The sequence below is a fragment of the Oncorhynchus kisutch genome, linkage group LG26, assembly GCF_002021735.2.
Source record: "Oncorhynchus kisutch isolate 150728-3 linkage group LG26, Okis_V2, whole genome shotgun sequence".
Taxonomy (NCBI): domain Eukaryota; kingdom Metazoa; phylum Chordata; class Actinopteri; order Salmoniformes; family Salmonidae; genus Oncorhynchus; species Oncorhynchus kisutch.
In genome coordinates this window covers 10469031-10533824 of record NC_034199.2, presented here as the reverse complement: position 1 = coordinate 10533824, position 64794 = coordinate 10469031, and the positions used below count along the sequence as shown (strand labels likewise).

At 42.2% G+C, this 64794-nt stretch overlaps 2 protein-coding genes across 3 annotated transcripts; one reads left to right on the top strand and one right to left on the bottom strand.

Annotated features, from left to right (window-relative positions):
- Nucleotides 1–18209: 18209 nt before the first annotated feature.
- On the top strand, nucleotides 18210–29811 carry LOC109871357 (chondroitin sulfate synthase 2-like). 2 transcript variants are annotated; one of them, XM_031805949.1, is made up of 4 exons: nucleotides 18210–18420; nucleotides 20536–21100; nucleotides 26367–26549; nucleotides 27315–29811. In XM_031805949.1, the coding sequence occupies exons 2-4, from the start codon at nucleotides 20681–20683 to the stop codon at nucleotides 28575–28577; spliced, it is 1866 nt and encodes a 621-aa protein (XP_031661809.1). In that variant the 5' UTR covers nucleotides 18210–18420; nucleotides 20536–20680; the 3' UTR covers nucleotides 28578–29811. The 2 variants fall into 2 exon arrangements, with proteins under 2 accessions (XP_031661809.1, XP_020317795.1); XM_020462206.2 differs by having other exon boundaries at nucleotides 18406–18890.
- A 6380-nt stretch (nucleotides 29812–36191) lies between these two features.
- On the bottom strand, nucleotides 36192–50069 carry LOC109871168 (acid-sensing ion channel 4-A-like). Its single transcript, XM_031805362.1, has 9 exons — nucleotides 49931–50069; nucleotides 45597–45724; nucleotides 45333–45486; nucleotides 42903–42956; nucleotides 41231–41384; nucleotides 40625–40716; nucleotides 40313–40392; nucleotides 39728–39835; nucleotides 36192–39017 (listed from the first exon to the last, which is right to left on the bottom strand). The coding sequence occupies exons 1-9, from the start codon at nucleotides 49998–50000 to the stop codon at nucleotides 38895–38897; spliced, it is 963 nt and encodes a 320-aa protein (XP_031661222.1). The 5' UTR covers nucleotides 50001–50069; the 3' UTR covers nucleotides 36192–38894.
- Nucleotides 50070–64794: the final 14725 nt, after the last annotated feature.

Sequence of the window (64794 nt, the reverse complement as noted above, 5' to 3'; positions counted from 1 at the left end):
ACGAAAATGGGGACGTGCTCGGTCCTCTTTTTCCTGTAGTCCACAATTATGTCCTTTGTCTTGATCACATTGAGTGAGAGATTGTTGTCCTTGTACCACAGGGTCAGGTCTCTGACCTCCTCCCTATAGGCTGTCTCATTGTTGTCGGTGATCAGGCCTACCACTGTTGTGTCATCAGCAAACTTAATGATGGTGTTGGAGTCGTGTCTGGCCGTGCAGTCATGAGTGAACAGGGAGTAGAGGACGGGATTGAGCACGCACCCCTGAGGGGCCCCGTATTGAGGATCAGCATGGCGGATATGTTGTTACCTACCCTTACCACCTGGGGGCGGCCTGTCAAGAAGTCCAGGATGCAGTTGCAGAGGGAGGTGTTTAGTCCCAGGGTCCTTAGCTTAGTGATGAGCTTTGAGGGCACTACGGTTCTGAACGCTGAACTGTAGTCAATGAATATCATTCTCACATAGGTGTTCCTTTTGTCCAAGTGGGAAAGAGCAGTGTGGAGAGCAATAGAGATTGCATCATCTGTGGATCTGTTGGTGCAGTATGCAAATTGGAGTGGGTCTAAGGTTTCTGGGATAATGGTGTTGATGTGGGCCATGACCAGCCTTTCAAAGAATTTCATGGCTACAGACGTGAGTGCTATGGGTCGGTAGTCATTTAGGCAGGTTACCTTAGTATTCTTGGGCACAGGGACTATGGTGGTCTGCTTGAAACATGTTGGTATTACAGACTCAGACAGGGAGAGGTTGAAAATGTCAGTGAAGACAGTTGCCAGTTGGTCAGCGCATGCTCGGAATACACATCCTTGTAATCCGTCTGGCCCTGCGGCCTTGTGAATGTTGACCTGTTTTAAGGTCTTACTCACATCGGCTGTGGACAGCTGGGACAGCTGGTGTTATCATGCATGTTTCAGTGTTACTTGCCTTGAAGCAAGCATAGAAGTTATTTAGCTCATCTGGTAGGCTCATGTCACTGGGTAGCTCTTGGTTGTGCTTCCCTTTGTAGTATGTAATAGTTTGCAAGCCCTGTCACACCTGACGAGCGTCGGAGCCGGTGTAGTACGATTCAATCTTAATCCTGTATTTACACTTTGCCTGTTTGATGGTTCGTCGGAGGGCATATCATGATTTCTTATAAGCTTCCGGGTTAGAGTCCCGCTCCTTGAAAGTGGCAGCTCTACCCTGTAGCTGAGTGCGAATGTTGCCTATAATCCATGGTTTCTGGCTGGGGTATGTACGTACAGTCACTGTGGGGACGATGTCCTCAATGCACTTATTGATAAAGCCAGTGACTGATGTAATGTAATCCTCAATGCCATCGGAAGAATCCCAGAACATATTCCAGTCTGTGCTATTAAAACAGTCCTGTAGTTTAGCATCTGCTTCATCTGATCGCTTTTTGATAGACAGAGTCACTGGTGCTTCCTACTTTACTTTTTGCTTGTAAGCAGGAATCAGGAGGATAGAGTTATTGTCAGATTTGCCAAATGGAGGGCGAGGGATAGCTTTGTACGTGTCTCTGTGTGTGGAGTGAAGGTGGTTATACATTTTTTCCCCCTCTGGTTGCACATTTAACATGCTGATAGAAATGAGGTAAAAGTGATTTAAGTTTCCCTGCGTTAAAGACCCCTGCCTCTGGATGCGCATTTTCCTGTTTACTTATGGCGGAATACAGCTCATTGAGAGCGGTTTTAGTGCCAGCCTCGTTCTGTATTGGTATGTAGACAGCTACAAAAAATACAGATGAAAACTCTCTAGGTAGATAGTGTAGATCATGAGATACTCTGCCTCAGGCGAGCAAACCTTGAGACTTCCTTAAAAATCGTGCACCAGCTATTGTTTACAAATATGCATAGGCCCCTGCCCCGAGTCTTACCAGAGGCAGCTGTTCTGTCCTGACGAGCATATAATCCGCCAGCTGTCCACAAACTCCAATGGTTCAAACAGAAACCCAGAGCATCCAGGACCAAAGCCAGGTCCCAGGTTGGTGCCATAGGCGCAGATAAGGGCCAGGTTTATCAGAAAGAGAGACCGCGTCCCTCCCTGCCTGTTAATATACACCCCCACCGTCCTGTTGTCGGACCTTAAAAACACATGCTGGCCCTACAACATCAGAAGGAAACGCCTCAGCAAAACAGTCAGTAGCTCTAGGTAATCGATATGCAGTGCCCTTTGTGCTATTGACCAAATCCCTCTTTCTGAGTAGCCCACACACAGTGCTCTCCCATCCCAGTAAGGATGCATCTACCCGGCCCATGAGAACCCCCTGCAACAGCAATATTAGGTCTCCGAGGAGTCAACTCCCTTAGGCTCAATGCGGATACAGTACCTTGAGCAACCAATGGCAGTGGCGAGATACGTCCAGACGCGTAGCAATCACCCAGCGCTGGAACACACATATAAACGGATGTACCAAAGGTGAAGAAGCCGGATGTGGAGGTCCTGGGCTGGCGTGGTTACACGTGTTCTGCGGTTGTGAGGTACTGACAAATTCTCTAAAACAACTTTGAAGGCCGTTTAGAGCAACTAACATTCATTTCTCTGGCAACAGCTCTCGTGGACATTCCTGTAGTCAGCATGCCAATTGCATTCCTGCCAATTGCACGCTCCCTAAAAACTTGGCATTGTGTTGTGTGACAAAACGGCACATTTTAGAGTGTCCTTTTATTACCCCCAGCACAAGGTGCACCTGTGTAATGATCATGCTGTTTAATCAGCTTCTTGATATGCCACACCTGTCAGTTGGATTAATTGTCTTGGCAAAGTAGAAATGCTCACTAACAGGGATGTAAAGAAATTTGTGCACCAACATTTTTAGAAATGTTTTTTCTGTGCATATGAAACATTTCTGGGATCTTTTATTTCAGCTCATGAAACATGGGACCAACACTTTACATGTTGGGTTGATATTTTTGTTCAGTGTAATTCTTATTAATTCTTATTTTATTTGATCTGCATGCCTCTTGTACTTGAATTAGTCCATTTAATATTTTTAGTGCTATGTTGTATATTCACAATGTAACTTATTTTATTGTTTTCCTGTGTTACTTATTACTATGTTGCTTTTGTCGCCATTGCACTGTGTGAGAAGCCTGCAAGTACATGACGATAACATTTCATTTGACTGGATTTGATTTGTCCTCACCAGTGGAGACAGGTGACAAGGACGCGTGGGTTGTGAAGAAAACAGCACGTGAATGTCAGGAGCACGGCTGCCGCTTACTAAAGCATAGGCCAATAGGCAAAAAAGTGACCATTCTGGAAGGATGCCGGCCTTTCCGGTGCTCATTGCTAACTGGGTTGGTTCTTGTAAAGAGGTGGACCATAAACAGCTATTGGGAGAGGGTGCAGCAGAGCAAGTTGCACAACCCAGTTAGCAATGACCTGCACTGTTGGAGGTCGGAGCTTAAGAATTTCACTGTATCCTGCAATTTACACCCTGTGCTTGTGACTAATAATCTCATCTAATCATCTAATCAAAACCCAAAACTCCTCATTTCCTCTATCCTAAAACCAATGCACCAAGGGGCTGATTCTGACTTAGGAAATGTATTACTTTTTTATGCATTTTGATTTAGGCACTTCTCAGTATTTGGTATTCAGACTTACCCGATGCACATAAAGGCCTTACTGATGTGGCTCCCTTGGGAACCCACAGGGTGGCCTACCAATTTGATCAAGGAGTTTTTCTTCAATTGTTTTTCTGTTCATTTATCTAAACCACAAAGATACAAAGATAAATACTGTCTACCATTAATTTGAATTTGATCGGGAACATTAGAATGTAGCCTATGAATGCGTTCAGAACGGAGCTCAATGAAGGACAGCCATCAAAACATATGCATATTTATCTCTGTTTTTGAGCTCGTGTAGATAAAAAAAAACTCTGAAATTTCACAATTTGTTATGTTTTAGATACGTTTTCATGAACCCTATGTAACCTTAGGGAAAAATAGATCCCAGGTGCACAATTGTCCCAGCGTCATCTGGATTCGGGAAGGGTTTGGACGAGCAGATTTCCTTGGCTCATTGTGCTCTAGCGACACCTTGTGGCGGGCCGGGTGCCTGCAATCTGACTTCGATCGTCAGTAGGACGGTGTTTCCACAAATACATTGTTGCGGCTGGCTTTCGGATTAAGCGAGCAGTGTGTCAAGAAGTAGTACGGCTTGGCAGGTCATGTTTTGGAGGAAGCATGGCTCTCGACCTTTGCCTCTCCCGAGTCCATTGGGGAGTTACAGCGATGAAACAAGATCGTAACGTCCAATTGGATATCAAGAAAAAAGGGGGTAAAAAAAAACTCCATAATGATTTAATGAACCTACATGTCCATTGTTTTTACATTAACCTGTAAAACTCTGACCCCTCTGGTGGCATTTTCTAAATGATGCATGACATTGAATACTACCCTCATTTCGGTTTCAGAAATACAAACAAGAGATTTGAGATTTGAGATTTGAGATAAAATATGTCACCAATTACTGTGCCAAAAGGATAAAAATGAAATACAAATCATTTCTCGTCTTACAGGAATCATGTACATATGAGAAAGCTGAAGTCTCTACCTTTCAATCCATTGATGCAAATACACTGAGTGTACTGACCTTCCCTCCGTTAAGTTGCACCCCTCCCTTCGTTTTGCCCTCAGCACAGCCTAAATTTGTTAGGGCATGGACTCCACAAGGTATCAAAAGCGTTCCACAGGGATGCTGGGCCATACGGACTCAACTGCTTTTTACAGTTGTGCTTTTCCAACAGTCTTGCTGAGGACTTGTTGGCTGATTTTCCTTCTCTGCGATCCAAATGATCCCAAACCATCTCAATTGGGTTGAGGTTGGGTGATTGTAGAGGCCCTCCATCAATCTAATTATTGGTCAAATAGCCCTTACACAGTCTGGAGGTGTTTTGGGTCACTGTCCTGTTGAAAAACAATTGATAGTCAGATGGGATGGTGTATTGCTGCAGAATGCTGTGGTAGTCATGGTGGTTAAGTGTGCCTTGAATTCTAAATAAAAATCACAGACAGTGTCACCAGCAAAGCACCCCCACATCATCATATCTCCTCCATGTTTTACACTGTGAACCACACATGTAGAGATGATCCGTTCACCTACTCTGCATCTCACAAAGACACAGCGTTTGGAACCAAAAATCTCCAATTTGGACTCATCAGACCAAAGAACAGATTTCCACTGGTCTAATGTCCATTGCTTGTGTTTCTTGGCCCAAACAAGTCTCTTATTCTTATTGCTGTCCTTTAGTAGTGGTTTCTTTGCAGAAAATCAACCATGAATGCCTGATTCACGCCGTCTCCTCTGAACAGTTGATGTTGAGGTGTGTCTGTTACTTGAACTCTGTGAAGCATTTATTTGGGCTGCAATTTCTGAGGCTGGTAACTCTAATGTACTTACCCTCTGCAGCAGAGGTAACTCTGGGACTTTGTTTTCTGTGGCGGTCCTCATGAGAGGCAGTTTCATCATAGCGCTTGATGGTTTTTGCTTCTGCACTTGAAGAAACTTTCAAAATCCTTGACATTTTCTAGATTGACTGACCCTCTTAAAGTAATGATGGACTGTTGTTTCTCTTTGCTTATTTGAGCTGTTCTTGCCATAATTTGGGCTTGGTCTTTTACCAAATAGGGCTATCTTCTGTATACCCACCCACCTTGTCACAACAAAACTGATTGGCTCAAACGCATACATTTTTAAGAAGGCACATCTGTTAATTGAACTGCATTCCAGGTGACTACCTCATGAAGCTGGTTGAGAGAATGCCAAGAGTGTGCAAAGCTGTCATCAAGGCAAAGGGTGGCTACTTTGAAGAATCTCAAATATAAAATAATAATTTGATTTGTTTATCACCTTATTGGTTACTACATGATTCCATATGTATTATTTCATAGTTTTGATGTCTTCACTATTATTCTACAATGTAGAAAATAGTACAAATTAAGAAAAACCCTTGAATGAGTAGGTGTGTCCAAACCTTTGACTGGTACTGTATATATTTCACTGTGGCCTGCTGCTGACTGTCAGGCAGTGCGGCAGGCTGTTGCTGAGTGAGTGGTGGGTAGGGCAGGAGGTGTGTGTCTGTTGAGAGAGCACGACAGCTATTGTTTTATGGGTCTGAGAATTCCCTCACGTGGTTCTTTTTATGGGGACATTAAATGTGGAGAATGAACCATTTGCCTCTGTTGGCCATCAAGTTGCCTATTCATTTATATACCATTGAAAGCTACCATTTGATGCTAAATATGTTGAAATTACAATTATGTAGCTTACCTGGAGCTGGAAAACCAATTATTAGGTATTTAACACAAGCAATTCTTACCTCGAAATCGCTTCGCTATTCATGTTGAATAAATTTGTCTGTTAATTTGAACTAAGCAAGCTGCTAAATCGTTCAGTTTATATCTTGCCTACATCTTGTCTAGGCTACTGTAAACAATCTGAAATTAGATGTAGGCCTATCAGGGCCTATTGTAATGACAAATCAATCTCGCAAATGGGACATTTATAACGGTTTTTAATATAAACCTCACATAATAACAGCACAATTGTCAGAAAATAGCCTAACAGTGTCACTGGCGTCCTCCTCTTCATCTGAAGAGGAGAGGCGAGAAGGATCGGAGGAACAAAATGCGGCGTGGTATTTGTTCATGATGAAATTTAATAAAGAAAACACTGAACACTGAAACACACTATACAAAACAATAAACAAATAACGACCGTGAAGCTAAATGAGAACTGTGAATACACAAGCAATCAACATAGACAATCACCCACAAACAAACAGTGCAACCCAGGCTACCTAAGTATGATTCTCAATCAGAGACAACTAATGACACCTGCCTCTGATTGAGAACCATACTAGGCCGAAACATACAAATCCCCAAATCATAGAAAAACAAACATAGACTGCCCACCCAACTCACGCCCTGACCATACTAAATGCATACAAAACAAAGGAAATAAAGGTCAGAACGTGACAAACAGTTTTTTTTATGTTTGTCCAAGTTTTTCATACTCAGAGATTGAGATCCCCTGTCCAACTTTCATCACTCAAGCTCTCCTGTCAAATTTATCCATAGTTATGCACATGCTCAAAGGGGATTTATTTACAATTATAAACTTGGTTCAAGCTCTGAGTGCTGATTGGCTGAAAGCCATGGTATACCGTGGTATATCAGATCACCACTGAACAAAGGAAGTGTCAGGTTCAAGGATAGATGGGCCAGTACCTGAAAGGTTGCTGGTTGAAATACCAGAGACTGCGATTTAGAAAAAGTTGTTGTGTCTTAACCACCAATTGCTCCATGGTTGCCTACGCAAGCATTTTGGGAATTGGGATATGTCAAAAATAACACATTTCGAATGCACTTGTGTGTTTATGGACCAATATCAACAATTGTTTTTATCATTAGAGCATGTCATTTGTGGTTACAATCAACACATTGTTGTGGAATATTAGATCCAAAGATTAAGGCAGAGACTATTTAATTGTATAATAGAATAATATTTAATGCAAGCAGCTGCAGGGGAGATCTACCTCTGATTTCACAGGAAAGAACTCAAATAATAAATGGTTACATGTCCCTTATATAGTGGGAGGTGATAATAAAATCATATTGCTACACAACAGTTCTTTCAATACAAGCAACCGTTCCGGAACACAATGGCCTTCTGTTAGGGTGCACAGATAGCAGGAGTCTATGAAAGGCATAACATCACAGTCCAACACAGAACATATCCCTTGAGAACTGACAACAGACCCCCCCCCCCCCCCCCCCAATTCTGCCACCACAGCATGTAGTTCCTTTCACAGAGTTTTGGCGCCATGCCACATGTCAAGGGAATAGAGAGTACCAGAGTCCTTGTATTTTCCTTTCTCTGGCTCTGAAATGGAAGTAGGACAATACAGATTGGAATATTCACGTGTTCGAACTCAAAAACACACTGGGAATAGTGAACATGTCAACAAATAGGTCAAAATAATAAAACGTTGTGCAACCACAAAAAACAAAGGAGATGATCGTGGACTTCAGGAAACAGCAGAGGGAGCACCCACCATCCACCATCGATGTGGATGGTGGGTGCTCCCTCTGCTGTTTCCTGAAGTCCACGATCATCTCCTTTGTTTTGTTCACGTTGAGTGAGAGGTTATTTTCCTGGCACCACACTCTGAGGGCCCTCACCTCCTCCCTGTAGGCCATCATGTCGTTGTTGGTTATCAGGCCCACCACTGTAGTGTTGTCTGCAACTTTGATGATTGAGTTGGAAGCGTGCATGGCCACGCAGTCATGGGTGAACAGGAAGTACAGGTTAGGACTGAGAATGCACCCTTGTGGGGCCCCAGTGTTGAGGATCAGCTGGGTGGAGATGTTGTTTCCTACCTTCACCATCTGGGGGAGGCCATTCAGAAAGTCCAGGACCCAATTGCACAGGGCGGGGTCGAGACCCAGGGTCTCGAGCTTAATGACGAGTTTGGAGGGTAGTATGGTGTTAAATGCTGAGCTGTAGTCAATGAACAACATTATTACATAGGTGTTCCTCTTGTCCAGATGGGATAGGGAAGTGTGCAGAGTGATGGCGATTCCATCGTCAGTGGACCTATTTGGGCGGTAAGGAAATTGGAGTGGGTATAGGGTATCAGGTAGGGTGGAGGTGATATGATTCTTGACTAGTCTCTCAAAGCACTTCCTGATGACAGCAGTGAGTGCAATGGGGTGATAGTAATTTAGTTTAGTTACCTTAGCTTTTTGGGGAACAGGAATAATGGTGGCCATCTTTTAAAAAAAATTTTTTTACCTTTATTTAACCAGGCAAGTCAGTTAAGAACATATTCTTATTTTCAATGACGGCCTGGGAACAATGGGTTAACTGCCTGTTCAGGGGTAGAACGACAGATTTGTACCTTGTCAGCTCGGGGGTTTGAACTCGCAACCTTCCGGTTACTAGTCCAACGCTCTAAACACTAGGCTACGCTGCCGCCCCATCTTGAAGCATGTGGGGACAACAGACTGGGATTGGTTGAATATGTCCGTAAAAACACCAGCCAGCTGGTCTGCGCATGCTCTGAGGACGCGGCTAGGGATGCCGTCTGGTCCGGCAGCCTTGTGAGGGTTAACAAGTTTAAATGTTTTACTCACATTGGCCACGGAGAAGGAGAGTCCACACGCTTTGGTAGTGGGCCATGTCAGTGGCACTGTATTGTCCTCAAAGCGAGCAAAGAAGATGTTTAATTTGTCTGGGAGCAAGACGTTGATGTCCGCGACGTGGCTGGCTTTCTTTTTGTAATCCGTGATTGACTGTAGACCCTGCCACATACGTCCTGTGTTTGAGCCGTTGAATTGTGACTCTACTTTGTCTATTCGCTTGTTTGATTGCCTTGTGTTGGGAATAGCTGCACTGTTTGTATTCAGTCATGTTTCTGGTCGCCTTGCCATGATTTAAAGCGGTGGTTCGCGCTTTCAGTTTTGCGCGAATATTGCCTTCAATCAACGGTTTCTGGTTAGGAAAGGTTGTAATAGTCATAGAGGGTACAACATCGCCGATGCACTTGCTAATAAAGTCGCTCACCGAGACAGCATATACATCAATGTTGTTGTCGGAGGCTATCCGGAGCATATCAATCTTGAAGCGTGGAATCCGATTGGTCAGACCAGCGTTGTATTGACCTGAGCACGGGCGTTTCCTGTTTTAGTTTCTGTCTATAGGCTGGGAGCAACAAACTGGAGTCATGGTCAGACTTGCCAAAGGCAGGGTGGGGGAGGGCTTTGTATGCATCGCGAAAGTTTGAGTAGCAATGATCCAGAATGCTACCAGCTCATGTCGCGCATTCGATATGCTGATAGAATTTAGGTATTGTTCTTAGGTTAGCTTTGTTAAAAGATGTATGTGTCACGTCCTGACCTTAGTTCCTTTTTTATGTCTCTATTTTAGTTTGGTCAGGGCGTGAGTTGGGGTGGGCATTCTATGTGTTGTTCTATGTTTTTGTTTTTCTGTGTTTGGCCTGGTATGGTTCCCAATCAGAGGCAGCTGTTTATCGTTGTCTCTGATTGAGAACCATACTTAGGCAGCCTGTTTTACCACTATGGGTTGTGGGAAGTTATTTTCCGTTTAGTGTGTGTTGCACCTGATGGAGCTGTTTCGGTTGTGCCTTTTGTTACTTTGTTATCTAGTGTTCAGTTATATTTAATAAAATGCCGAACATGTAGCATGCTGCACCTTGGTCCTCACCTTCTTCCACCAACGACAATCATTACAGAACTACCCACCACAACCGGACCAATCAGCGTGGTAACCAGTAGCAGAGGGTTCTGGACTCCTGGACTTGGGAGGAGATACTGGAAGGCAAGGGATCCTGGGCACAGGCTGGGGAATATCGCCGCCCCAAGGAAGAACTGGAAGCAGCGAAAGCTGAGTGGTGGCGATATGAGGTAAGGCAGCGCAACAGGCATAAGAGGCAGCCCCCCCCCCAAAAAAAATTTAGCCAACTCCCCGTGCTTACCGGAAGAAGCGCAGTACTGGTCAGGCACCGTGTTATGCGGTCAAGCGCACGGTGTCGCCAGTACGCGCTCATAGCCCGGGGCGCTATAGGCCAGCCCCCCGCAAGTGCCATGCGAGAGTGGGCATCCAGCCAGGGCGTGTTGTGCCAGCTCACCTGACAGTATCCCCCCCAAAGGTGCGGACTCCGGCCGCAAAACCTAAACCCATAGGGGAGGGTCTGGGTGGGCATCTGTCAGCGGAGGCGGGACGTGGACCCCACTCCACCATAGTCTTGGCCCACTTAAGTGGCGCCTTTGGAGCGGTGACCCTCGCCACCGACCTCGGACTGGGGACCCTTGCAACGGGCCCCGAATAGACAAGAGACTCCGGCTGTGCCGGAGTGAAGGACGACTCCGGCAGCTCCGGAGTGAAGGGCGACTCCGGCAGCTCCGGAGTGACGGGCGGCTCCGGCATTTTCTGACTGATGTGCGGCTCCGGCAGCTCCTGACTGACGGGGGGCTCTGGCAGCTCCTGACTGACGGGCGACTCCGGCAGCTCCTGACTAACGGGCGGCTCCGGCAGCTCCTGACTGACGGCCGCCCCGGAGACACAGCACGCAGCGCCAGCCAAGGATACCCTGGGCCGAAACGGCGTACAGTTTTCACCTGGTTGGTGAATAAAGAAGTAGCGCTACTCTGAACTCTCTGTCTCCTGCGTCTGACTCCTTCCTCCACTACACCCCTGGCATTACAGAATCCCGCACCCCCAGCAGGAGCAGCTGCCAACCCCCTCCCATCGATGGAGGAACGTGTCCTCCACCACACCACCGTCCTCCATCGGATCGGATCCGCCATGGACCAAATGATGGAGAGAATGGACCGATGGGAGAGGAGTGGTCTCCTCTCTCCACCTTCGGCTTCCCCAGCTCAGGATTCCCCTTCTCCTCTCTCCCCATCCCCCGGCTCCAGCGCTCTCCGTCTTGTGCTCCCGAGGGATTATGATGGAGCGGCGGCAGGGTGTCAGGGGTTCTTACTCCAAGTAGAAATGTACCTGGCGACCGTGAGACCCACTCCCTCGGGAGCGGAGAGGGTGAGTGTCCTCGTCTCCTGCCTGACGGGTCGTGCTCTGGAGTGGGCAAACGCGGTCTGGAATGGCCCAGACTCAGCGAAGGAGCACTACCCGGAATTCACCCGCCGTGTTTGACCACCCTCCAGAGGGCCGAGTGGCGGGAGAGCGACTGTTCCACCTACGGCAGGAGAAGAGGAGCACTCAGGATTACACGCTGGAGTTCCGGACCTTGGCCGCTGGGTCTGGGTGGAACGACAGGGCCCTTATAGACCACTACCGGTGTAGTCTCCGGGAGGACGTCCGCAGGGAGCTAGCATGTCGGGACACCACTCTCTTCCTAGATGGACTAATTGACATGTCTATCTGTCTGGACAATCTGCTGGCTGCCCGCGGGCGTTCGGGGAGGGTCCTGTGCATTCTACCACCCAGCACCCCCGCTCCCATTCCGATGGAGTTGGGAGGGGCCGTGCCAAGTGGTACCGGAGGAGGAAGCTCCCGTCTGGGAGTCGAGATGGCAGGCGGAACGCTTCTCGGTCACCCCAGGTGAGTCAGCACCAAACTCACCCAGAACCCCCTGTTGGTCACATGTTTGTCTTGATTTTTTTCCTTGATTTTTTCCCGTCTTCCCGGCATAAGGCACTAGGCGATTCAGGTGCAGCTGGGAACTTTCTGATCTATTCCGCCACCCACACCGCGCATGTGTCTCTGGTACGCAAGGTGCTTGGTAGACTGCTGGAGCATGACCTATATGTAAAGGCTGAGAAGTGTGTGTTCTCCAAACGAGCCGTCTCCTTCCTGGGTTATCGCATTTCCATCTCAGGGGTGGTAATGGAGTGTGACCGCATTAAGGCCGTGCGTAATTGGCCGACTCCGACCACAGTAAAGGAGGTGCAGCAGTTTTTGGGGTTTGCCAATTACTACCGGAGGTTTATCCGGGGTTTTGGCCAGGTTGCGGTCCCCATTACCTCAATGCTGAAGGGGGGCCCGGTGAGTTTGCGGTGGTCAGCAGAGGCGGACAGAGCCTTCAATAGGTTGAAGGCGCTGTTCACAGATGCGACTGTGTTGGCGCACCCGGACCCCTCTCTAGCATTCATAGTGGAGGTGGACATGTCTGAGGCTGGGGTGGGTGCCGCACTATCACAGCGCTCGGATATGCCACTAAAACTCCACCCCTGCGCTTTATTTTTTTGAGGAAGCTCAGTCCAGCGGAGCGTACCTATGATGTGGGGGACCGGGAGTTGTTAGCGGTGGTCAGGGCTCTGAGGGTGTGGAGACACTGGCTTGAGGCGGCTAAGCACCCCTTTCTCATCTGGACCGACCACCAGAATCTGGAGTATATTCGGGCAGCTAGGAGACTGAACCCAGTCAGGCAAGGTGGGCCATGTTCTTCACCCGATTCCGGTTTACTCTGTCGTATAGACCAGGCTCCCAGAACGTAAAGGCTGACGCACTGTCCCGCCTTTAGGACACTGAGGATCGGTTCACCGAGCCTACTCCCATCCTTCCCGCCTCGAGGCTGATGGCACCAGTGGTATGGGAGGTGGACTCGGACATCAAGCGAGCGTTATGGGCGGAGGCTGCGCCTCCTCAGTGTCCGGCTAGGTTTATTAGTTGGGCTTTATTAGCTAGCCTGCTGGGTGTGCAGGATTGTTTTATGTGTACTCAATGTACACGCCTGTATGTCATGGTTGTTCGTGTACGTGAGTTGTTTTTGGGACTGTTTAGTTCCCCTGTGTTTTGGGGCATTTGTTTTGAGTGGCGTCTGTTTTCACCTGGTTGGTGAATAAAGAAGTAGCGCTACTCAGAACTCTCTGTCTCCTGCGTCTGACTCCTTCCTCCACTACACCCCGGGAATTACACATATAACACAAGGTCAAGTATACACACAAGTTACCTAGTTACGACTAACTAGTGAAGCAACATTTTATATTCAAATTAAACAAACCAATGTTGCAGTCAGCTAACAAGCTACTAGCTAACGTTAGCTAGCTAATATGAAGTATGTGTGGCTAGAAAACAGTCAAAACAGGTCATCCAAAATATAAAATTTGCATACATATTTACAACTGAAGCAACATTTCACTTTATATTTAGCAAGACCCTGTCTTTCAAAGATAATTCGTAAAAATCCAAATAGCTTCACAGATTTTCATTGTAAAGGGTTTAAAAACTGTTTCCTATGCTTGTTCAATTAAGCATAAACAATTAAGGAACACGCACCTGTGGATCGGTTGGATCGGCTAACAGCTTACAGACGGTAGGCAATTAAGGTCACAGTTATGAAAACTTAGGACACTAAAGGTCTTTCTACTGACTCTGAAAAACACCAAAAGAAAGATGCCAAGGGTCTCTGCTCATCTGCGTGAACGTGCCTTATTCATGATGCAAGGAGGCATGAGGACTGCAGATGTGGCCAGGAAAATGAAATGCAATGCCCGTACTGTGAGATGCCTAAGATAGCACTACAGGGAGACAGGACGGACAGCTGATTGTCCTCGCAGTGGTAGACCATGTGTAACAACACCTGCACAGGATCGGTACATCCGAACATCACACGTGCGGGACAGGTACAGGATGGCAACAACAACTGCCCAAGTTACACCAGGAACGCACAATCCCTCCATCAGTGCTCAGACTGTCCGCAATAGGCTGAGAGAGGTTGGACTGAGGGCTTGCAGGCCTGTTGTAAGTCAGGTCCACACCGGACATCACCGGCAGCAACGTCGCCTATGGGCACAAACCCACCGTTGCTGGACCAGACAGGACTGGAAAAAAGTGCTCTTCACTGACGAGTCGCTGTTTTGTCTCACCAGGGGTGATGGTCGGATTTGCGTTTATAGTCGACGGAATGAGCATTACACCGAGGCCTGTACTCTGGAGCGGGATCGATTTGGAGGTGGAGGTTCCGTCATGGTCTGGGGAAGTGTGTCACAGCATCATCGGATGGAGCTTGTTGTCATTGCAGGCAATCTCAACTCTTTGAGTTACAGGGAAGACATCCTCCTCCCTCATGTGGTACCCTTCCTGCAGGCTCATCCTAACATGACCCTCCAGCAGGACAATGCCACCAGCCATACTGCTCGTTCTGTGAATGATTTCCTGCAAGACAGGAATGTCAGTGTTCTGCCATGGCCAGCAAAGAACCCGGATCTCAATCCCATTGAACACGTGTGGGACCTGTTGGATCGGGATAGAACCCAGACCTTAAACCCAGACTTGGGACCACACAGCCTCCACTGAATAGCAGGCTAGTGATTGCTTTGCAATACTTGCAGTTAACCACTGATTCCTTCCAAACCACTCATTGTTGAATTTGTGATTTCCAACTTATTGTGTAATAGTTATGTCTAATGCCCAATGAGCACTGATGCGTTTTATCTATAATTTCTCTTAATTATTTATCCTCATATGAAAAGGATTAAAAGGATTTTCCAGTAGACTGTCAACTTGATTCATGATGATGAATGCTAGCTAAGATTTATGAAAATATCAGTCCAATCAAAGCTACTGTAGATATGTCATTTGACGTAATTTTATCTGTGGCCAATGAACTTGAGCCTTCTTGGATGGGCACTTCTAATGTAACTCTATGGCAGGACCTAAGGGGCTTGAGTTTTCTAGCCTGAGATTTGGCAGTGACATAGTGTCCCCATGAGTGACAGAACACTGAGCCAATCACGGTGCAACTAGAGAACATTACCAACCCCTGCACTCTGTATTATCTGCAGGCAGCCCCACCACCACAGAAAGAAATGAGCTAGGCTGAAACCCCTGCATTTCGGAGCAAAAAAGAGACCATATTTGTATGTGGCTATTTTGCTTGCAAACTGATATGTGACAAATTAATGCAAAAATAACATGCAAAACATGAACCCCCTCAATTTTTTAAAATTATATTTAATTTTTTGCAAAAAATGTTGGGTCTCTGCCACTGCCTCTATTTTAGCCTCTTGGGGCCAGTTTCTCAGACACAGATTAAGATACAGAAATATATAATCAATATTGAATTTTTTAGTCCGTATTTGTAGGCCTTCAGAAAGTATTCATACCCCTTGACTTGCTCCACGTTTTGTTGTGTTACGGCTTGAAATAAAGTTTATTAAATATAGTTTTTTCTCTCACCCATCTGCAAACATATTGACAAAGGGAAAACATGTTAAGAAATGTTTGCAAATGTATTGAAAATGAAATACAGAAATATATTGACAGAAGTATTCACACCCCTTAGTCAATACTTTGTAGAATCACCTTTGGCGGTGGTTACAGCCATAAATAATCTTGGGTATGTCTTTATCGGACCACCAGCTCTAGGTAGAGTCTGGGTAGTTCCATATTTTTTCAATTTCCCAATGATGGAGACCACTATGCTCTTGGAAACTTTCAACCCTCAATAAATTGTTTTATACCCTTCCCCAGATATACAGTGCATTTGGAAAGTATTCAGACCCCTTGACTTGTTCCACATTTTATTACGTTACAACCTTATTCTAAAATGGAATAAATAGTTTCTTCCCCCTCATCAATCTACACATAATATCCCATAATGACAATGCAAGAACAGGTTTTTAGATTTTTTGGCAAATGTATAAAAAAAACTGAAATATCACATTAAATAAGTATTCAGACCCTTACACAATACTTTGTTGAAGCACCTTTGACAGCGATTACAGCCTCGAGTCTTCTTGAGTATGATGCTACAACTTGGCACACCTGTATTTGGGGAGTTTCTCCCATTCTTCTCTGTAGATCCTCTCAAGCTCTGTCAGGTTGGATGGGGAGTGCCGCTGCACAGCTATTTTCAGGTCTCTCTAGAGATGTTCAGAGACATTCAGAGACTTGTCCCGAAGCCAGTCCTGTGTTGTCTGTGTGCTTAGGGTCGTTGTCCTGTTGGAAGGTGAACCTTCACCCTAGTCTGAGGTCCTGAGCGCTCTGGAGCAGGTTTTCACCAAGGATCTCTCTGTACTTTGCTTTCCCTCAATCCTGACTAATAGTTCAATCAAATAGTTTCATCAGACCAGATAATCTTCTTTCTCATGGTCTGAGAGTCCTTTAGGTGCCTTTTGGCAAAGTGGAGTGTCATGTGCCTTTAATGAGGTGTGGCTTCCGTCTGGCCATTCTACCATAAAGGCCTGATTGGTGGAGTGCTGCAGAGATGGTTGTCCTTCTGGAAGGTTCTCCCATCTCCACAGAGGAACTATGGAGCTCTGTCAGAGTGACCATCGGGTTCTTGGTCATGACCAAGGCCCTTCTCCCCTGATTGTTCCGTTTGGCCGGGCGGCCAGCTCTGAGAAGAGTCTTGGTGGTTCTTTTTAATTTAAGAACGATGGAGGCCGCTGTGTTCTTGGGGACCATCGATGCTGCAGAAATTTTTTGGTACCCTTCCCCAGATCTGTGCGCCGACACAATCCTGTCTCACAGCTCTACAGACAATTCCTTCAACATCATGGCAAATTTTTTGCCCTGACATGAACAGTCAACTGTGGGACCTTTGTATAGACAGGTGTGTTCCTTTCCAAATCATGTCCAATCAATAGAATTTACCACAGGTGGACTCCAATCAAGTTGTTCCATTGATAATCCTTGAGATGTTTCTACTAGGATGCACCTGAGCTCAATTTCGAGTATCATAGCAAGGTGTCAGAAATGTCTAAAAACCTGTTTTCGCTTTGTCGTTATGTGGTATTGTGTGTAGATTGTAAATTTTTTATGAATCAATTTTAGAATGAGGCTGTAACTAACATAAGTCAAGGGGTCTGAAAACACATCACAATTATATCTATGAGCTCCACAGACAATTCCTTGCATGTAAGAGTTTCTGCTCTTACGTGCACTGTCAACTGTGCACTGTCAACTGTGCACTGTCAACTGTGCACTGTCAACTGTGCACTGTCAACTGTGCACTGTCAACTGTGCACTGTCAACTGTGCACACGCACATGTCCAAACAATTGAATATGCCACAGGTGGACTGACTCCAATCACGTTGTCGTGACGTCTCAAGCAGTGGAGGCTGGTGGGAGGAGCTATAGTACAGGCTCATTGTAAGGGCTGGAATGGAATAGATAATAATGGAGTCAAACATGTTCCATATGGTTGATGTTTGATCCGTTCTATTTATTCCATTCCAGCCATTACAATGAGCCCGTCCTCCTTTAGCTCCTCCCACTAGCCTCTCGAGGACGATCAAAAATAAATAAGATGCACCTGAGTTCAATTTGGAGTGTCATAGCAAAATGTGAATTACTTATCTAAATGAGATATTTCTGTATTTCATTTTCAATGAATCTGCAAAAATCTTTAAAAACATGTTTTCACTTTGTCATTTTGGGGTATTGTGTGTAGAAGGGTGTAAAAAGATATATGTTTTGAATTAAGGCTGTAACACAACAAAATGTGGAATAAGTCAAGGAGTATGAATACTTTCTGAAGGCACTGTATATGTATTTCTGTGACACCTGAGGCCCTACTTAAAACCAGACCAAGGTTTTGGTTTATTTTTTATTTTATTTATTTCACACATTAATCATGTATCGTGACTTTCTAGTAAAAATATATATGTTTGGTTTTAACCCGCAAATCTGGACTTTGTGGTTGATTGAATGTGACTCTAGGTTGCCCTCTAGTGTGGCAACGCACCTCTAATAGGCTTTTCAGCTGAAGAGAGGATTTTCTTTTCTATAGCTCTTTATTTATACCAACATTTATGTAGGCCGCAGTATTGTGATCTATTTGCCCATGGGCGAGGTTGATGGGTTTTATTTAACAAATGATGTGATTCAGTAGCATACTGAAAGGGTCCTGGAAACGCCTGCGCTTATGCATCTCTGACGGTTGTGTTTCATTGGGGTGGAGCTAGAGACCATTGACACGTAAGAATCCTGCTTTAATTTTATGGAAGAGGCTACGTAGGCCTACATCTTTTTTAGTAGCGAAGGATGGTATTTTTTAATATAGCCAGCTACTAATATTTTGTATTTGGTTTGATGTACATAATTATCCAACGCGACTAAATTAGGCTGTAGAAAGGGCCTACATAGTCAACGTTGAGAATGAGATTCTCAATGTTTATTTCTCTGCTGAGGCCGATCGGGCCGGTTATTATCGGTATTTCTTTGGGATTTACCTTAAGTTTACTTAGTGTGAATTGGGTGGAGGAGTCTTGTTTCCTCAACGGGAAAGCGAGTGAAGAAATAAGTTTGTCCCAAGATGGGAATTCAAAAGGAGCAAGGAGACCCAATTCGATATCGACGGTCAAAGATGTGGACGCCGAGGAAGATTTTGAGCCAAGAATAGTGCCATATAAACCAGTCCAACAAAGCAAACCAAATAAACTTTTTCGGTAAGGATTCAAAGATCATGGTTGAAACCGGAATAGGTGAAATGTATTATTATAAACATGCCACAACAGTGTAGTCTAGATCTTGTTTTTCCAGTTGACTGTCATGTCTGCCATTATTGCCCCCGATATCTTCAGCATGGATATTAGGCTATGATACCAGTTTTCCCCAGGAAAACTCGTTACAATGTTGCCAATTGTCCTTCAGTAGTATGTGAGCCTAGGTTAATTAGGCATGGTTGTTTCCCCATCTTTATCCGTTTTTCAATTGGTTTGCAGTGTCTTTAACTCCTACACCTATTAGATGTCAAGCACACTTAAACAACATCAGACAGCAGTTTATGAACAATATGCTTTTTTAATGTAGGAAATTAGCACAATGACATGTAATATCACATTGGAAATCAGTCAGTATTGGAGTAAGCTGTTATTGTGCCCCCCCCCCAAAAAAAAAAGGCCAACATTCCTGAAATGTAGAACTAATCTTTACATCCTTCACCCTATCTGTGGCATTCAGTCTCCAGCTACCAGAGTACACACAGTATTTTTTTCACCATAACAAACTATTGCATTTTGTTATTGATATAGTCTACCTACTGTATGTGGAAGAATATCCTAAAAATGGCTTACTTTGAACCATGTGCTTGACTGACCTTGTGTAGCATGCACAGCCAAGTAGTTCTGGTGTATTTACCCTCGACCATGAATTTATTTTCAGCAGTATTTGGGCAAATAACGATGGCTTAGGAGTAACTATAACTAAACAATGTTATTTTACAACTTTATTCTGTGCTGTAACATGACTTGCTTATTTAATCCTCCGGGTCCCTGGTGGGACATAAAGGCTGTAACAACTTTCTGCCACTGGATTCTATCTTTGGCTACAGCTTGAAGAGACCCACCTCTTCGAGCTCAGCCTGCAACACGAAGCACTGCCTAAATGTTATTAGACAAAATATGCAAGGATGTTTTCTCATCATGACCTTCACAACAGTGTCCGTGTAACACTATTTGGTTTGATCTGAATAAAATGTAAAAAAAACAACAACATAAAAACAGGTATTTTTAGTTTTCAAATCATTTCATGGGGTTATAGGAATTTTTTTTGCCCCTACTCCTCATGGACAGCTAGCCAGTAAACGACAGTAAACGAGATGTACTGGGTAGATGCGTTTGTATTTCTATTATCACACAGACAGGTTGCTCCATTGCATGAGATAGAGCCTTGAGCTGCTGGGCCGGGGCCATCCTCTGGTACGGACTCTTCAATCTTGGACTCTGTCCAATGACCAGGTTTCAAAGACAGACAATCCTTAATCATATCCCAGAAGAACACTGGACCTTGACTTCAATTAACCATAGCAAAACAATTACTGATAGGCTTATCTACAGTGTGAATGATTGCAAGTGTTGAGCACAAGAACATGCATGAAAGGGTTGCTTTCGCAATGAACGAAGACTTTAAAAGTTCATTCTTTAAATCATTGAAATGCTGAGCTGCAATTGAATTACTAGTATCTTTGCTGTGCTGTCTATAAATATATGGACAATAACACGTGTTATGTTTTTGAATACTTGTTTCTCTAGCTTTAACTTTTCACATTGAACATAGCAGCAATCACTTCATGAGAGTGTGTATGTTTTCCAGGGCTAAGTACATCAGTACAGAGCTGGGGATCCGGGAGCGCCTCTTCGTAGGGATCCTGACCTCCAAAAGCACCATCAACACATTGGGAGTGGCCGTGAACCGCACCCTCAGCCACCACCTGGACACTGTCGTCTTCTTCACCGGCATGCGCAACCGCAAAGTGCCCCACGGCATGTTCGTGGTCACCCATGGGGACGAGAGGCTCATATGGAACATGTTCCAGACCATCAAGTACATCTTGGAGCACTATGTCCATGAGTATGACTGGTTCTATCTGGCCCAGGACGACACCTACACCGAGGCAGACCGGATCAAACAGCTGGTGGCTCACCTGAGCATGGACCGGGAGCTTTACATGGGCAGCCCTGAGGAGTTTATAGGTGGGGAGATGGAGGGGAGGTACTGCTACGGTGGGTTTGGTTACATTCTGTCCCGTACCCTGTTGCTCCGGCTCAAACCCTTCCTGGAGAACTGTAGGAATGACATCCTGAGCGCCAGGCCTGACGAGTGGCTGGGCAGATGCATCATTGATTATTCCAACACCAACTGTGTGGATGAGCATGAGGTAGGTTATGTATTATGGTCTTGTACAATTAAGTTGCAATGGTGAGAGTTATGTTCTATGGATTTATGATCCCTTTGTCCAAGAGATTAGGCCTAGTCCTAGACTAAGATGCATTCTTAAGAGATTCTCTATTCTAAGTGTTTTTGTTTTGTCCATGACTAGGCTTAATCTGTGTCCGAGAAAGCAGCCCCAAGTGTTTGTCAGGAAGTGAATGTTTCTTGTGTCAACGTACCAGACCTGGGTTGAATACGTATGTTAAATACTTGAGCGACACTTGATTTAGTTCATCCAGTACAATGGAACAAATGGAATAGTCACAAATTGGACATTTAAGTATTTTACATATGCATTTGGCTCAGATGTGCTCTGAGTTGAAACCCTAAGTCAACTGTCTTTCACTGGCCACTCCCCCAAAAAGATGAAACGGAGCCTGACTTTATGAGGCCTCATAAACTTTACACGGCCCTCTAACATGTAATTCAATCCGTTAGTGTAATAGGCTGGTTCCTGCTCGGTGAAAACTGGACACACACACACACACACAAACACACAATATAGCAAATATTGATGACGGTATACTACAACATCAACATAAGATCCATCTTTCAAGATCCACCAGCCTCATGTTCAAACACTTTATTTCCAATCCACATTTGTCTTGAAATAAATAAATACAAATGATAATAGTGATATCTATAGAATAAGGCATGTTGCACTGTAGTAGTGCTATAACATAGTTATAACATCCATAAGTGTTTTAACACTGCATGTTCTATAGAGACAGAGAGTTGTCTGGCTGGCTATCTTTCTCTTCACACTGTGGCCCCTGATGGTCCTCTCTGCTGTGAAAGGGAGCTTTGCTTCATCCTGTTCTGCACTGACAGTCAGTGCCCCAGTGGAGTCCTGTCACAGTCACACCGCTTGTCCAAGTGACAGTTTAAAGACTGTGTACCTTTTAAACTAACTACACTGATTTAATTTATTTGTATATGTTACCCTTTTTGGTTCATAGTGTTGCCCTTTCACATTACACCAGAATCTGTTCCTACACTACACCATTCTATAACGATACTATTTTAGAACCTTTTTACATAATGAGTAGTTAATTCAAGGCAGTTTGAGTGTGCCTAAACCTTTCTCTGTGGTATGTTAACTTCTATACCATTTTCTCTCCTGTGGTCTGGCATTTGAGCAGGAAAACATTTTGTTTAAGAGTCTGTAGTGGAACAGAAACAGAGAGGCCTGTTTCAATTCTGCATGGTTGGTCATCATGCCTCAGGGCCAGCACGACTCCAGCAGGGACCGACCTATCTATGAAGGGAGAAGTAGGGGAAAGGTCAGAAGAAAAAAACACGGGAGAGTGTTATTTGGAAGTGTGACTCACATTCCAAAGAACTGCGTTAGAGTATATTAAAAAAAGGTTACTCAGTTATGTGTAGCAGTGACATGTTCTTTAGATCTTTGCAACTCTTGAGATGTTTAGTTAACACATTTTACAGTCCGACGGTCGGTGACCTCTGCTCATGCGACTTAATTCTTTGTTCTTTTAATAGCTTGATCAGATCGGATTCACTTTTTCTTCCGACCCCTTCCTAATTGGTTATCTTCTTAAGGTGTGTACTGTGTTTATCCTAAGTGGTCGTTGCTTTAGATTAAGTGGAGTCTTATTACTTATTATGGTCATTTAGGTGTTATTCATACATTGATTACTCTTAAGTTGTTGACACCATACATTCTAGCAGTGTTGTTCCTATGAAGCCATTTCAAAATGTTTTTTTAATAAGGGCATGTCCAGGTAAAAGGACCCAGGAGAACCAACATGTAAAGTTCATAGAAGTTCATGTCAAATCTGGTGTCAGCTAAGTCTATATATATATTTTTTTAAATTAAGGCCTATTCTTTTTTCAACCATTTTCTATCCTAAATATTATTAACAGGCAAGGGTTTTGATTTCTGGTCAAACAGATGGAAAAGGGATCTTTTAAAAAATGACCAGAAATATTCTTAAATTATTAGAAATACTGCAGGGACAAAAATGATTGACATCCTTGATAAAGGTTAGCAAAAATGACTGTATAAAATAAATAATTCAAATACTGAGCTATATTGTATACTAAACAAATTGGGAAATTATATTATTTTATACTAATACAATTGCTCAGAGAATGGTTTTGTTTAAAAATGTATACTTTTTTAAAATCAAAAAGTTAGGGGTCAAGATTCACACCCTTGTTTTCAACACCTCACCGTGCGACGATAATGACACAGCCTTTTTCTAAAATCCTTCCAGATACTTGATATCCTTCGTCTGTTCTTACTGACTGCACTCTTCAATTATGTCGTATACTGATTGAGAGGATCAGGTCTGTCTGTCTAGCAGCACAGCCAATGTGCCTATATAGTGTGAGCACTGGGAGTCTAGGACACATTATAGTAGCTCCCCACTCATACTGCATAGAAGTTAACACACTTGAATAATGCAATATCTAGAAACGTATTTACTGTTTGCAAAACAATGTTCATACAGTCTAGAACACTTTACAATGCAAGAAGATACCGGTAGCTACCAGCTTTTTTTTGGCTAACTTTCCTTGCTAGCTGACAGCAGAAGTGAACATCAATTCACTACCCTAGTACTTTGTTTATGATAATGCGAGCCATAATCAAAATATGCTGATTTCAAAGCTGATTGACACCAAAACACTTTTAATTCAGTTAATTGTTTCTCCCTCACATCTAAAGATGGCCTACTTTTGTCTGTGTCACATCCTTCCCATCACCGGTCTCAACTGACTGTGGGAATGTGCCTTGTGAATGACGTCATTACTGGGTCTTTCAGAGAGAGGGCACTTTTTTATAAAGTAATACATTTCTACTTCTATGAAAATGTTGTTGATCAGTACAATAAAATAAGTCCCAAATGGAAGGGACACAGATTGTTTGTTTGTAATCTGTAGCCCCATGAAATCAGTGCAAACAAGCTCAAAAACTCAATGCATGCACACACACCTATTTAATATGCATTCACCTGTATTGTTAATAGCCCTGGGTTACTTCTTGATTCACACAGTTTATCAATAGAAATGTACTACTCAAATAAATGATTACCATTATGTTATTAAGTAGTTAGAGTCAAATGAATAGTTTTAGTGTATAATTGATTCATTAATGGCAATCTCAGAATTTATTTTACATCATATTTCAAATGTAATGATATTGAACTCAAAAGATGCCTAACAATTGAACAGAGCAGTAGCTGATTTTATTTGTCTGGAACATATGCCATTCTGTGACTTTTGCTAATTTGCCTTTTTTGCCATGGTATTGTTTTGGTATCAAGTATCATGATGGTTTAGAGTAAGTACAAAAATCTGGTATCGTGACAACACTATTTTGTTACGTGAAATGAGAACGCATGAGCAAAAAAGAACCCCACGCCCATGCCTGGATCTTTGCTGTTATGGGGCTATTTTGCTTCCACTGTTCCTGGGGCCCTTGTTAAGGTTAAAACATAAAAAGAAAACCGGCCTCCCGAGTGGCGCAGCAGTCTAAGGCACTGCATCGCGGTGTTGCGGCGTAACTGCAGCCTGGGGTTTGACCGGGAGTCCCATAGGGCGGTGCCCAATTGGACCAGCGTCGTCCGGGTTTGGCTGGGGGGGCTTTACTTGTCTCATCACGCTCTAGCGACTCCTTGTTGGGGGCCGGGCGCCAGCAGGCTGACTTCAGTCGTCATAGCGTGAATAGCGTGTACTCCGACACATTGGTGCAGCTGGCTTCCAGGTTAAGCGAGTGGGTGTTAAGAAGCTTGGTGGGTCTTGTTTCATAGGATGTATGACTCAACCTTTGCCTCTCCTGAGCCCGTTGGGGAGTCACAGCGATGAGACAAGATCATAATCATGAAATTTGGGAGATAAAGGGGGTAAAAATGATTAAAATGTTCTTTCCTATTTTAGTTTAATTTGATTAAAAACCAAACATAGCGTCCCCTCCCCCAATGGAGGCTGTGTTTTTTTTTGGGTCCTACCCAATGCATTCGCCAAGTAGCAGCCTATGGAAAAAGGATTTGGCTCGTGAGACTGTTTTGAAATAAATGAATCCCCAAAGCATTACTAAAAGATCAAGTTTGGGAGCAGCAAAACAGTGAGCAGACATCACCTTTTGATCATTATTTCAGCCAGCTCCCATTATTATTTTTATTGTGCGTTAAACCCCCTCTATGTACATGTGTCCATATGCCCATCAGTAACAAGATATGAGATGATGCCGGTGACCCTCGTATTTAGAAACATTTACGTTATCTTCCTGTAACAATGGCTTGTTTTCCATTTCATTTGATTAAAAACCTCAACATTATGGTTGAGAACATCCATGGCTCACATGCAATGCAATTTAGAAGCTGTCTGCTATTCCTGGAGAAGTACAAATGCGATCTGTATGATCCTTGCATGATTTTTATAAAACATTATATTTAGGAGCAGTAGCCTGTAACGGAGTGGACATTCCTTCCTTTCTCTTTTATATTGGCTCCTGTGAAAAGTTTGGATGTGTGTAAAACCTACCATAGTCTACATTGTCTGGTGTATGTACTATATTTTAACAGCCTATTTAAAACGAGTTGTTTAGTTTTGATTATAATTTTTTCCCCCCAGCAATATCAATAGTGACTTTAATCTTGTTTATATACAGCGTTTGGCATGTCCATGGCTCTTACACGCCAGAAATAACATAATTTACAGTAGGCCTATCCCCTATATCGGTGTGAATGCTATGTTAAACAGTGTTGAACTCTTGCAATTACATAGAACAATGTGGACTGCAAATACTTTTAAGATATTTAGCAAAGATAGGTTAGGCCTACATGAAAAAAATGTTCTGTAGGCTATTTAACAAACTAGGCTATAACGGACTAACATTCAAATTGGAGTTGATGGCAATGCAAGACATAAAAGACCAGAAATATACACAACTTGAAGCAACCACATATTTAGCCCTGGAGCATGGTCTGATTGGCCTCAACACACCTACAACTTATTTATTCATCAAAACCCAGCCCTTTCTCGCCACCGCCAGCTACTGCGCCCATAATTCCAACTGTGAAAATAGCTCAAATATTTCTGACACACCCCTAGACCTTTAGCGCTACCGCCAGCACTAAGATTTACATTGCATTAGGTTTGTTGAAATACAGCCCCAAAATGTATAACTCAGTCTTTTTGTTTTCACCCAATTCCCACTTTGCTAAATGTGTGTCGATCTTTGTTTTCAGGGGCTGCAGTACTACCATTACGAGATGGGCAAGAACTCAGATCCGAGTAAGGAGGACAATATGCAGTTTAAAAATGCCTTGACTGTCCACCCGGTGTCTGACCCTGAGCAGATGTATAGACTACACAAGCACTTCACTGAGATCGAACTGCAGAGGACATACGATGAGATTGAGAAGCTGCAGGTAAAAACAGTCAACCTGAACACCACAAAACATCCTCTGTTCAGTGAACACTGACTGTAGTCTGTCTCCCTGTCTGTTTTAATTGAACATCAAGCGCTGAAGGCTTATTTATTTCAGTACTGTTCGGTAATGTTTGTTTTGTGAATGACTCAGCTGTCTTGGTTGAACATAAGCAGCATTTAATTGTAGCCATACAGTATCACTGAGTACAGTTACATGAACACAATTATTGTGATAATAGAATATTGTGAATAGTCAGATTAATATAAAGGTTTGATTTTAATAATGTACATGCTTTGCAAGAATGACTATTTCCCTAATAGTCCTGTTTACAAGGGCACATCTGAAATCATTTGATAAATGCAGAAAATCGCCAATCAAAATCAAGCGACCATGTTAGTTTTGTGAAGCCTGTTTGATTCTGAGTTTGGATATACAACGTTTGTATGTGAAAACTATTTCTAAGATGCATACTTTCAGTTTTTCCGAACTCACTTTACTTGCGCGAAAGAAGAACGCTTGCGTTGTTTATGCACATGCACAGATCTAATACACGGCTGTAACCTATGTGTTTTAATCGAAGTATGCTTACTTCTGATTATGACCTTACACCGATTAAGATAAGCAGAGTGAGGAGTTTACATGACTAATGCCATACTCGGCCTATTGCCATAATCAGTTCAATATCAAGTTATTAGTGTGCATACTCACGGTCAGCTTTTGATTTTACAGAGGTATTTTATTTCTTTACATCTGTATCCACAGACGGAGATAAAGAATGTGAGTGAAGTGGCTTATGATGGCAACCGGAGCGCCCAGTGGCCCATTGGGATCAATCCTCCCTTTGAGCCCAAGTCTCGCTTCGAGGTCCTTCGATGGGACTACTTCACGGAGGAACAGTTGTATTCGTGCATCGACGGCTTCCCCAAGTGTGAACTGCGCGGTATTGATCGTTTGGATGTGGCAGACGTCATCGAGATAGCCATGGGGGAGCTGAACAAGAAGTACAAGCCTGTCCTCCACTTGAAGAAGCAGCAGCTGATCAATGGCTACCGGCGCTTCGACCCTACTCGGGGCATGGAGTACACCCTGGACCTGCAGCTGGAGGTAGTCAACCAGAAAGGTCACAGTAGCTCCATCACCAAGAGGGTCCACCTGGTGCGTCCCCTGAGTCGCATCGAAATCATCCCCATGCCTTATGTCACAGAGGCCACCAGAGTTCACATCATCTTACCGCTGAACGTTCAGGATCGAGATTACGTCAACCATTTTCTTGAAGTGTTGGCCGCAAATTCGTTTGAGACCAGTGAAAACGCCATCTTGACTTTCCTGTTCATCTACGACCCATTCGAGGCCCAGCAGGTCAACCAGAATGACATCTTCGCCAGTGTTAAAACCCAGATCAATGCCTATGAACGCAAGTATCCAACAGTGAAGATCCCGTGGATAAGTGTCAAGACCGAAACCCCTTCTCAAATCAAATTCATGGACATCATCTCGAAGAAGCACCCAGTAGACACGCTGTTCTTCATCACTAACGTCAACACCAACGTCAACTCAGAGTTCCTCAACCGTTGCCGCATGAACTCCATCAACAACTGGCAGGTGTTCTTCCCAATCCACTTCCAGGACTACAACCCAGACATTGCCTTCCACAACCAGGAGCCCCCACCCGCAGTAGACCTGGTCAAGGACGCCGGACACTTTGACCGCAGTTCGTTCGAGGAGGCGTGCTTCTACAACACTGACTACATGGCGACGCGCACACGAATGGCCTCCGACGTGCAGGAGAACGAGGAGATCCTGGAAACCTTGGATATCTATGATATGTTTGTCAGGTACTCAACCCTGCATGTGTTCAGGGCTGTGGAGCCAGCCTTGCACCAGAAGTACTACTACCAGGCCTGTAACCCTCGGCTCAGTGAGGACATCTACCACAGGTGTGTCCAGAGCAACCTGGATGGCCTGGGAGCCCGTTCCCAGCTCGCCATGCTGTTATTTGAACAAGAGCAAGGAAATAGCACTTGATCACACCTCGCTTAGAAACCTCCCCTTGAATGTGTGTGTGATTGAGTGTATGTGAATGTGTGTTAACATGTTTGCGTGCGTGTGGTTGTGTGCATGTCTGTTTTAAAACTAGTGCAGTACATTCCTAAAATGTTTTTTTGATTTGTTACTGAATACAAAAAACATTGCTGGAACCAAATGGGGTGGTTTTGAACATTGAAAGTATTTTAAACCTTTGATTTGGTGGTCATGCAGGGATGCCTATATCAATATTTTTTTATATATTAGAAAAGTTCTACATACATTTGATGTTTCTCTCAATGGTATGGCTTTTAACCTGCACAGCTTTTGATACTTGGTCCTTTGCAGTTTAGTAATCACTACTAAAGCACATCTCAATATGTGTGCCTTTTAATGTCTGTCGGTCCTCTTGTATTTTCATGTCCCTTGTCACATCAAGCAAAATAAGTAGATTTACATGTACACATTTATCAATATTTGAGGCCTCATATTTCCACACTACACAATTAATATTTTAATGTGTAAGCTGGCATGTGAAATATAGATTCACTCTACTCAAAGATGTTAAACGGAAGAAAGCTTAATGGCACTGACGTAATCAGATGCACCGTGAGATTACTGTTAGGTTAAGAGGATTGGACATTATGTGTCGGTACTGTAGGTCCCCGTAGGTGAGGTAGAAAACTACCCCTCTAGGGGTCTCTTTAGGAGGTTGCAGCATTACACATTCTTTAAAAAAATCGAATAAAAAGCATATGATTGTCTGTTATTTAGAATAGGAAATCATGTCATCTTTATCTGTTACATTTCTATCTGCAAAACTCTAAACATTTCACCCCTCTGAATACACGGTTAGATACTGTATGTTTCTCTGACCATATTGCTGGAGTCCTTGAAAATAACTGAGGTCAACTTTGTGACTGGACTAGTCCACATAAGTTGCTGGTTTCAGTATGTACCACACTAAAATGTCATCTCAATATATTAAAGTAGCAATTTGAAAGCAGTTGCATTTTAAGAATGTAGTTATTGAGGGCAATCAGGATTGTGGTTTGTAATGTATACGTTGGTAGTCAACGTTGTAACATGAATGCTATTAAATTTCTATTACATTTCTATTGCATCGGAATATACCTGAAGATATACAGTTGAAGTCTGAAGTTTACATACACCTTAGCATTTCAACAAAAAATTTCACAATTCCTGACATTTAATCATAGTAAAAATTCCCTGTCTTAGGTCAGTTAGGATCACCACTTTATTTTAGGAATGTGAAATGTCAGAATAATAGTAGAGAGAATGTTTTTTTTCAGCTTTTATTTCTGTCATCACATTCCCAGTGGGTCAGAAGTTTACATACTCAATTAGTATTTGGTAGCGTTGCCTCTAAGTTGTTTAACTTGAGTCAAACTTTTTGGTAGCCTTCCACAAGCTTCCCACAATAAGTTGGGTAAATTTTGGCCTATTCCTCCTTACAGAGCTGGTGTAACTGACTCAGGTTTGTAGGCCTCCTTGCTCGCACACACTTTTTCAGTTCTGCCCACAAATGTTCTATAGGGTTGAGGTCAAGGCTTTGTGCTGGCCACTCCAATACCTTGACTTTGTTGTCCTTAAGCCATTTTGCCACAACTTTGGAAGTATGCTTGGGGTAATTGTCTATTTGGAAGACCCATTTGTGACCAAGCTTTAACTTCCTGACCTGATGTCTTGATGTTGCTTCAATATATCCACATACTTTTCTTTCTTCATGATGCACTCTATTTTGTGAAGTGCACCAGACCCCCCCCTGCAACAAAGCACCCCCACAACATGATTCTGCCTCCCCGGTGCTTCACGGTTGTGATGGTGTTCTTCAGCTTGCAAGCCTCCCCTTTTTCCTCCAAACATAACGATGGTCATTATGGCCAAACAGTTCTATTTTTGTTTCATCGGGCCAGAGAACATTTCTCCAAAAAGTACAATCTTTGTCCCCATATGCAGTTGCAAACCGTAGTCTGGCTTTTTTTATGGCGTTTTTGGAGCAGTAAAACCGTAGTCGGGCAATTGTATGGCAATTCTGGAGCACAACCAGGGATGAACCAGGCTTGTGGAGGTCTACAAAACTTCTTCTGAGGTCTTCACTGATTTCTTTTGATTTTCCCATGATGTCAAGCAAAGAGGCACTGAGTTTGAAGGTAGGCCTTGAAATACATCCACAGGTACACCTCCAATTGATTCAACTTCTGACAATTAGCCTATTAGAAGCTTCTAAAGCCATGACATCATTTTCTGGAATTTTCCAAGCTGTTTAAAGGCACAGTCAACTTAGTGTATGTGAACTTCTAACCCACTGGAATTGTGATACAGTGAATTATAAGTGAAATAATCTGCCTGTAAACAATTGTTGGAAAAATGACTTGTGTCATGCACAAAGTACATGTCCTAACAAACTTGCCAAAACTATAGTTTAAGACATTTGTGGAGTGGTTGTAAAACGAGTTTTAATGACTCCAACCTGAGTGTATGTAAACTTCCGACTTCAACTGTACATAGTTTGAAATCCCATTGATATTGACATTTCCCTGCAACATTTCTGCCAAGTTATAATAATAATCACAATTATTATTATTATAATTATTGTATATATACATTTCCATGGTACCACATTGTAGCCCTCAATATGTAATAGTTTGGCATCAAGCAAATAGCTGTACACTGCAATTTCCACTCAGTATTGTGCAAACAGAGGCCTTTTGAGTGGGTGCAGCAGGTACCAGTAACCTGAGAAGTAAAATATGTGCAATACTGTATATATATATATGAACAAATTCTAACTGTCCATTCAAGGACAGGGATTTTATTTGTTTGACATGTGTTGCAAATTGAGAATATGTTCTAAAGTTATATTTATAAAGCTTATACCAAGCCAATATCCTTTGTAACACTGAATGTGATATGGCCTACATTGAAGGTAGACAGTGAAATGACGTTGCAACGAGCAGCAGCGCAGATGTTGCGATGAGACGCAAGACTTTTTTCTCATACAGTCACACACCGTATCTGGGCGTGTGTATGGGTTCGTACGGGACCGAAACTGCTGAGAAGTTTAGCCTCGCGCTTCAACGCTCTTAAAAGCCATGCGGAAGTTGACCCACTCTGTTGTTGACTTTGCATCTATGTCCTTTCGCTGAGTCTATAGTACCTTTTTTTTAAAGACTTTACTGACATTACTGTTTTGTGTATAAATGAATACACTACATTTTTTTAAGATTTGATTTGTATTGTGTTACACTGAAAGAAACACTATGGACACTGAATCTATCATGAAATGAATACATACTAAAAAGAAACAACCAAATGCCCTTGTAAATCTAGATTTGACATGTACAGTGCCTTCAGAAAGTATTCAGCCCCTTTTACTTTTGTGTAACTGATCTACACACAATACCCCATAATGTCAATGTGGAATTTGGTTTGTAGAACATTTTAGAAAGGAATAAAAAATGAAAAGTCAATAAGTATTCAACCCCTTTTGTTATGGCAAGCATAGATAAGTTCAGGAGTAAAAATGTGCTTAACGAATCACATAAGTTGCATGGACTCATTCTGTGTGCAATAATAGTGTTTAACATCATTTTTGAATGCTACCTCATCTCTGTACCCCACACATACAATGAATTATATGTAACTTCCCTCAGTCGAGTAGTGAATTTCAAACACAGATTCAACCACAAAGATGTGGGAGGTTTAACAATGCCTCGCTAATTACACTTTGGATGGTGTATCAATACACTCGAAAGATACAGCCGTCCTTCCTAACTCAGTTGCTGGAGAGGAAGGAAACTGCTAAGGGATTTCACCATGAAGCCAATGGTGACTTTAAAATGGCTGTGATAGGAAAAACTAAGGATGGATCAACAAAGTAGTTACTCCCCAATACTAGCCTAATTAAGTGAAAGGAAACCTGTACAGAAAAAAAACTATTCCAAAACAGGCATCCTGTTTGTAATAAGGCATTAAAGTAATACTGCAAAAAATGTGGCAAAGCAATTCACTTTTTGTCCTGAATACAAAGTGTCATGTTTGGGGCAAATCGAATAAAGCACATTATTGAGTACCACCATCCATATTTTCAAGCATAGTGTTGGCCGCATCATGTTATGAGTGTGCTTGTAATTGTTAAGGACTGGGGAGTGTTTCTGGATAAAAAAAAAACAGAATGGAGCTAAGTACAGGCAAAATCCTAGAGGAAAACCTGGTTCAGTCTGCTTTCCACCAGACACTGGGAGATTAATTCACCTTTCAGCAGGACAATAACCTAAAACAACCAATAACCTAAAAGGCCAAATTTACGCTGGAGTTGCTTACCAAGAAGACAGGGAATGTTCCTTAGTTGCCGAGTTAGTTTATTTACTTAGACAACCAAAAAAAGTTGATTTAACAATGAAAATTGTTGTCTAGCAATGAACAACAACCAATTTGACAGAGCTTGAAGAATATTGAAAAGAATAATGGAAAAATTTTGCAAAATCCAGGTGTGGAAAGCTCTTAGACTTATCCAGAAAAACTCACAGCTGTAATCACTGCCAAAGGTGCTTCTAAAAATTATTGACGCGGGTGTGAATACTTATGTAATTGAGATATTTCTGTATTTCATTTCAAATAAATTATTACATTTTGAATTCAGTCTAACACAAGAAAATGTGGAATAATTTTAGGGGTATGAATACTTTCTGAAAGCACTGTATATGATTTTCCAAGAGGTTTTGTAACTGCATCCAAAATATGCATGTCTATTTTGCTAGAGACCATTTGAGATTACAATACATTATGCAAATTCAGAATGATGAAGCTCAAATAGAGATTTCCATTGTTTCCCTTGTATCTGATGTGTGTAAATATAATATGTAAGGGATAATCCACGAGGGGCTATGCGTTCTATGAAAAATAATGAACAACGTGGAAGGTGTGACCTTCCACGGAGTTGCATTATTTTCCAGAGAATGCATAGAGCCCCGAGTTGATTATCCCTTTTATACCATGGCTATAATTTAACACATTTGCCTGTAGAAATGTGTTCAACATCCACTGAAGTAGCTAGCAAGTTTACTAGATGGCTAGTTGCCATGGTCACCAAACAGACTTGCTAGTTTAGCTAACCAAACCAATCAGTCCTAGCTTGTTATTATGAAAATCGAATTCAACAATACCAATACTGTTTTCAATTTGACTTTTGCTTTCAAAAGCAACTAAAAAAACATGTACAAATGAGCTATTGCCATTGAATTTGACTGCGCATGTGTTATTTAAGCAATAAGTCATGAGGGGGTGTGGTATATGGCCAATATACCATGACTTGTGGAGTGCTTGGATACAGCCCTTAGCTGTGGTATATTGGCCATATACCACAAACACCCGAGGTGCCTTATTGCTATTATAAACTGGTTACAAACGTCATTAAAAAAACATTTTTGTCATACCCGTGATATACCACGACTGCCAGCCAATCTGCATTTAGGGCTCGAACCACCCATTTTAAAGAGGCAAATAATGCCCACTCTAGGATGCCCTTTGAGCCAATCTGGAAGGACTATTAAACAATGCCATGGTATGTCATCGAATTGTTATGACAAATCTTCAGTTAGTATCTTTGTTTAGGTGAGGCGATGGCGTAATCGACATTTCCTGCTTTGCATTTTACACTGTTGACTATTCTCTGTTTACTACCAGTGTAAATATTGAATTCAGTCGTTTTGAAGTGTCCAGTGTATGTTTCTAATGGTAGTGTTAACCTAACTCATTATTAATCTAATTGAGAAACAATGACCACTTGGGAATTCAATCCATATCCTCCCCATAAAGCAGCTGATCCAAGTCTGTCCAGACCTATATTAAAAAGGTCCTGTGTACAGCACAAGCTGTAAATTGGTCCCCCCCCCCCCCCCCCCCCCCCCCCCCCCCCCCCCCCCCGTCTATAGGACATCCGTTACAAAACGAACAACCGCAGAACACTTCCAACCTACAAATGGAAAATGAAATAATAATTGGTAAATCTTCTGTTACAAACATGTTCCATGTCATATTACTGAGTACATCACTATTGTGTAGATACAAGGCTCAATGGTGTACTGAAATCCTCAATGAACTGTGAATTATTGTAATGATGGAATAAACAACTAAAGTGTGAACATTTTGTCTTAGTTCCTTTTTTTAAGTGTGGTTTGGTAAATGAACTAGCATGTACAGTAGAAATGGTGAGCGGAGCATTACTTTTGGGAGGCAGTGGAGTCAGCAAAGCTAATGTTGTCCTTTAGGTGTCAGCAAAAGAGCACAATCATTCAGCCATGGTCAGATGTTAATCAAACAGGTGAAAGACCAAGTTACTTGTAAGTTCAAAACTGCACAAGTTTCAAAGCCAATACACTATATTATATTTGGTATATTCTGTATATATTAGCATATTCTGTATATCTTATCCTTCCTATTTATGCTGAACAAAATTATAAATGCAACATGTAAAGTGTTAGTCCCATGTTTCATGAGCTGAAGTAAAAGATCCCTGAAATTTCCATACGCACAAAAAGGTTATTTCTCTCAAATTGTGTGCACAAATTTGTTTACATCCCTGTTAGTGTGCATTTCTCCTTTGCCAAAATTATCCATCCACTTGACAGACGTGGCATATCAAGAAGATGATTAAACAGCATGATCATTGCACAGGTGCACCTTGCGCTGGGGACAATAAAAGGCCACTAAAATGTGCAGTTTTGTCCCAACACAATGCCACAGATGTCTCAAGTTTTGAGGGAGTGTGCAATTGTCATTCTGACTGCAGGAATATCCACCAGAGCTATTGTCAGAGAATTTAATGTTAATTTCTCTACCATAAGCCGCCTCCAATGTAATTTTAGAGAATTCTGCAGCATATCCAACTCACCACAGACCACATGTAACCACACCAGCCCAGGACCTCCACATCTGGCTTCTTCACCTGCAGGATCGTTTGAGACCAGCCACCCAGACAACTGATGAAACTGAGGAGGATTTCTGTCTGTAATAAGAGCCCTTTTGTGGGGAAAAACGGATTCTGATTGGCTTGGCCTGGCTTCCCAGTGGGTGGGCTTATGCCCTCCCAGGCCCATCCATGGTTGTGCCCCTGCTCAGTCATGTGAAATCCATAGATTCAGGCCTGATTAATTTATTTAAATTGACCGATTTCCTTATATGAACTGTAACTCGGTGAAATTGTTGCACTTTGCATGTATACAGTATTTTTGGTCAGAATACTTTGTCTATAGGACAAAAGTGTTCTTTTAAGTTTGTTTGGGAAGAAACAGTGAAAAATGCTAAATGATATGTATAGAAGATGTAAGGGCCTCATACATACTACCCTCAGGCATGCTGTGAAACCACCTAACTATAGTGCAGCTGGGAGCAAATTGTATGTAATTATTTTGCACTCCATTTTACATAAATTGTTGGACCTTCTCCTCCCACAGGGAACAGTTCGTCTGAAGAATTCAAACTCGAGGTTTGCGTCCCAAACGGCAAATGTAAATTTTAAAAATACCTGACAGCCAAGCTCCTTAGAGCTCAAGAACAAAGCAAGAACAAAATAAGTGAATTAACAATAGATCATATAGGAGGCATTTCATTTACCAATCTAAACTTTAATATTTGTACTTACCATAACATTTATAAAATGTGTTCCAACAGAAGAAACAGTCACAATAGCAGACTTCTATACAAAATGTATTCAGCGTTTTCCTGTGGATCTTATAGAATTTCCATTGATGCCATACTGTTTAATAGAATTGCTCTGATCCATTCTTGAACCCTCAACAGTGTAACGATGCATGCTTCATTGCCATCTCACTCTATGACCGATTTCTGTCATATGTGGAACATTCAGATCATGATGAGACCAAGTCGCAAAACACAAACTTATTACTGAGAACTTGATTTTGATTGTGTGAATATACAATATGCAAACAGTATTTGCGAAACAGAAAATTGTGGAACTGAACAAGCAGAGTAGAGAAATGAAGTGAAAGAACAAGCATAGTGGCAATTTTAGAAATTGTAAAATGTTCAGATTGTTGTCAAGGGGGGAATCAGGCAAGGTCAGCTCTACAGCAACCATTTAGTTCCACAGTAATATGCACAGGTGTTGTCGTAATTTGCCCATACTAGTTGTAATATTACATACCAAATTCTTTCTGAATTCCATGGACACATTCTCAGACGGGCCGTACATGTATGCTATACACATAGCAAATACATTTCGCCGTAGAGACAGACTGGTTAGGCTTTTCTGGATCTATAAATACTTGACCGCCTATAGATAACTGTAACAAGTGACGTCAAGATTGCGTTTTGACCCCACATTCACCCTTGTACAGCATCTCATCTGTGTGTGTGGCCTGTCTTTAGTGGAGAGGATAGTGTTAGTGATGACCGAGGAGAAAGTTTGTATGCAGAGCCAGTACAGGATGCCATCAGAGACTGTGATTGGGAACCTTTGAAAATGTCATAGTGACACATGATTATGAATACTTAAAAGCCATGTTTAAAACCCATGATTACTTGACATGGGCAACAGTGGATTCTCTACGCTGATGAATGTGTAATTTCATTGTGGACTTGTCTAACAAAGCACAGCTCGGAGCACTCGACTACAGTATGGTTACCAATATTAAGATCACAAACCAAATGATTAAGAAATAGTTGATAACATCTTGACATCTATTTATGTGATCATATATGCTGTAATGTGAGGTAAAAATAAATAACCCAGCAAAATCCAACAAAATGGTGGAGGTCTTAAACCCACAGTGGATTGTCAGATAGTACTCAAAGGTCTTTGATAGGTCTTTCACGGAGGCTGTTTCACTTAGGAGAGTTGACAGCAGTTTAGTCCTAGATCAGCTTTTTCTTTATCAAATTCACTATTTAAGCCAAGAGAGTGTGCAGGAGACACAAAACAATTATTTTGGAAGTCAGTTTACTTCCAACAGGGATTTGGGGAAAATACAATTCTGGCTCTTTCTTTAAATGGAGGAGATCAGGTACTACAGTCTGTTGAATGTGTTCAACGATGTGTGTTATAGTTCCCACACGCAAATGTGTGCCGAACTACAAACTGTTTCCCACAGGACTGGCATATAGTGAAAGGGAATGGTTGTTGGTTTGGTTCCCCAAAAAAATCACCCTCTCATTTGTTGCTTTGGCTTTAAACTGTGGGGGCATTAACTTGTGTCACACATCTGTTATAGAATATATAACCTTAAGCAACCTTAATGGGGACTTTGTCATTGAAATGACCACAGCATTTGCAGAAGGGCCCAAATGATTCATCCATGTCACGCTTGTTGTTATTCATTACCTTTGAGTGCTGTCCTAATTTGGACACCGTAATTGCTGTAAGAACTTCACCTTTACCCAAGTCAGTAAATCTGAAAAATATATTAATTGCCTGGAGCAATGCAATTCCAATCATCACCTTTCCGACTGGTTTCACTAATAAGCAAGAAGAAGCTACAATCATATTATTTAAAAAATAATATTCTCTAAAATATATCAATAAATCACCAACATTTGTATTAGTTATATATTCAATGAATCATTATCCATTTAAAACAGTGCTTTCTCTTTGTACTCAGGTTGGAACCATGTACAGTACATATATAATACTAATCTCTAACACACCTTTACTATAAACGAGACACAGTGTGTGTATATAGTATGGGCCCTATCATCAAAGTAAGTGTAGTAGGGGTTTAACTCGCTAAAAGATCAGTGTAATATCTTCTCTGATTTTGTTTGCTGATATCTCTATATAATGGTTAGATTGAATATGACCACTTGTCTTATCGAGTCTCATTTTGTATACAATATAAAGGGGAAATTATAATATCTCAGTAAATAATTACATCATTTACAATGATATGATTCAAAATAGTAAGTGAGAACCTATTGACAAATAGTTTGGTGGAAACAAGATTAAGAGTGGTACATACATCAAGATATTGGAGGTGAGTATATCAAGATGGCTCAAGATGACATGCAGTCCTTGTCTTGTTCCCATGTGGTGACCATGGACCAAAATAACCAGAATAGGGATCGAAGGTGGGCGTCTCCAGCCGGACAGTACTGTGGGGTCCAATCTGTGCTTACATACAAGTGGTCTATTAGCAGCACAGGTTTGGTGTTCGACTTTGGCTGTAGCTTTTTCCACTGGTGACAGCAAGAAAGGTATAGAACTGAGGTCCCAGGGTCTGAGAGGACATATTTTATTGTCATTTTATTGTCATCAGGGTGGAAAGATGGCCACTGGGTCTAGCAGGCAAAGTCCTCAAACACTCCATGTGGCTGTCCTTGGTGGTGGGGGAGATGGTGATTCGGTAGAATCGTATTGGCGTAGGCTCCTTCTGGGTGACTTCTGGTCATGTCACTGGACTCCTGGTTGCCACAAAGACCACAATGTAATAAGATATACTAAATGGGTCAGTTTCCCAGACACAGATTAAGATTTGTCTTGGACGAAGAAGCACGTTCAATGGAGATTCTCCATTGAGCAAGCTTTTTAGTCTTGGGCTAGGTTTAATCTTTGTCTGGAAAACCAACCCTAAATTATGTACAGTGTGTTGGCTCAATAAACCAAACGATATTGCTTTTGAATAAACCAAAATGATAATACCTTTGATGTAATGGTAGATATTTCATGTAGATAATTTTTTTACGTCTATGGAAAATTGATGATTTTGGATGATTTTATATGGACTCAAGGAGTAAATTTGTTCCTCATGAGAGAGGGACCTGGGAATTGAAGTTGCCTCTGGGGGGATGTAATCCTGTACAATGGGATAAAACAATATTTTTAACAAGAGATTAAACTGATCTCCCTGAAAGATGTGCAGTGATATACAGTAGCTTGTAGTGATATAAAGATTGAGAGTGATAATGGTTGTAAATATATCGATTTACAACCATTGTGCCAAATGTGTTGTACATCAGTTACACAAATCGAGTGTGTATGGGGCCAGAGAGAACTGAACAACCCCATTTCAGGAGGCTCATTCCCCTTTGGGCTCTCCCTGCATGCACAGAGATGCGTAGGCCTACAAACGGCCTGATGCAACATGCCTGCCCTCCACAAGCAAACCACTCACCTTATTGGCTTTCATATCTTGCAGATCCACAGTGGCAACAGTGGTCGTTTGTTGTTTCTTCTCATCCTTCTGTGGCCTCAGCAGACGCTGCAGCCTGTGCTTTATCACCTGGGTGGAGGCAGGATGGAGGGAGGGATGGAAGAGTGCAAGCAGAGTCAGGAGTTCACTCCATCAGCACATCTGGCATGTCCCAGAGCTCAGTGAGCGATTTTCCATATCATTAGCCTCATATGACACAAGTGAAATCCTTCACACTCATAACTGACACATTAGCAGTGATAGTAGCGCTAGTCCGCGCGTAACAGTTTAAAATGTCAAAGTGCCACTAACACTGATTGAGGCAGACATTTTAGAACAAAATCCTTGGTGTTTATAGAGCAAGACCAGCTGAAATGTGTGTAGGGTTGTAAAATTACTTTGCCAAAATATGCAGTTATTCCAGAAATCCCGGTTGGAATCAGGTGGGAAAAAGCAGAATTCTCCAACCAGAATTTCTGGAAAACTTGGGAATTTTGCAACCCCAAATTTGTGTCACCTCTTGTGAGCTTCATGCATATACACATATTATAAGGCTAGACAATGTACCTCGTAAACATAATCCAATATTTCTAAAATGGACAAAATACTGGCTCCAATGAACAAGCCCATCTGGCCTCCAATGTCACCTGAAAAGGAAGAAATGTAATATTAGGAAGGATTTCAGGTGATGCCAATAATTACTCATTCACTCATATTTGAAAACCATTGTCTGAAAATTCCATTTATTACTAGAGCCAAAGTGCCAGGCAGTTTCCATATTAAGACTTATCTTAAACCACATGAAACCCCAATTATTATTATCTTTTAATAAAACAAGAGCGAGAGAGAAAGGGGTCATAGTAGAAAAGAGAAACTCACCTAGTAAACCTGCAACATCGTACGCTTTCTTTTGTTCAATTGTTTCATAGTTAAGAGCCTCAAAGAAGATATCCAACACCAGAAAGTTGTCTCTAGACATGGAGAAAATGAGAACAATATTAAACGATAACGACATATGTTTAGTCTACGTTGTTATAACCAATAGTAAAGTGTTATTATGGAACATACAAAATTGCACTTTCCTTTTTACCTCAACCACAGCACTATAATATTACCAGGATAATATATACAAAATATTTACTGTACCATGTCATTTTTGTGGTTGTTATGAATTGTCATGATGGTACTTTCAATTCAAATTCAAATGAATCAAGTTAATAATTCACAGATTATGGGGACTTTTTAACAGCACTGGCAGGGAACATGAGAAGCATGGGCTGAGTCTCTAATGGAACCCTAATGCCCTTCTTCTGACCAGGGCCCATAGGGTTTAAGTCAAAAGTAGTGCACTATATTATATAGTATCTATGAATAGGTTGCCATTTGAGACAAACCTGATGTGTAGCCAACCCCTGAGGGTGTCTCAATTTTCTAGCACGGATCTTTTCCAGGTCACAGTAATGTAAGTAATCACGTCAGTTCTACCTTATATACTCCTCAGACTTGTCGTACTTCCTGGACAGGTAGCGAGCGGAGCCCTTGCTGGGGATCTTGACCATGGAGAGCTCCTTGCCGTAGCGGGTCAGGTTACATGGTGTCTCACAGGGACAGCTGTCCCCAGTGCTCTTCTGGAGAAGGGCTGGGAACACAGAGCAAAGTGTTTTAGCCTGGGTCTGGGACACAGCTTGGAACACAGAGCAGAATGTAATAGACTGGGTCTGGGACATAGCCTAGAACATAATCTCGGTTAAACCAGAACTAAAGTCCTTTGTAATTGGTGAGATGCTCGATTAAGTTCTGGCTGCATACATGTTAAGGGAAGAGAGAGAATGAGAATCGGAACTGGAATGAAGAGCTCCACCCTCTGTCTATGCATGTTACGGGGAAGTCTATGGACCAAATGTCCCCTCCACTTCCCGAAATTGAAAAGATGCTAACACCTACAAAATCTGGATTTTCCAAAGCACCGGAACTAATGCTGCTCGTTATCTCACGCATCCCATTGTATCATGACAGATCTACGGAACCATTTATGTTTATGTAGCCTGTCCACGAGAGAACATCTAGAATACAGAGCAGACAGTTGGGGGCTCTTCTCCTGGGCACTAGTCTACAAATGGGATGCAAGCGCATTTCAGTTAGCAAGTTAAAAGGGAAATTCCACCACTTTTTAACCTCATATTCATTATCTCCAGCACCATACATTGATCAATGTTTATTTACTAGCATGCTTAGTATGCATACTGAGATCATGGCTAGTCTCGATATTTATTTTGGCCACACACGCCCATACACACACACACTTTAACACAAACATGCATAAACAATTGCTCATTCATGGCACTAAAAGAAAAACAATTATATACTGCATCAACATAGACAACAATACATGCCTTACTCAACTCATCCCTCATTTCAGGACAAAATTCAATTCAGTTAGAAAAATTTGGTGAGTTGTGTGTTTTATAACTCTTATAATGAGGTTATTTGTATGCAGGGGCAATACAGAATCTATTCTTAGACTGAGGCACACAACAAGTCACCTACTGTATATAATATAAATATATAAATCACGTTTTAATTTATTAACTTGAATTTATCCGGATTGAGTCGAGAATACAGCTAGATATAAATATGAGCCATTCTTGTAAGATATATATCTAGATTTAGCGCACCCACCCATGAAAAGGGCTTGAAATCCTTTTGAAGAGGAAGATAATTACATTTCTGGCTTATTAGGCTCGAAGATCATAATTGTACTGATACATCTCATCACATAATAAAGCGTCTCTTTTATGACCACCATAATGTCGTGGAGACAAGGCACCTCTGCACAGAGATCACCCAGAGCCTGCCAGTGGGGAGTCAGCCACAGCACATGGAGTTGGTTCAGTGAAGGAATATCAAATGTATGGTGAAAGCTCAGAGAATGAAGGTAAGTAAGCAATTAGGTAGCTTCGTTGTCACTCACAATTTTGCACATTTTCGACTCCAACAATTGTCATGTCAACATGGAGGCAATGTCATTTTTGCAATCTTTGCCTAGGCAATCCCTACCAGAACATTGAAACACAATTTCTCCTTATAATTGAAAATAATGATTCTGCATTTCACTCAGGGACCATTTATGATAATAAAAAAGAAAAACATGTCTTACCAAGCGCCTTGTCGACACACTTGATGTTACTGGGAGTGCAGATATCAGCAGTTCCTGGAGTACAAAACATGAAACGAGTTTGATTAAGAAAAAAACAAAAATGGCCACCATCCATATTGCTACCAACATGAAAAACTCATTGAGAACAGAACACTAGCTTATCATTCATCTACAAACGCAAGTAGATGTGGGAAGATGAGTTCCATTCACACTTTTTCGGCCACGTTGGGCATCCTCCTCTGTTTGCATTGAGAAATGGAGCACCGGGGCCCAAACCCAAAGGCATATTTAGAAAGTCTTTAAAAAACAATCAATGATTCACCTCATCACAGTGGCAAGCACAGCACAGGGGCCACTAATGATAGGAATTCATCAGGAGCACAATTCATCGTGGGAAATATGTGTGGCGAGCAGACAACAAAATGTTCTTTGAGTTAATGTTTTAGGAACAGTAGCCTTTTCAATTTGCATTAGGGAAGATTGATTTGGGGACATTAACGTCGGGGGCACTGAGGAGCAGAGGCATCCTTATGATCAGAGTAGCATGACTGCACAGGAAATCTTTCACCCTACTCTCAATGGAGAGAGGTCAGGTGTCTCTCTACAGGGGATGTTACATCAAGGCCATTCATTCAGGAATGAAAAGAAGCAGATTTGTATACCAAATAAGACTCCTGCCATGACTACACATACAGTTGAAGTCGGAAGTTTAAATACACCTTAGCCAAATACATTTTAACTCAGTTTTTCACAATTGTTGACATTTAATCCTAGTAAAAATTCACTGTTTTAGGTCAGTTAGGATCACCACTTTATTTTAAGAATGTGAAATGTCAGAATTATAGTAGAAAATTATTTATTTCAGCTTCTAGTTCTTTCATCACATTCCCAGTGGGTCAGAAGTTTACATACACTTAATTAGTATTTGGTAGCATTGCCTTTAAATTGTTTGACTTGGGTCAAACGTTTCGGGGAGCCTTCCACAAGCTTTCCACAATAAGTTGGGTGAATTTTGGCCCATTCCTCCTGACAGAGCTGGTGTAACTGAGTCAGGTTTGTAGGCCTCCTTGCTCTCGCACGCTTTTTCAGTTATGCCCACAGATTTCCTATAGGATTGAGGTCAGGGCTTTGTGATGGTCACTCCAATACCTTGACTTTGTTGTCCTTTAGCCATTTTGCCACAACTTTGGAAGTATGCTTGGGGTAATTGTCCATTTGGAAGACCCATTTGCGACCAAGCTTTAACTACCTGACCTGATGTCTTGAGATGTTGCTTCAATATATCAACATAATTTTACTTCATCATGACGCCATCTATTTTGTGAAGTGTACCAGACCCTCCTGCAGCAAAGCACCCCCACAACATGATGCTGCCACCCCCGTGCCTCACGGTTGGGATGGTGTTCTTCAGCTTGCAAGTCTCCCCCTTTGTCCTCCAAACAAAACGATGACCATTATGGCCAAACAGTTCTATTTTTGTTTCATCAGACCAGAGGACATTTCTCAAAAAATGACGATCTTTGTACCTATGTGCAGTTGCAAACCGCAGTCTGGCTTTTTTTATGGCGGTTTTGGAGTAGCGGCTTCTTCCTTGCTGAGCGGCCTTTCAGGTTTTGTCAACATAGGATTAGTTTTACTGTGGCTATAGAAACTTTTGTACCTGTTTCCTCCAGCATCTTCACAAGGTCCTTTGCTGTTGTTCTGGGATTGATTTGCACTGTTCGCACCAAAGTACGTTCATCTCTAGGAGACAGAACTCCTTCCTGAGTGGTATGACAGCTGCGTGGTCCTATGGTGTTTATACTTGGGTACTATTGTTAGTACAGATGAACGTGGTACTGTCAGGCATTTGGGAATTGCTCCCAAGGATGAACCAGACATGTGGAGGTCTACAATTCATTTTCTGATGTCTTGGCTGATGTCTTTTGATTTTCCCATGATGTCAAGCAAAGAGGCACTGAGTTTGAAGGTAGGCCTTGAAATACATCCACAGGTACACCTCCAACTGACTCAAATGATCAATTAGCCTATCAGAAGCTTCTAAAGCCATGACATAATTTTCTGGAATTTTCCAAGCTGTTTAAAGGCACAGTCAACTTAGTGTATGTAAACTTCTGACCCAGTGGAATTGTGATACAGTGAGTTATAAGTGAAATAATCTTTCTTTAAACAATTGTTGGAAAAATTACCTGTGTCATGCACAAAGTAGATGTCCTAACCGACTTGCCAAAATGACAGTTTTTTAACAAGAAATTTGTGGAGTGGTTGAAAAACGAGTTTTAATGACTTCAACCTAAGAGTAATGTAAACTTCTGACTTCAACTACATATTGACAGTATATGTGCGGTACATTAAATGGGTAACAGGGAATCATATATAATACCAGGTGATTAGTGAGTAGTGAGTGAGAGCTACAGTAAGCCTTCTTACCAGGCATGTGTACCATCCTGCAGTTGCATTCCCGGAGCACCTCCCTGGTCTCGCAGCGCAGGCGGCAGGCACTGATGCTGTAGGTGTCATATCCCGGGATCATCTGGTCGCTGGTGGAGCGGCAGTTCCCCCAGGGCTGGGGCAGGTAGGTCAGCTAAGCACAGAGTGATTGATTAGAGCCATGTCTGAGCCACACTGCTCGGGGTGAGGATAAGTGAGTACTGAGAGAGTGGTAATCTGGGTGAAAGCGGTGCCGGGGCCTACCCTTTGTTCCTGACATGAAACAAAGGTCTGGAATCCCGGGGAGACTCCGAAGCCCAGCTGGTGGATGTAAGGAGGCTCATCCTGGCTGTGGATCTGCACGCGGATCCCTGCCTCTAACGACGTCTCATCTTCCGGGATAAAAGAGGCACGTGTAGGCAGTACAAAAACACACGTACAGAGTGGATTCATTCAGCCTTTTATCCATCAATCCTAGGGGAAGGCTAATTGTGACAAGGCCGATCTCAGTAATTTGAGAAAAACAAGACACTGACAATGATCACATCTACAGTGAGGGAAGAAAGTATTTGAACCCCTTCTGATTTTGTACGTTTGCCCACTGACAAAAAAATGCTCTGTCTATAATTTTAATGGTAGGTTTATTTGAACAGTGAGAGACAGAATAACAACAACAAAGATCCAGAAAAACGCATGTCAAAAATGTTATAAATTGATTTGTATTTTAATGATGGAAATAAGTCTTTGACCCCTCTGCAAAACATGACTTGGTACTTGATGACAAAACCCTTGTTGGCAATCACAGATGTTTCTTGTAGATGGCCACCAGGTTTGAACACATCTCAGGAGGGATTTTGTCCCACTCCTCCACAGATTTTCTATGGGATTATGGTCTGGAGACTGGCTAGGGCCACTCCAGGACCTTAATTTGCTTCTTCTTGAGCCACTCCTTTGTTGCCTTGGCCGTGTGTTTTGGGTCATTGTCATGCTGGAATACCCATCCACGACCCATTTTCAATGCCCTGGCTGAGGGAAGGAGGTTCTCACCCAAGATTTGATGGTACATGGCCCCGTCCATCATCCATTTGATGTGGTGTCCTGTCCCCTTAGCAGAAAAACACCCCCAAAGCATAATGTTTCCACCTCCATGTTTGACGGTGGGGATGGTGTCCTTGGGGTCATGCCAAAGAGCTCCATTTTGGCCTCATCTGACCATAACACTTTCACACAGTTGTCCTCTGAATCATTCAGATGTACATTGGCAAACTTCAGACGGGCATGTATACAGTGCCTTGCGAAAGTATTCGGCCCCCTTGAACTTTGCGACCTTTTGCCACATTTCAGGCTTCAAACATAAAGATATAAAACTGTATTTTTTTGTGAAGAATCAACAACAAGTGGGACACAATCATGAAGTGGAACGACATTTATTGGATATTTCAAACGTTTTTAACAAATCAAAAACTGAAAAATTGGGCGTGCAAAATTATTCAGCCCCTTTACTTTCAGTGCAGCAAACTCTCTCCAGAAGTTCAGTGAGGATCTCTGAATGATCCAATGTTGACCTAAATGACTAATGATGATAAATACAATCCACCTGTGTGTAATCAAGTCTCCGTATAAATGCACCTGCACTGTGATAGTCTCAGAGGTCCGTTAAAAGCGCAGAGAGCATCATGAAGAACAAGGAACACACCAGGCAGGTCCGAGATACTGTTGTGAAGAAGTTTAAAGCCGGATTTGGATACAAAAAGATTTCCCAAGCTTTAAACATCCCAAGGAGCACTGTGCAAGCGATAATATTGAAATGGAAGGAGTATCAGACCACTGCAAATCTACCAAGACCTGGCCGTCCCTCTAAACTTTCAGCTCATACAAGGAGAAGACTGATCAGAGATGCAGCCAAGAGGCCCATGATCACTCTGGATGAACTGCAGAGATCTACAGCTGAGGTGGGAGACTCTGTCCATAGGACAACAATCCGTCGTATATTGCACAAATCTGGCCTTTATGAAAGAGTGGCAAGAAGAAAGCCATTTCTTAAAGATATCCATAAAAAGTGTTGTTTAAGGTTTGCCACAAGCCACCTGGGAGACACACCAAACATGTGGAAGAAGGTGCTCTGGTCAGATGAAACCAAAATTGAACTTTTTGGCAACAATGCAAAACGTTATGTTTGGCGTAAAAGCAACACAGCTCATCACCCTGAACACATGGTGGTGGCAGCATCATGGTTTGGGCCTGCTTTTCTTCAGCAGGGACAGGGAAGATGGTTAAAATTGATGGGAAGATGGATGGAGCCAAATACAGGACCATTCTGGAAGAAAACCTGATGGAGTCTGCATAAGACCTGAGACTGGGATGGAGATTTGTCTTCCAACAAGACAATGATCCAAAACATAAAGCAAAATCTACAATGGAATGGTTCAAAAATAAACATATCCAGGTGTTAGAATGGCCAAGTCAAAGTCCAGACCTGAATCCAATCGAGAATCTGTGGAAAGAACTGAAAACTGCTGTTCACAAATGCTCTCCATCCAACCTCACTGAGCTCGAGCTGTTTTGCAAGGAGGAATGGGAAAAAATTTCAGTCTCTCGATGTGCAAAACTGATAGAGACATACCCCAAGCGACTTACAGCTGTAATCGCAGCAAAAGGTGGCGCTACAAAGTATTAACTTAAGGGGGCTGAATAATTTTGCACGCCCAATTTTTCTGTTTTTGATTTGTTAAAAAAGTTTTAAATATCCAATAAATGTCGTTCCACTTCATGATTGTGTCCCACTTGTTGTTGATTCTTCACAAAAAAATACAGTTTTATATCTTTATGTTTGAAGCCTGAAATGTGGCAAAAGGTCGCAAAGTTCAAGGGGGCAGAATACTTTCGCAAGGCACTGTATGTGCTTACTTGAGCAGGGGGACCTTGCGGGCGCTGCAGGATTTCAGTCCTTCACGGCGTAGTGTGTTACCAATTGTTTTCTTGGTGACTATGGTCCCAGCTGCTTTGAGATCATTGACAAGATCCTCCCGTGTAGTTCTGGGCTGATTCCTCACCATTCTCATGATCATTGCAACTCCACGATGTGAGATCTTGCATGGAGCCCCAGGCCAAGGGAGATTGACAGTTCTTTTGTGTTTCTTCCATTTGCGAATAATCGCACCAACTGTTGTCACCTTCTCACCAAGCTGCTTGGCGATGGTCTTGTAGCCCATCCCAGCCTTGTGTAGGTCTACAATCTTGTCCCTGACATCCTTGTAGAGCTCTTTGGTCTTGGCCATGGTGGAGAGTTTGGAATCTGATTGATTGCTTCTGTGGACAGGTGTCTTTTATACAGGTAACAAACTGAGATTAGGAGCACTCCCTTTAAGAGTGTGCTCCTAATCTCAGCTCGTTACCTGTATAAAAGACACCTGGGAGCCAGAAATATTTTTGATTGAGATGGGGTCAAATACTTATTTCACACATTAAAATGCAAATCAATTTAAAAAAAAATTGACATGTGTTTTTCTGGATATTTTTTGTTGATATTCGGTCTCTCACTGTTCAAATAAACCTACCATTAAAATGATACACTGATCATTTCTTTGTCAGTGGGCAAACGTACAAAATCAGCAGGGGATCAAATACTTTTTTCCCTCACTGTACATATACTGAACAAAAATATAAACACATGTAAAGTGTTGGTCCCATGTTTCATCAGTTGAAATAAAATAACCCAGAAATGTTGTATATCCACAAAAAGTTTATTTCTCTAAAATGTTGTGCACACATTTGTTTACATCCATGTTAGTGAGCATTTCTCCTTTGCCAAGATAATCCAGCCACCTGACAGGAGTGGCATATCAAGAAGCTGATTAAACAGCATGCTCATTACACAGGTGCACCTTGTGCTGGGGGGAAATAAAATGCCACTCTAAAATGTGCAGTTTTGTCACACAACAATGCCACAGATGTCTCAAGTTTTATGGAGATTACAATTGGCATGTTGACTGCAGAAATGTCCACCAGAGCTGTTTCCAGAGAATTTCACGTTAATTTCTCTACCATAAGCTGCCTCAAACATCATTTTAGAGAATTTAGCAGTACGTCTGACCGGCCTCACAACTGCAGACCGTTTTTTTCACCTGCAGGATTGTCTGAGACCAGCCACCTGGACAGCTGATGAAACTGAGGAGTATTTCTGTTTGTAATAAGGCCTTTTTGTTGGGAAAAAAATTATTCTAATTGCCTGGGCCTGGCTCTCCAGTGGGTGGACCTGGCTCCCAAGTGGGCCAGGCCCACCCATGGCTGCGCCCCTGCCCAGTCATGTGAAATCCATAGATTAGGGCCTAATGAATTGATTTCAATTGACTGATTTCCTTAAATGAACTGTAACACAGTAAAATCGTCAAAATTGTTGCATGTTGCGTTTATATTTTTGTTCAACAGATTTATCCCTTACAATAATAATTTTAACGAAAGCATTCAGGATAGTGACGACATTGCAGAAATGCATCACTAGTGTCCTATACAAACATGATTCAGAGATGGGGTAGAATACTGTTGATTTATGACAACAGAAATAGATCCCGTAACAACATGTAAGGTTTATGACTTACTTGTCTCTTTCCAGATGGGGAGATACTCGTCCTGTTGAATATCCAACATTATCTCCAGCCCATTTCCCATTCCACCTTGCTTGGTTTTCCTGGACGTCGACTTGTTCCCATTGAAAGTGTAGCATTTTCCATATCTTGTATAGACCTATGGGAGAATATATTAATATCAGAAATGTCATAATAAACATGACAATATCCATCTCTGCTGTAACAGACTCATACAGTACTTGTATGGTGTAGCAATGAAGTTGGAGGTATGGACCGGAAAATGAAGATGGTCGACGTGGTCTACATTCTCTGTCTGTAATGGCTACCCAGAATATTTTCAATGCATTTTAATAACTCTACCTACATGTACATATTACCTCAATTACCTCGACTAACCGGTGGCCCGCACATTGACTCTGTACCGGTGCCCCCTGTATATAGTCCCACTATTGTTATTTTACTGCTGCTCTTTAATTAATTTGACTCTTTTATTTCTTATTTGTATTTTTTAAACTGCATCGTTGGTTAGGGGCTTGTAAGTAAGCATTTCACTGTAAGGTCTACACTTGTTCTATTCAGCGCATGTGATTAATAAAATCTGATTTGATTTAAATAAACCTAGGAGATGTGTGTTGAAGGGAGAGTGATATACCAACAGTCTTGATCTTTATTATACCATAGAAACATACAAAATATAACTTATAAAAAATGTATACCTATATACTTTACATACTTACAGACTATGATAAAAATGTAGTTTGCTCTTCAAATTTACAGAGCAAACACCCACTAACGATCCATTAAGGATTCCACAAACTGATCACACAAAGTTAAGTGTTCCCTTTCTTATCTACGTTGATAAGAGAAGATAGAAGACAGAAGCATTTCAAATTGAGGTAGAATATCTGTTGAAAGCTTGTCAGCAGCCTTTTAGGGAAACATAGAATTCCTTTGTTTATGGGCCTCATCTCGCTACAGTACAAGCCAAAGTGACACGATTATATTATTTTGACTTGACACCGTGAACCTTGCGGAGCATTTAGAATGAAAGATGAGGAAATCACATGACAAACAAAATCAGCAGATGAGACAGTGGGGTTGACAGTAAAATAACAATGGTGCCAAATCCAGGATGTTTCTGTAACAAGTCTGTTTTAACTTCAATATCAGCACACGTAGGGTTTCACAATTCCAGTCATTTTCTCAAAATGCCAAGGTTTTTCAGAAATTCTGGTTGGAAAAGGAAGGAATAAGCAGGAAATCCAGAATATCCTCCAACAAGGGATTTCTGGAAAAACCTGGGAATTCCAGAATTTTGCAACCCTAAGGACAAACTTTACAATGAGTGGTGTGATGACTAAATTAGGGTTGAACATCAGACAACACACAAGTACTAATTTACAGACCACAGGGTGTGCTCTGATCTCAGATAGTTACACACAAACCAAACCTTTACACTGTCATATGGCTCTGCAGCTGGCTGTTGTACACCATACACAACAGTCATTAAGAGTGGTTTTGGTGTTGTTTGAATCCCATATTTCCCCTTTAAGCCACTGTTTACCAAACTGGGATGTTTACTAAAACACAGGCATGTACAGTACAGTACACACCCTGTATATGGTTATGCTGTCCCCTAAATCAGGTAGGCCCATTCCCCTATATAATGTGGGAGTGCCCTGCAGTTAAATGCTTCTGGGGCAAAGTTTCAAAATGAATTTTGAATTGCATGAATGTAAACATTAATTGCTTAGCTCTTTGAATCGCTCAATCAATCAGGCAACAGCACTGGCAGGCAACTGGATAGGGACATGTTGGCTGGTTTGGGAGGGGATGTTGGAGGTGGAGGCCCACTTTTTTTTGTTTTCTTTTCCTGTTTATACTGAATTCATCATCACTTAAAGTATTTCTTACTGTCTTTTTAAAATTATTTTGAGTGGAAGAATACAGGTACATGCTTTATAAACTTAGAACTTGAAATGGATAATGTACCTGTAATTCCGACAAAAAAATAACAAAAAATAATAATAATCGTCCCCCGTAAAAAATCTACTCTGTGATCCTTCAAGAAATGGGTACATACAGAATATGTAGCCTAGTATGTAGGAAGAAAAATAAGTCATCAAATTATTTAAAGCCCTACTGTGTAGTTGTGGCTAAGCCAATGGTGTACGAAGAGGACAATAGTGTGCAACCCGCACTCTTTGACTGACGTGCTATTTGTGTGCGTTGGTTTAATCTGTGGAAGGCGGGCACAGAGCAGCAGAGAAGGTAAGCTGCACCCCATCATTGATTTAGCCTGCTTTATTGACATACTTAAGCCTCCACCGCTGCACTCGATTTACAGAGGAAGAGGAATTAAAGAAAGAAAAAAAACACACTTAGGGATAGTCCTGAGTTCTGCTCTAAAACTTGTGATATCGCTGGGGTATTGGCAAATTATGTCCACAGAGAGCAGGGGAAGTTTTTCCATCGTCTCAGCCTGGAAATGTTTGTTGACAGAGCCTCCACTGATTCATTTCTCAGCTTTAGCCTCTCTCTCGTCTCTCCAATAGCCTGTGTGATTGATGGAGCGTTTCCACCTTGTTACATCTTGCACTAAATTTAGCAAAGGTAACAGGGCTGACTATCAATTCCAAGGAGGATCATGGTATCGTCTCTGAAAAACCAAACATCCTGTACCATAGTCACACTAACAGTTTATTCTAAAATAATCCCTCACATGTATCTACAACAATATACACCTTTACAATAAATCGTGTTGTGGACCAGTGATAAACTTTTAATGAATGTAATAGATAGCTACATTCACAACAAAGGTTAGAAACAATTTTTTTTTTTTTTATGTATACGCCAACACTGGTACGAACAGCTGGATAGTTACATGCTATTAAAACATTAAAATGCAACCAGAGTCCTTAGCAGTAACTTTGCTTTGGAAAGATGCCCAACTACTCTAATTTGCATAAATCTCTCTTGTTCTAGCGGCTAGCACCCAACTTAATTGAGCTTAATGTCAGTCCATTAACAGTCTTTTGGCAGTATTTTATCCTCAAATTGCCTTGTTTCTCCCCTGGTCTCTCCATTTGAAATACATTAAGAGGCTCACCGCTTGCCACATGTAACTCCTGAGCCCTTGTGTGGTATACCCTAAAACATCCTCTTTACGGCAGTCATCTGACAGTTCCCGGGTGTTTTCCTTTTAAATAACCCACAAGAATCACTTGAGCGCTTCTCCTGAGGACATCCATTTCTTAGCATGTGGCCGTGTGTCAGCGGCCGGGGCTCTTCGTGTATGGATGATTATATGGAAGATTATAATTAATTTCCGATGGTGGTGGAACACGCTGCATGGCAGATTGGCAGTTGAGTCCCATTAAGGGCGGCTCATGCATGTTTAAAGGTAAGAGAACGTTCCCTGGTTTAATGGCTTCATTACAGCCCTCTGGCAGAGTGCTAGGGATCACACAGTAGCATACATTGATGGAATATCTACATGAGCTAACTAATCTTGTCTCTTGGTTGGTTCCTCGTGTTAAGTTGCAAGTAGGGTTGGAAAACTCTGGTAACTTTCCCCAAATGCCCAGGTTTTCTAGAAATCCCCCACTGAAGATTCCCAGAATCAGGAGGGAATTAAACAGGAAATTCTGAATCCTCTGACCAGGATTTCTGGATAACCTGAGAATATTGAGAAAGTTACCAGAATTTTGCAAACCTATTTGGAAACGTGTTGGTTGGTTGCTCTTGTGTTAAGTTGCAAGGCAGGAATGATTGAGTAGGGACATCTATGAAGGAGTCTCACCAACAACTGAATTTCACATACAGTAGCTAGGTGCCAGAGTAATGCAGGAACTAAGGGGAGAGATTTTACCTCATTGCTCAAGGTGCCCTCACTGCTAGACGGTAGTTTAGTCATTTAATTCTTAAATATCTTTCAATCGAAGTATGCCATTAGAGTCTATCAGAGGCAACACGAAACAAATTCGATTTGTCATGGGTCAATACATTTAAGATCCTAACATACTGACGAGAAGGAAGCGCTCTAATTGAGGGAACAGAGGTGGTGTCCCAAATGGCCCCCTATTCCCTACAGAGTGCACTACTTTTGAACAGGGCCCATAACGCTAAGGTCAAAAGTAGTGCAATAGCTACATAGAGAATAGGTGGCCAAATGGGACGCTGACAGACACTCCACTCCAGATGTTTAAAGACAACGACAACGTGGTTTGGGTAAACGGAGTAGACATTGAAGCGTATCGTCTAAACAGTGTGGATAAGAATGTGAGGCACGCGAGGTTCTGCACCATTTGCTCCTGTCTCATGGGTAAGCCACTCAACTCGGCGTATAGGGCACCACTTTGGCACACGTTCAGACGCATTACATTTATTGTATATCAATTCCTAACTTCATTAAACAACTGACTGGAAGCATCACTTTACTGGTGGCCTATCCCTCTAGCATACAGCACAGTAAGCAAGACGTGTCATCGAGGAATTGTTTGCATGGCAAATAGAGCGGACTACGGCAAAAAACGAAAGGATTTATCTCATCCCTTTAATTGGAGATATGTAGTAAATTATATAGTTAACGGACACACGCAACAGGGGTGAAATTATCCTTAAACTATTGAGTCTCTATTCACTTTTGAATGTATGACACGGTACACGAAGAACCATCAGTATTTGCACACCTTCAGTTACATTTTATTTGAAGAAATATAGAGAACACGTGCTGAAAGGAATGTGAACGCCAAAGTGGATACCAAGAAATGTCAAAAATGAGCAAGGTAGTTCAGCATAAAGAGTACTTTGTCTTAGCTACAGAAATGAAGCATCCCTATGCTGATAGATCAATCACTCTGTCACCATATTCTGGGACTTTTATTCTGTTTCTCATCTTCACTCAACCCAAAAATAGGAATAAAGAAAAACATGGGCGCTATACTCCCTAGAAAATACACACATTGTTCATCTCCAGAAACTAGGAGGCTGTAGCCCTCCTTCCTATCCTCATGTTGGATTATAGCAGGCTAATGAAGCAGCACATGTGCACTCGACAGAGTCTCTGTCCCAAATGCACTACTTTTGACCACGGCCCATACAAAAAGGAGTGCCCTATGAAGGCAACAGGGTGGTATTTTGGACTGACCAAACAGCTCAGACAGAAGGGGGGGAAATCTACCTTGACAGTGTTGACAGTGTGCCAACATCAAGCAGCCTACACGGACACATAAATGAGCCTTTTTGGAAATGTGATTAGATACCAGTAATATAACGGAGATCAATTAATTTCTATCACCAGTGGCACACTGTTCTCTAAGCAGTCTTTGTCAGTAATGGAAATGAGTCCTCGCTTGCTTGTAAAGCTTGGTTAAATGTCTTGGAGGACTGAAACAACCGATTGGGCACAGAAACGATGCCCCCATAGTTTCCTCTATAAATCAAATGATTAAATCTTCCAATTTCTTAAACACCCAAAGGCTTCTATAAATGTAGCATCGCGGAACATTAGATACGTTGTTCATTTGTATGTACTGCTGTAGTCATGTCATATTTTCAGATCTGTATTCAAATTAGTTTACTGGATTGTGCATCATACACGTGTCTAAACTACACTAACCATTTGTGACAGTTGACTTATGCGCCCTTTCTTGTAGAGGTGGTGAACGCAAATGGGCCCCTCGATACAATCTTTCGCTCTTTTTTTACACTTGGATGGTCAGCATCATAGCACTGATGAAAAGAGCGGGGCAGATTAACGTTACTACTACGGCAGTGCTGATTGAATGTTTTCATAGGTCACAAGGGTCCCTCACTAGATTTATATAATCCACGTTTATCAATGTACCAGGCTATTTCCTTTTGGGTCGATTTGCTCTCTGTTCTTATTTGTGATTTGGTTTGATAATAGCTAATAGAGCCTGGAGGAAAGAGGATAAATCTGCCCTGGGCAGAGTATGCAGCTAAAACCCTGCCTGAGGCATTTGTCTAACTGTCGACAATTGTTCTGCTGCTGTTTAGATTTTCTATTTGAATTAAGGCACCTCTCATTAACATAGACCTTCACTTCTCCAGCTCTCAATCTTCCACCTCCCTTGCTCTCTGTCCTCCAGGCTCCTCTATCGCTCCAAACTACTCCTACCACCGGCGTACCCGGGTGCCCCCTTTTGCCTGGCAAACTTTTTATTTGCTATTAATCCGATGTGAGACACCTCTGGGAATGTCTGGGGAAACAATATCTATTGAGGCAAAGCCAAATGCCGAAGATTGACAATTCTATATTGGAAGAAAAGCAACGACTACATTGCCATGTAAATCATCCGTGTACAATATATGGTGTTCCAAGGGTTTAGTACAGGCCTTTCTCTGGCCATCAGTCAATGGGCATTTTAGAGTTTAGACTTTGATGGAACACATTCATTCTACATGTATGGATTATGGTAATTTGGGCAAATTTCCTCACCCAGCATTAGTACACATTTATTACAAAGGTTATTAAATATGTTAGACATAGAATACGTATAGATCCCCTTAGCACCATGATGTGATTGCTAAAGAGACATGCAACCCTAACTTTATTCACAAGGTGCTGCAATAGGTGCAACATACAGTGCCTTCAGGAAGAATTCACACCACTCAACTTTACACATTTTGTTGTTACAAAGTGGGGTTAAAATGGACTACATAATTTTTATTTTGTCAACAATCTACACACAATACTCTATCTTTTCAAAGAGGAAGAAAAATTATTAAATATACAGTGGGGCAAAAAAGTATTTAGTCATCCACCAATTGTGCAAGTTCTCCCACTTAAAAAGATGAGAGAGGCCTGTAATTTTCATCATAGGTACACTTCAACTATGACAGACAAAATTAGAAAACAAATCCAGAAAATCACATTGTAGGATTCTTTATGAATTTATTTGCAAATTTGGAAAATAAGTATTTGGTCAATAACAAAAGTTTATCTCAATACTTTGTTATATACCCTTTGTTGGCAATGACAGAGGTCAAACATTTTCTTTAAGTCTTCACAAGGTTTTCACACACTGTTGCTGGTATTTTGGCCCATTCCTCCATGCAGATCTCCTCTAGAGCAGTGATGTTTTGGGGCTGTTGCTGGGCAACACGGACTTTCAACTCCCTCCAAAGATATTCTATAGGGGTTTGACCTTGAAGTGCTTCTTATGAAGCCACTCCTTCGTTGCCACTCCTTCGTTGCCCGGGCGGTGTGTTTGGGATCATTGTCATGCTGAAAGACCCAGCCACGTTTCATCTTCAATGCCCTTGCTGATGGAAGGAGGTTTTCACTCAAAATCTCACGATACATGGCCCCATTCATTCTTTCCTTTACACGGATCAGTTGTCCTGGTCCCTTTGCAGAAAAACAGCCCCAAAGCATGATGTTTCCACCCCCATGCTTCACAGTAGGTATGGTGTTCTTTGGATGCAACTCAGCATTCTTTGTCCTCCAAACACGACGAGTTGAGTTTTTACCAAAAAGTTATATTTTGGTTTCATCCGACCATATGACATTCTCCCAATCTTCTTCTGGATCATCCAAATGCTCTCTAGCAAACTTCAGACGGCCCTGGACATGTGCTGGCTTAAGAAGGGGGACACGTCTGGCACTGCAGGATTTGAGTCCCTCGGGGCATAGTGTGTTACTGATGGTAGGCTTTGTTACTTTGGTCCCAGCTCTCTGCAGGTCATTCACTAGGTCCCCCCATGTGGTTCTGGGATCTTGCGTGGAGCCCCAGATCGAGGGAGATTATCAGTGGTCTTGTATGTCTTCCATTTCCTAATAATTTCTCCCACAGTTGATTTCTTCAAACCAAGCTGCTTACCTATTGCAGATTCAGTCTTCCCAGCCTGGTGCAGGTCTACAATTTTGTTTCTGGTGTCCTTTGACAGCTCTTTGGTCTTGACCATAGTGGAGTTTGGAGTGTGACTGTTTGAGGTTGTGGACAGGTGCCTTTTATACTGATAACAAGTTCAAACAGGTGTCATTAATACAGGTAACGAGTGGAGGACAGAGGAGCCTCTTAAAGAAGAAGTTACAGGTCTGTGAGAGCCAGAAATATTGCTTGTTTGTAGGTGACCAAATACTTATTTTCCACCATAATATGCAAATAAATTCATTAAAAATCCTACAATGTGATTTTCTGGATTTTTTTTCTCATTTTGTCTGTCATAGTTGAAGTGTACCTATGATGAAAATTACAGGCCTCTCTCATCTTTTTAAGTGGGAGAACTTGCACAATTTGTGGCTGACTAAATACTTTTTTGCCCCACTGTATCTAATATGAATACATGTTAGAATTCCCTTTGGCAGCGACGACAGCTGAGGCTATTTTTGGGTAAGTATCTAAGAGCTTTGCAAATCTGGATTGAACAATAACTTGCACATTATTCTTTTTGAAATTCTTCAAGCTCTGTCAAGTTGATTGTTGATCATTGCTAGACAGCCATTTTCATGTCTTGCCATAGATTTTGAACACGATTTAAGTCCAAACTGTAACTCGGCCAATCAAGAACATTCACTGTTGTCTTGTTAAGCAACAACAGTTTATATTTGGCATTGTGTTTTAGGTTATTGTCCTGCTGAAATGTGAATTTGTCTTCCAGAGTCTGTTGGAAAGCATACAAAGTGTTCATCTAGGATTCCTGTGCTTAGCTCTATTCTGTTTATTTTTATCCTAAATAACTCCCTAGTCCTTGCCAATAACATGATGCATGCTTGAAATATGAAGAAGGTGCTCTGTGATGTGTTGTGTTGGATTTGCCCCAAACCTAACGCTTTATATTCAAGACAAAAAAGGTCATTTCTTTGCCACAATTTTGGCAGTATTACTTTAGTGCCTTATTATATACAGGATGCATGATTTGAAATATTTTTATTCTGCACAGGCTTTCTTCTTTTCACTCTGTCATTTAAATTAGTATTGTGGAGTAACTACAATGTTGTGAGCATCCTCAGATCTATCACAGCCATTAGACTGTAAATTAGACCTTGGCCCAATCCCAAATTGACCTCTAGACCCTACGCCCTCTGCACCTGTGGAGATATTAGAAGATTTGATTGGTATAAGCAATGGTGAAACTTTAACCTATCAGATGACAAGGTGGAGCTATTACCGCATTGATTACAACGGTGAAATCCTCTCGGATTATAGGGCGAAGGGTGTAGGGATCCATTTGGGATTGGGTCCCTGTTTTAGCATGGCCAGCGCCATTGATGACTTTCACCATTCTGAAGTAAACAGCTGGGTGGGACTTCTACTGGGTTAAGCCAGGTGGGCCCTCTATCCAACTCTATGCTCAACACATCAAAAAGTGGTGGAGTAGCCGTCCAATCCAGCAAGATCCAGATATATGCTCAGCTACTGGCAGCATGACTGGGTGCCATCCTCACAGATGTTTGACATGCAGACTTTGGAGCTGCCAAATTGGGACCAGGAGACACCAGGATCTTCCCCAAGAGGCCTACATTATGAAGCTCCCAAAACATCCAGGGTAAGTCTGTGGTCAGGCAACACCCCAAAGGAGCCTAACATTCTGCTAACAAGGTTACAATTTTTTACTGTTCAAGTCAGACTGTTCTGAGAGGATTAGTACGGTTGCAGCGGCAACCCCATACTGGTATGAATGTTGCTACATGTGAGTAGACTACTACTGTCAGTTGAGGGACTCGCCTAGTATACAGTACGCAGGTTGGAAGGGCTCATGCAGTTACAGCGCTAACTGTCAACGAAATCAAATCAAATTGTATTTGTCACAAATGCTTACTTACAAGCCCTTAACCAAAAATGCAGTTTTAAGAAAAATAAGTGTTAGGTAAAAAAAAATAGATAAGCATAAAATAAAAACTCAACTAAAAAATAATTAAAGAGCAGCAGTAAAAAATCAGTAGCGAGGCTGTATATACAGTGGTACTGGTACAGAGCCAATGTGCGGGGGCACAGGTTAGTCAAGGTAATTGAGGTAATATGTACACGTAGGTAGAGTTAAAGTGACTATGCATAGATAATGAACAGAAAGTAGCATAAAGAGGGAGGGGGGGGGCAATGAAAATAGTTTGGGTAGCCATTTAATTAGCTGTTCAGGATTCTTATAGCTTGGTATTAGAAGCTGTTAAGAAGTCTCTTGGACCTAGACTTGGCGCTGAAGTACCACTTGCCGTGCGGTAGCAGAGAGAACAGTATATGACTGGGGTCTTTGACAATTTTTAGGGCCTTCCTGTGACACTGCCTGGTATTGTTTATTATTATTTTATTTTTTTCACCTTTATTTAACCAGGTAAGCTAGTTGAGAACAAGTTCTCATTTGCAACTGCGACCTGGCCAAGGTAAAGCAAAGCAGTGTGACACAGACAACAAGTTACACATGGAGTAAACAATAAACAAGCCAATAGCACAATAAACAAGTCAATGACACAGTAGAAAAAAAGAAAGAATATATACAGTGTGTGCAAAAGGCATGAGGAGGGAGGCCATAGGAGCGAATAATTACAATTGAGCAGATTAACACTGGAGTGATAAATGAGCAGATGATGATGTGCAAGTAGAGATACTGGTGTGCAAAAGAGCAGAAAAGTAAATCAAATAAAAACAGTATGGGGATGAGGTAGGTAGATTGGGTGGGCTATTTACAGATGGACTATGTACAGCTGCAGCGATCGGTAGCTGCTCAGATAGTTGATGTTTAAAGTTGGGGGGAATAAAGGTCTCCAACTTCAGCGATTTTTGCAATTCGTTCCAGTCACTGGCAGCAGAGAACTGGAAGGAAAGGCGGCCAAATGAGGTGTTGGCTTTGGGGATGATAAGTGAGATATACCTGCTGGAACGTGTGCTACGGGTGGGTGTTGTTATCGTGACCAGGGAACTGAGATAAGGTGGAGCTTTACCTAGCATAGACTTATAGATGACCTGGAGCCAGTGGGTCTGGCAACGAATACGTAGCGAGGGCCAGCCGACTAGAACCTACAGGTCGCAGTGGTGGGTGGTATAAGGTGATTTGGTAACAAAACGGATGGCACTGTGATAGACCGCATCCAGTTTGCTGAGTAGAGTGTTGGAAGCTATTTTGTAGATGACATCGCCAAAGTCGAGGATCGGTAGGATAGTCAGTTTTACAGGGTAAGTTTGGCGGCGTGAGTGAAGGAGGCTTTGTTGCAAAATAGAAAGCCGATTCTAGAATTGATTTTGGATTGGAGATGTTTAATATGAGTCTGGAAGGAGGGTTTACAGTCTAGCCAGACATAGAGGTAGGGAGTTTGGTCCCAGTGATGTACAAGGCCATACGCACTACCCTCTGTAGTGCCATGCAGTCAGAGGCTGAGCAGTTGCCAAACCAGGCAGCGATGCAACCAGTCAGGATACTCTCGATGGTGCAGCTGTAGAACTTTTTGAGGATCTGAGGACCTATGCCAAATCTTTTCAGACTCCTGAGGGGGAATAGTCTTTGTCGTGCTCTCATCACGACTGTCTTTGTGTGTTTGGACCATGTTAGTTTGTTGGTGATGTGGACATCAAGGAATTTGAAGCTCTCAACCTGCTCCACTACAGCCCCGTCAATGAGAATGGGGGTGTGCTCTGTCCTCCTTTTCCTGTAGTCCACAATCATCTCCTTTGTCTTCATAACTTTGAGAGATAGGTTGTTAGCACCACACAGCCAGGTCTCTGACCTCCTCCCTATAGGCTGTCTCATCGTTGTCTGTGATCAGGCCTAATGCTGTTGTGTCAAACGGCAAACTTAATGATGGTGTTGAAGTGGTGCCTGGCCATGCAGTCATGACTGAACAGGGAATACAGGAGGGGACTGAGCACGCACCCCTGATGGGCCCCCGTGTTGAGGATCAGCGTGGCAGACGTGTTGTTACCCTTGCCACCTGGGGGTGGCCCGTCAGGAAGTCCAGGATCCAGTTGCAGAGGGAGGTGTTTGGTCCCAGAGTCCTTAACTTAGTGATGAGCTTTGAGGGCACTATGGCGTTGAACGCTGAGCTGTAGCCAATTGATAGCATTCTCACATAGGTGTTCCTTTTGTCCATGTGGGAAAGGGCAGTGTAGAGTGCAATATAGATTATATCATCTGTGGATCTTTTTGGGCGGTATGCAAATTGGAGTGGGTCTAAGGTTTCTGGGACAATGGTGTTGATGTGGGCCATGACCAACCTTTCAAAGCACTTCATGGCTACAGACTTGAGTGCTACAGGTCGGTAGTCATTTAGGCAGGTTGCCTAAGTGTTTTTGGGCACAGGGACTATGGTGGTCTGCTTGAAACATGTCGGTATTACAGACTCAGTCAGAGACAGGTTGAAAATGTCAGTGAAGACACTTGCCATTTGGTCAGCGCATGCTCGGATTACACTTCCTGGTAATCCATCTGGCCCTGCGGCCTTGTGAATGTTGACCTGTTTAAAGGTCTTACTCACATCGGCTACGAAGAGCGTGATCACACAGTCGTCCAGAACAGCTGATGCTCTCATGCATGCTTCAGTGTTCAATGCCTCGAAAAAAAGCATAGAAATAATTTAGCTCGTCTGGCAGTCTCGTGTCACTGGACAGCTCACGGCTATACTTCCCTTTGTAGATTGTAATGGTTTGCAAGCCCTACCACATCCGACGAGCATCGAAGCCGGTGTTGTACGATTCAATCTTAGTCCTGTATTTACTCTTTGTCTGTTTGATGGTTCGTCGGAAGGCATATCAGGATTTCTTATTAGGTTCCGGGTTAGAGTACCGCTCCTTGAAAGCGTCAGGTCTACCATTTAGCTCATTGTGGATGTTGCCTGTAATCCATGTCTTCTGGTTGGAGTATGAACGTACAGTGACTGTGGGGATGACGTCATCAATGCAACTTATTCATTATGCCATTGACTGATGTGGTGCACTCCTCAAAGCCATTGGAAGAATCCCGGAACATATTACAGTCTGTGCTTGCAAAAAAGTTCTGTACCTTAGCATCTGCATCATATGACCATTTATTTATTGATCGAGTCACTGGTGCGTCCTGCTTTCGTTTTTGCTGGTAAGCAGGAATCAGGAGGATAGTATTATGGTCAGATTTGCCAAATGGAGGGCGAGGGAGAGCTTTGTACGCGTCTCTGTGTGTGGAGTTTTTTCCCCCTCTGGTTGCACATTTAACATGCTGGTAGAAATGAGGTCAAATGGATTTAAGTTTCCCTGAATCAAAGTCCCCGGCCACTAGAAGCGCCGCCTCTGGATGAGCGTTTTCCTGTTTGCTTATGGCTGTTTGAGTGCGGTCTTAGTGCCAGCATCGGTTTGTGGTGGTAAATACACAGCTACGAAATATATAGATGAAAACTCTCCTGGTAAATAATGTGAGCAATACCGAGAGATTTCCTTACTATTAGATTTTGTGGACCAGCTGTTGTTTACAAATATACACAGACCGCACCCCTTGTCTTACAGAAGGCGGCTGCCGATGCAGTGTGAACCCCACCAGCTGTATGTTATTCATGTCGTCGTTCAGCCACGACTTGGTGAAACATAAGATATTACAGTTTTTAATGTCCCGTTGGTAGGATATTCGTGATCATTGTTTGTCTATTTAGTTGTCCAAGGATTGTACGTTGGCTAATAGTACTGATGGTAGGGGCAAATTACCCAATCACCGTCGGATCCTTACAAGGCAACCCGAACTATGTCCCCGATATCTCTGTCTCTTTCTCATACGAATCATGGGGATTTGGGCTTGTCGGTCATAAGAGATGGTGGTGTGGAGCAATGACACATTTGACACACACAACCAAACCTCTCGGAGCTAGTGCTGATGTCATTCTGCTCTTAGGGAAGATGAGTTGGAGGTCAAACTGATCATTGCCATTGCCTGGGTCAAAAGAGGGGGGATTACTTATGAGTAAAAAGGGTCCACTGTTGTATCAACACCAAAGAGGATGATCAAAATGAATTCAATTTAAAGTCGGATTTGACTAGTACACACATAAGCAGTGAGGCATGGCATACAAGCAGCCATTCTTTTAGCAGTTTTTTTCTCCTTATCGTTGGGTAGTTCCCTTAAGGTAAATGGCTGTGCAATTTTCTGTCAAATCCATTGTAAACTGAATATTAGGGTAGAACATTTTCGATTAGCAATGGAGTTGCTAGCGAATCCCATACAGGGCATAAAAAAAATAGTCTTAGCAGAATGAACATTCAAAACAAAAATGTTCCATAAGGGTGCCTGTATTTTGTCATCTACAAATCCATTTGTAAGCTGTTAGCCTCTGACTTTGTCCACGTCCTGTGAATTCAGACTTCTAAAGTTACATAAATACCTTAGGAAATGGGAGTACACAAAATCCCTGAAATATCGACACAGAGGCGGGTCAAAGTCTGTGTCCCAAATGGCACCCTATTTCCTATACAGTAAACTACTTTTGACTACAGCCATAGTCAAAAAAGGGCACTATATAGGGAATGGGTGGAATTTGGGATGCAGAAAAATTTGTGTGGCATGTGGAGAGATGATCTCACACATACTTTACATATCTGCAATTTCATCACCACAGTGGAATGCAGGGATCTATGTGATAATCAGGTATGGATTTAATAGATTTGAGGGACATGAACGGGGAAATGTCATCCATCATATGGCCCTTTATTTTGATAACAAACCATTTGATTACTTTTTCAGTAAATCACAAGGTCATGGAGAGAGAGATAGAGAGAGAGAGAGAGATGCTAGATGACGGAACAGAATTAATCGGGGAACACAGGCTCAACATAGAATAAATTCCTCTCCCTGGAGCCTTGAGGGTTCATATCGCATTTTTAGCATGTGTGACTGACTACAAGTGAATGACAGCTACTGTAACAGAGATGAGCAGGCGTCTTGATATGAAAGAGACCTCA

Excerpts from the sequence above, each read along its gene's own strand:
- LOC109871357 (XM_020462206.2), top strand. The coding sequence starts at position 18,601 with ATGAGATTCTCAATGTTTATTTCTCTGCTGAGGCCGATCGGGCCGGTT. Across the intron at positions 18,891-20,535 it reads AAACCAAATAAACTTTTTCG|GGCTAAGTACATCAGTACAG; the intron begins GTAAGGATTCAA and ends TATGTTTTCCAG. Across the intron at positions 21,101-26,366 it reads ACTGTGTGGATGAGCATGAG|GGGCTGCAGTACTACCATTA; the intron begins GTAGGTTATGTA and ends CTTTGTTTTCAG.
- LOC109871168 (XM_031805362.1), bottom strand. The coding sequence starts at position 50,000 with ATGGGAAATGGGCTGGAGATAATGTTGGATATTCAACAGGACGAGTAT. Across the intron at positions 41,385-42,902 it reads GTGTGTCGACAAGGCGCTTG|CCCTTCTCCAGAAGAGCACT; the intron begins GTAAGACATGTT and ends CTGTGTTCCCAG. Across the intron at positions 39,836-40,312 it reads TATTGGATTATGTTTACGAG|GTGATAAAGCACAGGCTGCA; the intron begins GTACATTGTCTA and ends GCCTCCACCCAG.